The sequence below is a fragment of the Sturnira hondurensis genome, unplaced genomic scaffold (genome assembly GCF_014824575.4).
Source record: "Sturnira hondurensis isolate 20B ecotype Veracruz unplaced genomic scaffold, ASM1482457v3 Scaffold0006799, whole genome shotgun sequence".
Lineage (NCBI taxonomy): Eukaryota > Metazoa > Chordata > Mammalia > Chiroptera > Phyllostomidae > Sturnira > Sturnira hondurensis.
Window position 1 is genome coordinate 810,765 of NW_028079430.1, and position 70,675 is coordinate 881,439.

The 70,675-nt window shown below is 49.0% G+C and overlaps 1 protein-coding gene across 1 annotated transcript; it reads left to right on the plus strand.

The window, feature by feature from the left end:
* Positions 1 to 1,062: 1,062 nt before the first annotated feature.
* SLC25A24 (solute carrier family 25 member 24) lies at positions 1,063 to 28,470 on the plus strand. The gene is made up of 10 exons (XM_037050441.1): positions 1,063 to 1,405; positions 9,020 to 9,146; positions 12,354 to 12,441; positions 16,140 to 16,251; positions 17,080 to 17,238; positions 17,914 to 18,066; positions 19,265 to 19,372; positions 20,794 to 20,961; positions 24,209 to 24,359; positions 26,432 to 28,470. The coding sequence occupies exons 1-10, from the start codon at positions 1,223 to 1,225 to the stop codon at positions 26,614 to 26,616; spliced, it is 1,434 nt and encodes a 477-aa protein (XP_036906336.1). The 5' UTR covers positions 1,063 to 1,222; the 3' UTR covers positions 26,617 to 28,470.
* Positions 28,471 to 70,675: the final 42,205 nt, after the last annotated feature.

The following is a 70,675-nucleotide window of genomic DNA, read 5'->3' on the forward strand; positions in this document are numbered from 1 at the left end:
AGAGAGCTGTCAGTTTACAAACTCTAGATTCACATGTGTCCTAAACATACAGCATAGGGTGTGGGGGCGGGGCAATTCAGGGTCCAGGTCCCTGGATTTGGCTGGAAGGGCTGGTCTTTGTGTAGTGATGCAGACCACGTGGGGGAGTTGAACCTCTTACAAGTGCCCAGTGGTACCTCCTGCAGGTGACAGAAGACCTTGTTGTGAGACACTCCCTGTACCACGGAGAGCGGGTGTGCCACCTGACTTGGCGTAGCGGAGGGACCAGGACCCTGGTGTTTTCTGAATCCAGAGTCCCCTCCCTCGTCCCATTTCTGTCTTCCCTGGGCAGTGAATCCCAAGTCTTGTGTCTGCACCCATTTGGAGAGGCCGAGCCTGAGGTTTCCTCGCACGTGCTGTTGGCAGAAGCTACTTAGGATTCATCAGGGGCAGGTCTGGTGCACTAAAACTGTGGAACACAGTGGACCCTCTTTTTATGATCCCCCCCCCCCCTGCATGGATGTGGCTGTTTTCTGCAAGAGACTCGAGTTTTTCCAGTTTGGCTTTCTGTGTGTGTGTTTTTTTCTCTCCCCCGTTTTATTGAGATACAATCAATATAACACTATGTTACTTTTAGGTGTTACTTTGAAAAAAAATCGCTTTCAGATTTAATTCCTGTTTCTTAGGGCAGAAATCCCAGGCCAGGTGCGCATTTTTGTGAATGGGAAACAGGCCCAGAGGTGTGTGGTGTGTGTGGAGTGGTAGGAAAAAGTTAGAGGTCGGTGCGAGATAAAGACGGGCCAGCCCAGACTCCAAGCACAGGAAGCCACCTCTGGGCAGCGCGCCAGGGCTGCCAGCCAGGAGGGAACCGGGCTTAAAGTTAAGGAGCCTGAGCTGCAAACTGCTCCCACTGCCCCCCTTAAGTATCTGAGGCTGAGGGCAGCCGGCACCGGAGCGGCACTGTCTCCCTAGGTCCCACAGTCTCTCCGAGGCCCACTGCAGCCCTGCCCCTTCCTGCCCGGCCTCGGCTGCGCCTGGCCCGGCCCTCGCGCCCCAAGTGGAGGCGGGTGCTGGGCGAGCTCCGCCCGCATCGGCCGCCCCTCCCTGCACTCCCCGTCGGGCTTGGGTGGGGTCCCCGCTGCTGCGTCCACCACAGGCTGGGCCCTGGCAGCCAGACCTGCGGCCGTGGCACGAGCTCTCCCGGTGACTTCCCCCGGCCTCGCCGCCCTGCGCCTCCGGGACCATGCTGCGCTGGCTGCGAGGCTTCGTGCTGCCCGCGGCGGCCTGCCAGGACGCGGAGCCGCCGACGCGCTACCAGACCCTGTTCCAGCAGCTGGACCGCAACGGGGACGGCGTGGTGGACATCGGCGAACTGCAGGAGGGGCTTCGGAACCTGGGCATCCCCCTGGGCCAGGACGCCGAGGAGGTAGGTGGCAGCTGGGCGCGGCCCCGGCGCAGGGAGGGCTGCGGGCGCTGGGGCGCTGCCATCTCGCAGGGCGGCGGCTGCGCTCGGCCGGGAAGGAGGAGGGGCTGGGCATCCAGTGGCGAACGGTTCCGATGCTCGGGATCGGGCGCGCGGCCGCGTGTCATGTCAAACAGAGACGCGGCGAGCTCTGAAAGGCCCAGTGTGTTTTCCCTGATAAAATCAGCGCGGCGAACACTTGCCCACCGGAGCGCGGTGCTTCTGGTCTGAGCGCCTCCCGGGGCCTTTACCTGCCTTTGTGCGCCTTTGCAAACTTTTGATCGAGCTGTTGTTTGTTTAGCTCTGAGCCTTTGCAAACATTTAGAAAGTTCACATTTGTTTATTTATTTATTTGTTTGTTTGTTTATTTTTAGCTCTGAGCCTTCACAGTTAAACGCATTTAATCAAACTTGAACTTATTGGCTGTCAGGTCTCGTGGGCCCCAAGTGCCGTAAAACACTCACACGAAGTTCTCTCTTCCAAGCTGCTGTGTTGCACCAGCTAGTTTCGCCTGCCCTTTCAGATCTATTCGAAGTCCAGGCTTACGTTTTCCCAACTTCCTCTGGAGGAGGAGAGGCGACGTTCCATTGACTCACCTTCTTCACCAAGTCCAGAAATTGACCGGGAGGGTTGGCGGGTCTCAGCCATTTCCAGGTCTCTGAGTCATTTTAATTGTGTGGCTGAAGTTCAGCCCCCCTCCCCTCCACCCCCAGCAGGGAGGAGGTATTTGGAATCTCTCCAGTGTCGCTGAAACCTGGGAGGGAGAGGGATTTAGCTGCAAGAGCCAACTGTTTTGTAGTTCTGTAATTTAAGCTACTCATTCATTCAATGTCTGTAATGGAGACCAGACTCTTCTGGTTACTGTTTTCTTCTTGAGTCCGATTTAGAAAGGTACAATTCTTAGGAGACGGTCCATTTTGTCTGAGGTCCTTAAAACCTCACTTACGATTTTTAAAAAGTTCTGACTGGATTTGTAGTTACGTTTCCTATTTCATTCCTGGTTCCTTTCGCGTCTTGTCTTTTATTTTCTTCTCTTAATCTCTGTTTATTTTCTTCTACTTTGGGTTTACTCCTTTGCTCTTTTTCTAATTTCTTGTGTTAAATGCTTGATTCATTAATTTTGAGCTACAATACCCCATTTGATTGCCTTTTTATTTTTTTAAGATTTTATTTATTTATCTTTAGAGGGGAAGGGAAAGAGAGAGGGAGAGAAACATCAATGTATGGTTGCCTCTGGTGAGTCCCCTGCTGGGAACTGGCCCGCAACCCAGGCGTGTGCCCTGACTGGGAATCGAACCTTGATCGTGTGGTTCGCAGGCCTGTGCTTGATCCACTGAGCTGCACCAGCCAGGGCTGATTGCTTTTTTTAGCAGCACCCTCCAAGTTTGTGCTTTTGTTGCTAGATAGTTGCTAGTATTTTCTAGTTTTTCCAATATGATTCCATCTTTGACCCATGAATTATTTAACCATGTGCTTTTTTGGGGGGAGGGTTAGTTCTTTAAAAACATGAGTAAAATAGACAAACCTCTGTGTAGCTTGATTGAGAGAGAATAAAAACTGCCTGTATTTTTTCAAAATTTATATAAGAACAAATATCAGATAAGTTGTATAAAACTGTGTATATGCAAACACATAGAACAGAATGGCATATGTTTATCACTATAATATATATTTTGTACATATATACATAAATATGCTTTTATTCCCAACATATGTAGGAAAAGGTAACCAAAATTTACCTGTTGAAAAGTACCTAGAAATGCTGGATAAAATAAGATAAGTAGCTTTTTTATATTAAAAAAGACTGCTCTGGATGGTGTGGATTGAGCTCGGGCCTGTGAAGCAAAGGGTCGCTGGTTCGATTCCCAGTCAGGGCACATGCCTGGGTTGCAGGCCAGGTCCCCAGTAGGGGGCACATGAGAGTCAACCACACATTGATGTTTCTCTCCCACTCTTTTCTCCTTCCCTTCCCCTCTCTCTAAAAATAAATAAATAAAAACATTTAAAAAGATTAAAAAAGACTTTTTTGTAGAAGTTTTAGGTTTACAATAAAATTGAGAGGAAGGCATGGAGATGCCCCCACACACTTCCTGCCCCCCCCCACTGCCTCCCCCATTGTCAATGTCACTCACCAGAGGAGTACTTTTTTTTCAGCCAAGGGTGAACCTTCATTTTATACGTCATCGTCACCCGAAGTCTGTAGTTTATTTCAGGTTCACTCTGGGTGCCATGCATTCTGCGGGTTTGGACGAGAGGGTGATGACTGGTACCCGCCATCCCAGTGTCCCCAGAGCATCTTCACTGCCCTAACCGCCCTCTGCGCTCTGCCTTTTCTTCCACTGCTGCCGTGCTTTCTCTTGCCTCCGTAGTTTTGCCAGACGAACGTCTTTTTACGTTTACAGATAAGCTTGGAAGAAAATGAGGACAATCTAGCCAAACTGCGTGGGTTGAAATCTTAGTTCTCCTAGTTACCAGCTAGTGTTGGACCATTTAAAAAAATCCCCCCAGAAAACAAAACGAAACGGTCTTTCTAGCCTCAGCCCCCTCGTAACACCGGCACCTGTCTTACAGGGTTGGTGTACCCCGTCCTACTGAGCCGGTGCCTTCTTTTCTTGCCCGTGGGTCCCTGGACCCAAGGAACTCCAAGTGTCCTGGTGGCAGTTGGAGCTTGTAGTTCCGTGATCCCTTGCTAGACTCCCGGGCAAGAGTGTATCCTGCTTGGGGCCCACAGACGAACCCTGCGGAGCCCAGAGGTGTGGGAACAGGAAGCAGAACGTTTCCCAGTGGGTCACAAGGAGTGAGGGTCAGGGGACTGCCCTTGCTTCTCCTTCCTGGCTCCCTGGGCTCATCCCTTCTTCCCAGTGAAGGCGCCCAGCCGAACATGGGTCTCTGATTTACTGCACGTACTGAATCCCAAAGGGTGGCATCCATCTGCCAAATATCGCTCAGTAGAATTTTATAGATATTTTGCTTCCTTCTCATATCTTGGCATCTAAAAGTGGCAACTCTTGTATTAACATGTGGAGCGGAAAGGGACACAGGTTTTGTAGAGAGTGAAGGTATTTCTGTACCCAGGTTCAGGGAGGGCTGATTTAAAAAGCAAGCCCGGGAAAGTACAGTATAGGCAATTTTAAAACCGAGTGGTTTGCCACGTTTTCATAGGCATGAGCCCTGACTGGAGCTTTCTTAGGCGAGACGTGGCATCACAGGCGAGGGGTACCATGGGCAAGAAGGGAGGTGGCTCAAAGCGCCCGAAGAGTCTCAGGTGTGGTGATGAGACTGTTTTGCTTCCCCTTCTTGGTGCTATAAAGCCCTCATTACCCCGGCTGTGACTTCCGTCTTTTCTACTTGGTCCTAGGCACTCCTGTGCCCTGGCCGGGTGCCAGGCTTCTGTGACTCAGTGATTACCTGCGTTCTCTGCAGCGTGCAAGGAAGGACCTTACCTGGGGACTGTGCACGTCTCTCTTGTGGGAGAATTCATCCTTGACTGGGCCACAGCACGTCTTGTGAGACAGCATCAGACAGGTGCCCCTGCTTAGTGGCTCGGTGGGGCGGTGGGGGGGAACACGTTTGTTGCAAAGCCCACAGTAGGGCTGATGACTAACCATGGCTCAACCTCCTCCTAGAGGCAAACCCCAGGACACCTCAAGGACACGTAATGGTCCTCCTAATGTTGTCAGTGCTTGACATGAGTCAGCAGAGCAAGAACTAACAGATAAGGGCTGGATTACATTTTCCTTATGGATTAAAAAAATGATTTACTTTTTGGAGCAACTTTAGGCTCACGGCAAAAATAAAAGGAAAACCTAGAGATTTCCCACGCCCCTCCTGCTCTTACATCCCTGTGAGTAGATTCCTGAATTATCAACACCTGGCACCAGACTTGGCACGTTCGTTACAACTGATGAGGCATCCTTGACACATCATCCTTCCCGGAGCCCTGACCTCTGGCACCCGCTGACCTTTTCACTGCCTTCACAGTCTTGCCTTCTCCAGGATGTCAGATAGCTGGAATCATAGAGGATGTCGCCTTTTCAGACTGGCTTCTTTCGCTTCGTAATAAGGCATTTAAGTGTCTTCCGTGTTTTTTTTTTTTTTTAATTAATGGTTTGATAGCTCATTTCTCTGTAGCCCTGATTGATATTCCATTATCTGCATAGGCCACAGTGTACATACCCATCACTTACTGAAGGGCATCTCGGTTGCTTCTAAGTTTTGGCAGCTGTGAGTAAAGCCGCTATAAACATCCGTGTGCGTGTTTTGTGTAGACCTAAGTCCCAGAAGTTTCAGCTCCTGCAGGTAGATACCAAGGGTGGTGATTGCTGGACGGTATGGTGTGTGTTTAGCTTTACAAGACACTGCCGAAAGGTCTCCCTTTTTTTTGCTTTTTCTTTCTTCCCCCCCAAAGTGTCTTCCAAACTGGCTGCACCATTTTGCATTCCCACCAGCAATGGTTGCGTGTTCTTGTGGCTTTACGTGAATGTTGACATTAAACTTTTTAAAAAAGAACGCTCCACATTTAGGAAAATAAATTACACAGAAGTGGGGTTTTTGTTGTGAAACCCTCATAGGTGGATTCTTCTACATCTGCCGTGGGGCAGATGGGGGCCACAGGTATATATGCTCAGGGAAGCCAGGTCCTCCGTCGTGGGTCCCGAGTCACGGGCATTGTTTATGAGGGTCTCCTGACTTCTCTCTGGGACCGCTGCTGACTTGATTGCTGCCTGCTTTGAGGTTTTCCTCCCAGGCCTGCACCTGGGAGCCTGGAGCTGGGACTAGGTGATCAGAGTGGCTTCGTCTGGCCCTGCTGTGATGTCGGGGGTGGGTAGGGGGCGCACCATGAAGACCTGGGGTTGAAGGTGAGTTGGGGGAGGTGACATCACAGAAGGAAAGGCCCAGTGGGTGCATTTTCTTTAGGTTCCTAATTCCCAGTTTTCACTGGCACGGTCCTCAAGGGCCTCCACCTCCGAAGAGACTTCTTAGGAAGGTGTGACGAACCACTTTGAAAAGACTCCGGGACCTCGCTACCAGTGGTGGTGCCCACAGTCCGGGTGCCAGCCCTCCTCTCCCCACTTTCCTCTAAAAAGAAGCCCCGCCTTTAGAGACAGCCCCGTGCAAAGGTCGTGCTGGAAGTCTTGGGGGAAAGGACACGAGCGGTCCCTGCTAGGCCTCCCCTGCAGTGGGGCAGAAGCCAGGGCTCCTGACCCGCTCCCCTGGGAGCGCAGCTGGAACCAGGGCCACCAGCTCCGAGCAGGGGGCCCCCCACCAGGAGCACCACGTGCCTCTGCCTGGAGCCGTTGCGACGCACCCTCCCCTTCCCACACTTATCTCGGGGACACACTTTGTCTTCGGTGCCTCTGGGGATGCTGCCATCTTCGGTCTCTGCTAGCGGGACACGTGGGGGGTGTGGGGGGCAGAGATGTCCCTCCTTCCCATCACTTCCACCTGCGGGAGACTCGGGGGCGGCGCTGTGGACCCCCGGTGCTGCCTGCCAGACGTCCCTGATGGACGCCCTCTACGAAGATCTCTTGGCTCCTGGACCAAAATGAAGACGGGATCCTGGACATCACTGAGCTTCAGGAAGACCCGAAGGACATAGGCGTCATGTCCCCCCAGGAAGAAGGGAAGTTGGGCCTTGGTGGGGCTGAGTTCAGAGAGATGTTTGGGCTGGGAGCCCAGGAGAGGCCTCAGGCAGAGAGGGGTGCAGCCTCGTTTACACGTTCCGGAGCTTCACCTGGGCCCGCCCACCTGTAGACTTCTGATTGATTATCAATGGTACTGTATTAAGAATAATTCAACACAGCTAACTTTCCTCAAACATTTTTTTTCAGTTTTTTCCATTAAAAAAACCCAAATTGCTCTCAATTTGCCTTGTTTTGGGGTCACCTTGTTCAATGTCCTCACCTGTCGTTAGTAGCCTAGGTGGGCACCTAGGCCGAAAACGCATCTGCCCCACTTTGAGGATGTCCTTCAACTTGTAATTTCCAAAGTCATTGTTGTTTGCTAATATTTATGTTGATCAAAATATAAATTTCTTAGATGAAACGGCAGTATGTGAATGGCACACCCCAGAATGCTGTGGTAGTTTTTTTTGGATTGAAATATTCTATATGTGTTGAGTAATCAGGAAATAATTCCCAGATGAAAACCGCCCTCAATCTAATTTGGAAGCATTAACTTCAGCGATACTTGTTTTTTCAGTGACAGTACATATGTATTTGCTTTCAAAACTGCAAATAATAACTGATGGTATTTGAATCAGGGCTATTTTGGTTGCAGGATAACAGATTCCTGCTCTCGGCCATTTAACGAAAAGGCTAGAAATCTTTGCAGATACCTTTTATCCGATTATGGAAGCACTGCTCTGTTGCTAGATTTCTGGGAGTTTTTAATCATGAATGATGTTGAATCCGTCAGATATTTTCTGCATTTATTAAGATGATCATATGGCATTTTAATTTTGTTAATGTGTAAATTACAAGTTTTTTTTTCTTTTTAAATGTTACTCATTACCTAACCTGGCATTAATGGAATACATTCATCACCTATATATTCCATTTTATATATTGTTATATCACATATTATATGTGGTATTATACATTTTACCTATAATATTATCCACTTTATATATTGTTAGATTTTATTTGATTTTCCTAACTGTTGTAGGATTTTTTGCATCTTTCTCACTAATGACCTTGTTAAAATTTTCTTTTTGGGGAATGTTTTAAAATTACAGAAGAAATTCCCTTAATACTTACAGGACTACTTAGATTTTCCAGTGATTTTTGATAAATTCTCTTTCTGTAGGAATTTGTCTACTTTAGCTCGATTTTCACACTTTATGACAAAAGTTGTTCATAGTATTTTTACTGTCTACCTCCTGATTTTCCTTGTTGCATTCTGACATCGGTTGCTCGCCAATATTCAAGGGTATATCGGTTTTACTGTGGTTTTTTTTTTTCCCCCTAAAGAGCCACCTTTTGGTATTGGTGGTCCTCTTCATGGTATATTTGTTTTCTTTATGGTTACTTTTTACTCTTCATCTTAATTCTTCATTCATTTCGAGAAATTTCCCTCTAAGCTTTGGTTGCGTCTCATGAGTTTCAGGCCTTTTTCTCTCTGAGTCCAGAGCCTGGAGGTCTGACCATTACCCCATCTGGACACACTGAGGCGTTATCTTCCCAGAAGAGCATGACATGAAACCGGTAGATTCTGTAAGCTCTGAGGGGGTGATTGGAGGCAGAAGGTGTGCATTTTGGGGGACAGTGGAAGAGGGCTCCCATGTAATATCAAATACCATAACTTTGATCTCTTTCACAGGAACCATGATTTATGCTCGTAGAGATGGTTTGATAAGATGGCTTTTTATAAGCATCACCTTTAGGAAGAGATTATTTAATTTTGGAACTCCCAGGGGAAAACACTGTTTTAGATATTTAAATCTGAAGTGTTTATCTTGTGTCTTGGCATCTGTGGAATACATGTCTTTCTGGAAAACAGCTGAGCTACTTGAAGTGTGTGAACAAATAACTCTAGTGTTTTAACCCATATTCAAATATTTGTTTTTTTCTTTTGTAGAAAATTTTTACTACTGGTGATATCAACAGAGATGGAAAGCTGGACTTTGAAGAATTTTTGAAGTACCTTAAAGACCATGAGAAAAAAATGAAATTGGCATTTAATAGTTTGGACAAAAACAATGATGGTGAGAAAGCACTTCTATTTCCAAGAGTCTACAGCAATGTGTATTTAGTCTTTCTTCTTTTACATGACAGTTATCACCAGTGTTAATACTTGTTTTCTTAGTAGTGTGATTTTTATATGGACTTTATGTTTTTTAGTAGAGAAAACTTGTTTTTTTGTCCAATTAATTAAAAAACTGTGAGTTTAGACTGTTTGTAAAATGTTAACTACAAAACCATAGGCTGATTTGACTTAAAACTATGAGTTGAAGAGAATTATGTTTCTTTGCTCTCTGGACAAAAGAGATTTAGTTTTCTTGCATATTTAGGCATAAATATTACATAATCGAAATTTAAAAAATTTGTAGATTATTTTACATTTGGTAGTCCTTTTTTAAAAAAAGATTTTATTTATTTATCTTTAGAGGGGAAGGGAAGGAGAGAAGGAGAGAAATATCAATGTAAGGTTGCCTCTTGTGAATCACCCGCTGGGAACCAGCCTGCAACCCAGGCATGTACCCTGACTGGGAATCGAACCGCAGTTGTGTGGTTTGCAGGCCCGTGCTCAATCCACTGAGCTACAGCAGCCAGGGCCATTTGGTAGTCTTTTTGAAAGACTTACCTTAGAGAAGATATTCTTTGACCCTGAAAATTAGAAAAAAATAGCAGAGAGACATTTAAATATGTATCTTCTGATTGGAATTATGGTTTCTCAATTTAGATTAATAGACTCCTTGGAGTTAGGAGTCTAATTTGTGTAGAAAAAAAAGATAAGAGCCACCATAGTCCCTGGCAGTAGCTCAGTTGGTTAGAGCATCATTCCGATACACCAAGATTGCGGGTTTGATTCCTGATCAGGGCGCATACAAGGATCAATCAATGAATGCATAAATGAGTGGGATACACATTATTTTCAATTCAATTCAAGGCCGGTTCCTGCAAACAAGGAAACCCTTGGGGTGGTTTTGAAGACCACTCAGGTCTGTGACTCCACCTGGAAGAGCTGTGTCTATGGGGGCAAGTCATGCTACTGGACCGCTTGCCGCCTCCCATAATCCTTACATCCTGTGCCCCCAAGGCTGGCCTCAGTCAGTTCCTCTGGCAAAATTCAGTGCTTGCAGTCAGCTCCACTCCTCCCCAGTACATATTCTTCCTGCTGCGGACCCTCTCCAGGTCAGCGGCAGAGGTCAGACTGTCTGGGTAGTGTTGATGCAGACGGTGGATGGGAGGCGGTACTTGGGCCAGATAAGTGGAGGTCAGCCACTCCCGTGCTCAGTAGTGCGCTGACTGGTTGTCCATTTCAGAGGAGATACATCAAGATTTTGTGATGCATTCGCAGAAGATACCACTTCTTAATTTATCTTGTTTGTGTATTTTAAAACAATTTCTCATGATGGGTGTATCATTTTGTTTATCACACTTCCTTAAAGCCAAGCGTATGCCCTCTGGCCCCATTACTCGTGGGTTTTGTGCTTGAGAATTGGCCGGCTTGCTAAAATTCAACCCTGAAAGGTAACCCCCGAATCTGCGCCTGTAGCACTTTCACCGACATTCACAGACAAGCGCAGGGCAGTGAGACATTTTAGATGCTTAACATGCTCATTTGTAGCCAAAATAGAGCAGGGAGATGCTCTGCTTTCTGGCTTTAGCTTTCATCCTTTAAATAGGATCCTTCTCGGTGTCCTTCCTCAGTCTACTTAGTGCCATGTTTTGTGCATTTTTGGGCTTTTGGTTGGCGATTTTGCCCTTTGACATGGCTCTCAAGCGTAGTGCTGTCTAGCATTGCTACATGCAAGAAGGCCAGGATGTGCCCTAGGAAATAAACACACGTGTTAGGTAAGCTTCATTCAGGCAACAGTTAGAAGGCAATGAAGTTGCCTTCATTCAGGCAACTCACTGACTGTGAGTTCCAGGTCAGTGAATCCATAATGTATATTATGCAAGGTGTCTTTAAACAGAAACACATGTAAAACAAGGGTGTGTGTTCATTGGGTGATGAAAACGTGACCAGAGACTCCTAGGAACCTACCCCCTTATTTCCTGTAGGAACAATGGATCAGTTTTCGTGAATTCAGGTTAGCAGTGACCTTGTAGAACATAACTGCTGTGAATGATGGGGCTCAAGTGTGTCTCTTTAAGAGTACGATATTCAGACTGTTATTTAGGGAATTTCATGGGTAAGACGCGGAGGCCTCGAACTGTCCTTATATTGTCCAGACTCTCTGTTCCTTTGCTCTGCACAAGAGAATTCACTGCGAATCCTGTCATTGCTTCAAAGTCCTTTCCTTACATTAAGTCATTCCTTCCCCTGCTCATGGTGATTTTTGTCTTCCTCTTTTCTTGGTGAACTTTGCCATGATGCGGGTTGGCATCGGAGCCTCCCTCACTCTGTCTTGTGTATCTCATGCCTCTTCGTCTCAGGATCACCATGCAGCTACAAGCCCCTTGAAGGACATGCACTGTCACTCACATCACTTACAGTTTCTCTTCTGGTTCTTCTTCTGTGTACAAGCATGCTCTAACTTCTCTTGTAATAATAATACTTTTCCAGCTGTCATCATCCTACTGTCCCCACTCTCTTTGATTTCTATTGCCACATTTCTCTTTGGCTTCATTTAGTCATTTTCTACTTCCTTTTAACCTGGTGCAATAAATCTTTATGCATAATAAAGGCCCAGTCATTTATTAAGATGTAGAAATGCATCCTATTACAATGAATAAATCCTAGCTTATTTGAAATTACTTCAGAGCCCAGGCATCTTCCCCCCAATATTATTTTGTGTTAGTTTGTGGCACCTGAGTGGTCAGACCATCACACATTTCACAAAGTGCTCCCCACTGACAGTTCCAGTACCCACCTGACTCCAAGTTCAAGTGTCTTGAACTTGAATCTGAGATTTGAATCTTAGTTCTGCGGCTTCTTTCTGCTATTCCTCGGTAAGGCCATCAAAGCTCTCAGTCTGTTCTTCTTCAGATGGCATGTCATTGTTTACTTACCAGGCTGTTGTTATTTCCGGGTGAAACAATGTGTGTGTAGGTGTTAAATGTGTTAAATTTTGAGTTGGCATTGCAGTACATACTCAAGTGAACCTAATACTCCCCTACACGTACAATTTTACCTTAATCAGTTCAAGGCTTTCCATGATAAAATGAGGGATTTGAAATTCATGATTTCTAAGGTCCTGACAGTTCTGAGTCTGAGTTTATACTCTTTTCATTTTTTTTTACAGGAAAAATCGAGGCCTCTGAAATTGTTCAGTCCCTCCAGATACTAGGTCTGACTATTTCTGAAAAGCAGGCAGAGGTGATTCTTCAAAGGTAAGCCCTTCAGCTGATTGACAGCCGAGCTTCTGACTCCCGTCCTCACGCCCTGCATTTGAGAGCCATGTTTGCCAGTGTGGTGGGAACGCGTCCCGGCCCCTCACCATTGCCCCCTGTGCACAGTTAGCCTCCTTCTGCCCTTTGTCCTCCTTTTCATTTTGTAGGCACGCAGACATCTGAGGCAGGAAGTGTGGGCTCAGACAGGACTCTTCCTTCTTTAACTTTAAACTGTGTTATTTTATTTAAGCACAGTGGTCATACTATCTTCTTTCAGTTTCAGGTGCACATTATAGGGGTTCAGCATCTTCGTACCTCACGGTGTGGCCACCTCACAAATTCTGGTTGTTGTCTGTCAGCACGCAAACTCTTCACAGTATTGTCAACTCTGTTCCCCTCCACCTTGTCACTCACCTTCCACCTGCTCCCTTCTGGTAGCCACCGCTTTGGGCTCTGTTCCTACGAGTCTGTTTCTGTTGTGTTTTGTTTATTTAGATTCCACATATAAGAGAAAGACAGGACTCTTTTGCAAGCCCTGCAGGGGCAGTGGACTGTCCAGGTGTCAAATCCGTAGAGACGTTAGGAGTGTTAGTGTTCAGGTTCCCATTTCATTCCTAATCTGACAGCAGACTCATTGCTTTAAGGGGAGGAGCCTAGTAGATTCATCACATAACTTAACCTACACAGGACTGGATAAGAGGGCAATTCTAACGTTCTTCCAGCTGACTGACAAAGAAACACCACGTAAACTCTCAGAAAACGGAGGTACTAAATGGGACATCATTTCTCGGATAATTGGCTCACCTATTTGATAGGTCAGATCTTTACAGACTTAATTGTTTTATTTCACAGGATAGAACAATAATCTCTGAAATCTAAGTGCCTCGAAAACTCATTCGTTATGAATATACTGTGGGGGCTAATTTTTTTCTACAACGTCAGAAAACAAGAAAGGGCGGTGACATTAGACTAATGTTTTTGTGAATGTTTTTGGCCTTCGACATTATCTAAAAAGTTCCTTCTCAGGGGGGTTGATTGTAGGGTTCATCTCCTTTTGAGTTTGTGCCTGTGGCATCCTCCCCCATTCTGTGTCTTCTGAATTTGTTTTATAAGCAGCACTTGGGTAGGACGGCCCAGGTCGAGGGGCTGAGTGTGGGCTCACCCTTGTTAACGCTGGGGAGAAAGGCTTTCCTGAGGAAATGAAAAGTTAAACTGTGGAAAGCAGATAAACAGCCTTTTGACAGTGGGATGGGGGAACATGCAGTATTCTGCTTTGAAAGGCACATTCTTCCAGGAAAGTGAGGGCATTTTTGGTTTTGCTCTTAGGGCAGAAATCATGTTCTTGGATTCCTTTCGACAGCTTTAAGGATGATGCAAATGCCAAGTCCAAGCTCTAGAATAGATCACCGGTAATGCAGAGAGAGGGATGGATATTTAAAAGTGGCGACATGGGCCCTGGCCGGGTGGTTCATTTGGTTAAAGAGTGCTGTCCCAATATGCCAAGGTTGCATGTTCAATCCTGGCCAGGGCACATGCAAGAATTCACCGATGAATGCATCAATAAGGGGAACAACAAATTGATGTTTCTCTCTCTCTCTCTCTCTCTCTCAGAGCAATAACAATTTTTTTGATCATCCCCATTAGGTGATCTCAACTAAAAAAATGTGGCTATATAATTATTTACATACATATTATATGACAACTTTATCGATATACAATTCACATACCGTTAAATTCACTCTTTTAAATTGTACAGTTCATTGAGTTTTAAAGTGTATTCACAGAGTTGTGCCACCTTCACTGGTCTCTAATTTGGGGACACTTTCATCACCCGGACAGTAACCCTGCGCCCACGGTCAGTCATTCCCCCCTCACCCACTGCCGGCCCCTGACAGCCACTGACCTTCTGTCTCTACGGGTTTGTCTGTTCTGGACATTTCATATAAGTGGGACTGTAGAATGTGTGGCCTTGGTGTCTGTTTTTTTTCTCACTCAGCTGTGGTTGCTAAATTAATACCAAATAAGATTATAAGTAAAACTTAAAAAAGTTTTGTCAGAGACGAAGATTGTCAGATGAAAGAAAAAGCTAAACAAAAAAAATCTGGGGTAGCTAAATTAATATCAGATAATATTATAATGGAAAAATTATAATTTCAGATTAATGCAAATAGGGTGTCATCACATTTTAAAATTCACCACAAAGACATAACAGTTTTAAGCCCATTGATTATTATTCCAGGGATAAACTGACAAATCCATTATACTAGTCAGAGGTGTCAACGTACATAGTTCCGTATTTGATAGGTAAGTAGAGAAAAAACTTAGTCAAGACAGAAAGGATTTTAGAAAATAAGAACCTTGATTTCATGGTCATACAATAGAACCTTGCACCAAAAAGTTAGAAAAAATTTTTTTCTTACATGCATAAAACATGTATAAAAATTGATTTCACAGTAGACCATGAAGTGTGGCTTAACATATTTCAAAAATTGGTATTACAAAGACCACCTTCTTTGATGACTATGCGTTAGTTTAGAAGTCAGCAACAGGAACAAGTTATGAAAGTTCTAGCGGCTTTTGAAATGACATATACATCTCAATAATTTATGGCTCAAAGAGGAAATTATATGTGGACATGCAGAAATGAAAATGTCCCACATTGTGACTGGTGAGCTATAGCTAAGGGGTACTTAGGGGGACTTTCGTAGGCTTAAACTTTGTACTAGATGAGAGTGAAGCCTGGAAGTTCATGTGCTAAGTTAAGGGGAGAAACTGGAATAGTCTCTCAGAAGGTATAAAGGAGGAGATAAAGACAGCATTGGAAACAGAAAGCAAAGATACAGTAATGGGAACAACAAAGCCAAATGCTGACTGTCTGGAAGAAGCTTCTGGACAGATGGGTGGAGGAAAGAGAGAAATGACTTACAAATAAATGAGGTCCAGTTGTATGTAGATGTGTCAGAAATTTTAAAAAGATAGTCAAATATTATAAATAATTTTATGCCAGTGAATTTGAGAACATATGAAAGAGAAGAGTTTCAAAAAATATAAGTTGCTAAAATTAAATCCAGAAGAAATAGCCAGTAGTTCCTAAATAAAGGTATTGTATCAGGGATCAAAAATTTTGCCCTTAAGGAAATTTTACTCCTAGGTGGTTCTTATAAACAAACCATCAAAGAACAGACCTACAAATAATGGATCTGGTTCTAGTGATCACTGCTAATTTTCTTAGCTTAGAGAAAGCTGGAGAAGGAAATCGAGAGTGTATTTGAGTATCTTCCCAAATCACATCCAAGTGTTATAACAGAACACTAGGAAGTACCTTCCGGAGCAGGTGCAGGAAAAAATGGGTCGTAAACCATTCATTGCTGCCTCCCCGTGTTTTGCGTTCCAGGTTTTGTGCTGGACAGCTCTCACTGACTCAGAGTTTGTCAGAGCACCGAAGGTAGTCTTTGGTGAGATCTCTCTGTAGTTCTGGGGCACACTTTTAAAGTAAACAATTAAAACGGTGTAACAGACCATCGAGTGTGTGCGGCCATTTCCAGCAACCTACTTTGAATTAGGGTTTTTAAACTTTAGTAAGACTATGAAGTTGGAAAAGAAATGGATCCTGCAGCGTAGCCGTAATGTTAATGTACACACTTTGCTGTGTTCTTTTAGTTACCTGCTGCTGCTTTTCTTCTTCCCTCTCTTCCCAGCATCGATGCCGACGGGACAATGACAGTGGACTGGAATGAATGGAGGGACTACTTCTTATTTAATCCTGTCGCAGACATCGAGGAAATTGTCCGTTTCTGGAAACACTCTACTGTAAGTATGCTTTATAAGTTCGTTCATTATTTGCGGCTGTCAGCTGTGGGTGGAGTCAGCGCCCGAGAACACTGTAATATTTACAGCTCAGGGTGCCCAGGGCTCCTGAACTGGTACAGCTCTGCTTATTCTGTGGCACGTGTATCAGATTCTCACTGTGAGGTGGTAAAACTATCACCATTATAGAACTTTGTTTCTCCCAGGCTACGCTTGGACTCTCTTACAAGTTTTAGAAGAGATTGGAGGGCAGATCATTTCAACAATCCCTCATGTTAGCTAGGTTTTATATGGCCTCTTTTGCATGTTTTAAACGACAAATCAGATTTATAAAAATACTCATAGATAGTCCATTTAGGAAATAAAGTGAGGGGTATTCACATACCTTGTTTTAATTTCATTTTTATTTGCATCCCTAAAGCATCTGTCATGGTACAAAGTATAACATAGACACAATTTCAAAACAAAAGGTGTGTCTTTGGAGAATTGGTGGATTCGTTTTCTTTCTCTAGCTGAAAAGAATTAAACTGTTGCCCTTTCATTCAGACTTAGGCCAGGAGGAGACAGTCACTCAGAATCTATCAAAAAAGAAAGTTGTGATTGCTGGTTTGGTAAACCTGTAAATACTGTTCGTCACGTGTAAACTGGCACCACACATGGCGGGAAGCAGCAGTGTATAGCCATCCCTGTGACCGGCTGGCTCTGGGTGCTGGCCTCTTGGGGATGAAGCTGATCTGAACGGTAGAATAACACGCTTCTCTGAAACAGGCTTGCTGGAACAACCTGTCTTTAATGGAAGGAACCTGAGGATCCTTTTCTTCCTCTTGACAGGGCATTGACATAGGAGATAGCCTGACTATTCCGGATGAGTTCACGGAAGATGAGAAGAAGTCAGGGCAGTGGTGGAGGCAGCTGCTGGCCGGAGGCGTTGCCGGGGCTGTCTCCCGCACCAGCACTGCGCCCTTGGACCGCCTCAAAGTCATGATGCAGGTGAGCGCCCTGACCTTGCGTCTGTTTGTCCTGAATACCCTCAGACCACGAGAAGTATGGCACCCCCAAAACGGTTAAAAAGCTCTCCGTGGCCCTGGCTGGTGTAGCTCAGTGGATTGAGCGTGGGCCTGCGAACCACACGATCGTGGTTCGATTCCCAGTCAGGGCACATACCTGGGTTGCAGGCCGGTTCCCAGTAGGGGACTCATGAGAGGCAACTGTACATTGATATTTCTCTCCTCTCCTTTCCTTCCTCTCTAAAAGATAAATAAATGAAATCTTAAAAAAAAAAAGCTCTCCATGGTAGTCCTTCCTACCTTCAAAAAGCATCTGTCATAGTGCTCTCACCCCTAAATTCAGCCCACGGAAGTATTTCAGTGTGTGGCCAAACCTTGGACCATTGGCGTGTGTGTGTGTGTGTGTGTGTGATGAACTTTCAGTCTATGGCGTTCTGTGGCTGTTTCAGTGTTTAATATACCCAGTCACTGTGGTAGGGTTCTCCTTCAATTATTTATATTTATTTATATATTTGACACGTTCTCGGCCTCCTGTATGCTATTCTCAAATACGTCTTCTTGCAGTACCGGAGAAAAGAGAGTGGTTTGCGCTGTTTCTTTAGAAAGAGTAACAATAACACGTCGTCAGTATTTTCTAGCATTTTACTTTTGCTTTCAGGTCCATGGTTCAAAATCGGACAAAATGAACATGTACAGTGGCTTCCGGCAGATGGTGAAAGAAGGAGGCGTCCGCTCCCTTTGGAGAGGAAACGGCACAAACGTCATCAAAATTGCCCCCGAGACGGCTGTCAAGTTCTGGGCATATGAACAGGTAGCTGCTCTTGCTGTGTTGTTGGAGACAGTGTGATCATATGGATCACCTACAGGAACTCTTTTTCTGAGTTGTTAATGTTTGGCACTTAGTTAACAGTTTCATTCATACCAATGAAAATAACCTCTTCTTCCAGAAGAAAAACCATGGGGCAAGTATTCAAAAATCGTGAACCCTTTGCTAAGCCCGTATTTTCTGTGCATCTGGGGAAGAATGCTGTTCTTCTGTTTGGCAGCAAAGCAGCTGGGTCCCCTCTGGCAGCACCTGTGTAAACAGAACAGCTGGGTCCCCGGGCAGCACCTGTGTAAACAGAACAGCTGGGTCCCCCGGCAGCACCTGTGTGAACAGAACAGCTGGGTCCTCCGGCAGCACCTGTGTTCTGAGGGGGTCTAANACCAATGAAAATAACCTCCTCTTCCAGAAGAAAAACCATGGGGCAAGTATTCAAAAATCGTGAACCCTTTGCTAAGCCCGTATTTTCTGTGCATCTGGGGAAGAATGCTGTTCTTCTGTTTGGCAGCAAAGCAGCTGGGTCCCCTCTGGCAGCACCTGTGTAAACAGAACAGCTGGGTCCTCTGGCAGCACCTGTGTTCTGAGGGGGTCTAACCTGAAAACCACTCTCCAGTAAACTGAACGTGTGAGCACTTAAGCCTCGCTTTTCTGCTAAGCACCACTAATGCAGTGTATGCATTTTGAGAAACATAATCACACAGTCAGGTAATTGATTTCTAGGAGCTGATTTGTACTGTGATACCGCTGCCTTAGTCAGCTTGGGCGGCTGTAACCACAGTTTGTAGAGTGGTTGGTTCGAACAGCAGAAATTGATTTCTCACAGTTCTGGAGCTGGGGAGTCCAACAGCAAGGCGTTGACCCGGTTGGTTTTTGGTGAGGACTGTCTTCCCTGCCTTCAGGGGACCGCCCTGGCGCGATGTGTGCGCATGGCCCTTCCTCCGTGCATGTATGTGGAGAGAGGGAGAGAGAGAGAACTCTCTGATGTTTCTTCTTATAAGGACACTAATCTTGTCATGAGGGCCCCACCCCCGTGACCTCCTCTAACCCTAGTTACTGCCTCCCAAAGGCCTCCCCTTCAAGTATCTTCGCATTGGGGGTTGCAGCTTCGACACAGGAATTTGCGAGTGTGGGCACATAGCTCTGTCCATAGCAAATATTCATGTGCCTTTAAAACCTCTTTACACAGTACAAGAAGATGCTTACTGAGGAAGGACAGAAAGTAGGAACCTTTGAGAGGTTTGTCTCTGGTTCCATGGCTGGAGCAACTGCACAGACGTTCATTTACCCCATGGAGGTACGTGCCAACCTGAGGTCTGTCGGCGTTAACGGTTTTTGTGTTCGTGATCCATCGCTGTGTGACAAGTATTCTCCAAATGAACAGTTTAAGACGATGAGGACTTGTTATCTCTCAGTTTCTGTGGCTCAGGAACCCGGGAGTGGCTGAGCTGAGAGCCCGTGGCCCCCCGGCATTCTCATAGGCTGCTGTCCAGGTGTTGGCCAGGGCGTGGTCACTGCCAAGGCTCCGCCCTCCTGGCTGATGGCCCAAGACATTGTACGGGCGTCTGCGCAGGCTGCTTGAGTATCCTCCCAGCACAGTTTCCCCAGACTGGCGCTCTGAGGGGAGGGGCAGGGGGGTAGCACTCAGGATGGAAGCTGCGATCTTCAGTCACTTGTGCTGTACGCTGTTGGTCATGCAGAACACCCCTGGGGGAGTGTGGGAGGGGAGTGCACGGGTGAGCATGTCAGGAAGCAGGGATCACTGAGGGCCACCATGAGGCTGGCCGCCCCACTGTTGGTAAGAATGATAACACCTGTTCCTCTCCAAAGATTTCGGTGCCATAGAGTCCATAATGGGACTCAGCATCTGATGGGTGGCGGCAGTTCTGCCTAGACACCCTTTGATCAGAGCATGGGTTGGCAAACCATGGACCTGTGGGCTGTTCTGTAGAGCCCTTGAGTTGAGAATAGCGTTTACACTTTTCAAAGGTGGTTAGCCAGCCCCTCTTCCAAATCTCTGTACAACAGAGGCCCGGTATTTCAAGCTCGCAAAGATGGAAATACGTACCAACTGGCCTTTACAGAAAAGGTTTGCCAGCTCCCACGTTAGAGCAGAAATAATACTGTAGATGGGTAGATTTTTATTGGTACGACAGTTGGTTTTTTCAATGACCGATGAGCCCCAGGCGGTATTTGCCGTGTTAATTCACCCCCGTGTTATGCTCATTGCCATGGCTGTCCTTGACACCATCTTAATGTGACTGGTCCACAGGGCCCTGAAAGCAGCACCCAAGTCCGTGCCCGGTGCTCCCCCTTTGTTGCTCATCTCAGCCAGCGGCACCGCCTGCCCCCCTCTCTGCTGCCCACCCCCTACCACCGGAGTCGCCTCTCACTCTCCCATTTCCCTCCCTGATGATCTTCAGTCACTTGTGCTGTAAGCTGTTGGTGGCTGGCCACCAGTCCATTTTGTAGCGACATCAGTAGGGTAGCCTTCCCCTATTTCCTGTGCCACTGCCCTCTTCCAGGTCCTCTTTGCAGTAAGTGGCTCCTTTTGGCTCTTGTCCTAGCCTCTCGGGAGAGGTAACGTGTGAGAGAGAACACATGGACACACTGGACAGTCGTTTGAGTGACAATATGTGCGAGGTGGTTGTTTCCTGGAATTTCCTGGTGACGGATCTGACGCGAGCTGCTGTGTTCTGTTCTGTCTTTCCCACCCAGGTTTTGAAAACCAGGCTGGCCGTAGGCAAAACTGGACAGTACTCTGGACTGTTCGATTGTGCCAAGAAGATTTTGAAACGTGAAGGCGTGGGAGCTTTTTACAAAGGTTATATTCCCAATTTACTGGGCATCATACCTTACGCAGGTATAGATCTTGCTGTGTATGAGGTGAGTTCCTGGCTATCTTTTGAATCTGAAAGTGTAGTTAAGTAGCTCCTACTGTTCATGAAGGAATATGTATACACCAGGGGACAGTTTTGGACCAAAAGTAGATTCAAGGGTGTTATCTTTTCTTTACAGTATCTTGAATATGAGATCCCACATGCTTGTGGTCAGTTTTGTATTAGATTTCTCTGCAAATTATTTTTACTAATGAAGAGAGTGGACTCATTGTCAGAGATAGTTGTTCAACTTAGAAGATGGTACTAAGGACTTTTTTGGGGGGGGAGGGGAGAGGAAGTAAGCGAACATGACACATTGATTTGTTTGTATCCAACTCTGATAAAGCCGAGAGAGGGATGTGGGTGGGAGAGAGTCCCTGCTGGTGCAGGGGATGAAATCAGCTGTGCCATCTAGGCCACTGAGTGATGTATGAGCCTGGTGGACGTTGAGCACGCGCCGCGTGCCGGCCACTGGGGGAGGCCCTGCGTCTGCGGATTGGGAGAAGGCCGTGGTGACGGGCTGGTGGGGAGGGCAGACCGTTAGGGTATAGTGTGGTCAGTTGTGCTGGGGGTGCGGTGAGTCCGGACACATTAGGGAGGGATCCCCTGATAGTTGAGGCAGCGGAGGAGTGTGTGATGAAACTTTTTTGAGAGGGCTTGACCGTTGTTTAAAAACAGCTTTATGAAGCTGTAGCTTGCATAGCATATATCTCATTCATTTAAATATACAGTTCAATAGCTTTTGGTGTTTGACATTGTTAATTTTTGAAAATTGTTTTATATGTCTATAACAAAATTTGCCATTTTAACCCTTTTTAAGGGTACCCTTCAGGGACATTAATCACATTCACAGTGTTGTACAATCACCACCATTATTTCCAAAAACTTTTTTATTTACCACCTGAAACATAAACTCTATTATAACTATAAAGAAATAACTCCCCACTCTTTCTCCCCCTCAGGCCCTGGTTACCTCTAATCTACTTTCTCTCTCGGTGAATTTGCCCGGTCTAGTTCCTGCGCACAGGTGGCATCATACAGTATTTGTCCTTTTCCTTTCCTGGCTTATTTCACTTAGCGTGATGTTTGCAGGGTTCATCCATGTGGTCGCCTGTCTGGGAGCTTCATTCCTCTGCACGGCTGAACAGGATTCCATTGCACGCTGCGCTGCACTGTATTTGTGCACGCGTCTCTTGATGGGCACTTGGCTTGTTTCCTGCCTCTGGCTCTTGTGACTGGTGCTGCAGTGACCATCGGAGGCCGGTGTCTGAGTCTCTATTTCCCACTCCTCTGGGTATGAACCTAGGGGTAGAACTGCTGTGTCAGATGGCGATGGGCTGCTTAGCGAGAAACCGTCCGGCTGCTTCCACACCAGCCGCGTCCTTTCGGTGGGCAGGAGTTCCCTCCAGTTTCCCTGAGTCCTTGTCAACACTCATGAGTTTCTGGGTTTTGGTTTTTCTTTTTCTTGGCGGGGGGGGAGTTGTTTGCTTGTTTGTTTATTTTTAAGATAGTGGCCATCCTATGAGGTATGAGGCGGTATCTTTGTGCTTTAGATTTTTATTTCTTTGGTGGTAAGTGATATTGGTCATCTTTCCACGTGCTGACTGTCCACTTCTATATCTTCTTTGGAGAAATGCCTAAGCAGGCCCTTTGCCTGTCTTGTTAATGGTTGTTGAATTGTGGGGTGCCTTGAAATGATTTGGACACCAACCGCCCTCAGGTGTGTGGCTGGTGCTGTGTTGTCCACTCGGCAGGTTGCCTTTTCATTCCGTCAGTTGTTTCCTTTGCTGCCCAGAAGTTTCAAAGCCCATGAAGTCCACTGTCTGTTTTTGCTTTTGTTGCTTGTGCTTTTGGTGTTATATCCAAGAAATACTGCCAGATGTTCTCAAGATTTTACCTTGTTTCCCCCCCCGCCCCAAGCAGTTTTAATAAGTGTTAGGTCTTATGTTTAGGTCTTTAATCCATTTTGGGTTAATTTTTATATGTGGAGTAAGATAAGGGTCCAGTTTCTTCTGCATGTGTATATCCGGTTTTCCCAGCACCGTGTGTTGAAGAGACTTTTCGTTCCCTCGTGTGCAGTCCTGGCACCGCCGTTGAGGATCGTCTGGCCACACCTCCGAGAACTCACTTCTGGGCTCTCTGTTTTCTCCCACCGACCTCAGTGTCCGCCTGTGTGTCAGCGCCACACTGTCCCGGTGCCACACTGTCCCGGCTGCTGCTGGGAGGCCTCCAACTATATTCTTCTTTCTCAAGATTATTTTAGCTAATCAGGGCTCCTTGAGATTCCTTATACATTTTAGATGGTTTTCTGTTTCCTCAAAGAAATATCACTGGGATTTGGCCCTGGCTGGTGTAGCTCAGTGGATTGAGCTCAGGCTAGGGACCAAAGGGTCATCAGTTCGATTCCCAGTCAGGGCACATGCCTGGGTTGCAGGCCAGTCCCCAGCGGGGGACTCACGAGAGGCAACCATACATTGATATTTCTCTCCTTCCCTTCCCCTCTAAAGATAAATAAATAAAATATAAAAAAAATAGTAATGAAATATCACTGGGATTTGAATAGGGGCTGCATTTTGCAGGTGGCTTTAGGTAGTGGATTAATATTCTTGGGCTACCATAACCAGGTATAATTTTCCCCACTTATTGGCGTGTATTTTATACTTAAAATATTTATATTTTAAAAGTGGATGAGCATAAATATTTCATATAACTTCTCTCAATTATTGCTTTTTAATGGAAATAGCGGGACCTAAAATAATAGGGAAGAAAGCATGGCTTGGAGATCTCTGCACTTGATTCTGCACCATTGTTTTAAAAAAAAACAACCCTGAGACTAATTTTTCTCATTTCTAAAATCAGAAGAGTAACTCCGTCTCAGAGCTTTGTCAAAGGACTGAATGAAATACCATACGTGTCAAGTACAAAATCAGATGCAGTTGGTAGTAGAATGTTATTTTTATTAATACTCACTGTAGAAAATGTTCCTGAGGCCCAACCATTGGGGTGCTGTGGACCTTGACGTTTATTTGGAAGCAAATGGGCCACCAGTGCAGACGTCACGTGTCTGTGTCCTCAGTGGCTGCCCCACGACTCTGCCACACAGCCGCCCCTGGGAGGGCGCCCCCCCCATCCTGCGGAAGGTGGGGGCCTGTGTCCCACAAGGATGAGCGTGGCTGTGAAAATGTCCATGTGGAGTGAACGTGGTCATGAAGTTAGCCGTTCACCATTTACCTTCTTCTCTGTTTCTCTGGCAGCTCTTGAAGGCCCACTGGCTGGAAAATTTTGCCAAAGACTCTGTGAACCCCGGAGTCACGGTGTTGCTGGGGTGCGGCGCCCTGTCCAGCACCTGTGGGCAGCTGGCCAGCTACCCGCTGGCTTTGGTGAGAACGCGCATGCAGGCTCAAGGTGGGTTTTCCATGGAAGAAGGGTGTACTCCTTGCTTTTTGAGGTCACAGAGCTCAACCTCACGGCCACGAGTGCCTCCCTAAGGAAACTTCTTACGAAGCCTTTTCCTGGCCAGTCCCTCTGCACGAAATTTTAGTGCCGTGGACACTCTGCACGTGTACTGCAATAGCGTACCTGTGCTTTATGCACACGCAGAGTGAGGGTCTGTTTGCCTGTGTTGCGAACGCATGATCTGAGTCCAGAAGCTGTAGCGTGTAGATGAGTGTGGGTTCAGATCCCTGTGCACAGTCTCTTTGGGTTTTCGTTTTCTCGTCTGTAAACGGGAACGAAAACTGTGCGGTGTTGCAAGAATTAGCAGCAATATGTGCAGAACACCTGGCGTTTGTCAGCTTCTTGGTGGATGCTGGTGGAATTGCTTATTACCGTGGGACCTACAGCTTCTGACCTGTGAGCCTGTCCCAGTGACACGGTCTCTGCCCTTGACTTTGATTCCGCTGTGCCCTCCTGGCTTCCTGCTGTCTCATCCACAAATTCTCTCTTCTGTGATTCTCTCTTCTGGCTTTTATTGCTATGTTCAAGTATACTTTCTGTGCCTTTCTTTTCTTTTTTGCTCTTTCCCTGGCCAACCTCACCCTCTGTCATTTCTTTAAATAGTATACCCCGGGCACCCGCAGCTCTATCCCCAAACTCTCTTCCAAGAATGACCACCCCTCCCCTGGCCAAACAGCCCACCCTTGGGTAAGAGTACTTCCTTAGCCACTGCCTAGTGCTGGACAGCCCACCAGATGCTTAGGGACCCGTCCCTAAGTCAGAGGTGGTCCCTGCCCTGCCCAGTGGAGAAGACATGCATTCCAGCAAATAAACAACCTCATTAAGCCACCTGCTCTTGGTCAGGGGCACAGAGGGTCTGTCAGCTAACTTGGGAGCTGGAGAGTGTTGTCATTTAAGCCAAGCCACAAAGACACATGGGAGTCAGCTGGGCGGGGTGGGCTGGGTGGGAATGAGAGCGTTGCAGCTGGGGAAGGAGAATGCGAAGGCCCCTACACAGGAGAAAACAGGCTCATTGGAGGGGCGGGAAGACATGCTCTCGCTGAACCACCATAACCATCTTTTGGGGGTGATACTAATATTTTCGTGGTTTTGCAGATGGGTAGCTGGGGCCCAAAGAGATTAAGTCACTTGGGCAAGTTCATGTGTTTTGTAAATAGTAGAGTCAGGCTTCAAACCCAGGCCGTCCGGTTCAAACCATCACCTAGCAAGTCCTTCCCTCCTCTTTGCCGGCTCCACTCAAGTCCCTTGGGTGGTTGGTAGCCTTGTTGCTTCTAAAGTCAAGGTCTGATCCTTCGCCTCCTGCCAGACATCTGTGTGCCTTTTCAGTGTCTTCAGAATAAGTTCCAAAGCTCTTAGTGGGAACTGCAAAGCCCGTATCATGTGGCCCCACTGAATTTCTTCGCTTCCTGTCCGTGTCCACACACCTCGCTTGCCCGTGTCCAGCTGCCAGTGGTATCCCCGCGGCACACGTGTGTTCCTGCCCTGCCTTTGTTCCGCCTCCTTCCTTTCCTGCCTGTTGGGGTCATGTTCAAGGCCTAGGGACTCTACCCTTTTCTAAGCTCCCTGATGGAACTGCTCACTCTTTGGCATGTGGTGTGGTTAAGGAGGAGGAGGAGGGGAAACGGCGGAGTGTGGGGTGTGGAAAGGGGTGAGTTCTGGAGTCGGAATCACCAGCAGCTCCCCACTCCCCTACCTGTTAACTGAGTGTATTAGGATGAATTTCTCCATCCTTCCGAGCCTCAGTTTCTCATTTATAAAATGGGTTTAGTAATACATATCTTGGAGGATGGGTGTATAAAGTAATTAACCCAACATCTACCCCATAGTAATCACTCAATAAATAAATAATGATGATATTACTGTCATTTAGGAGAATTATATAAAGGGGTGCTTTCTTGGACCCCCTTGGAATAACTTTGATCTTTTCCTTCTGGGTCATTCTGAGTCATAATTAGGTATAGTGATGAGAACAGAACACGCTTGAATATTCAATTAGTTGGGCTTCCTTCTTTATTTCCCAGCCATGGTAGAAGGGACCCAGCAGCTGAACATGGTCGGCCTCTTTCGACGGATTGTTTCTAAAGAAGGCATTCCCGGACTCTACAGAGGCATCACCCCAAACTTCATGAAGGTGCTCCCCGCCGTGGGCATCAGTTACGTGGTTTATGAAAATATGAAACAGACTTTAGGAGTGGCCCAGAAATGATGTGTTGGATGTTTCGCTTTTGCCTGATTACTGAGGTTTTCTCTAATCTCCAGAGTGACTGTTCCTCCTGGAATGGCCAGCCTATGGCGAATGAAGCCGTGGTTTTTCACAAAAGGGAAGAGCTGATCAAGGAACACTTTAAACATTTGGGCTCTAAGTGTTTTTAAAAAATCATAGCTTTGATACACTCCTACAATTCTGAAAAGGCCAGAAGAATCACATTTTATCTCTTATTAGTCCTTTCTATAGATCTCTTCCCTGAATCCTAAATCTGAAAAATGTACCTCCTTGAACTAAATTTGTGTTGTATGATAGAATGATAAATCATTCATCTTTATTTTGAACAGTTCAAGTTTATGCCAGTTTCTTTATACTGAAGTCTTCTAAAAAACAACATGATCAGAAAACCTTGAAACGTAAATTGTTTTATGTATTTTGAATGTCTTTATAGACTTCTTAATATTCCCTCATAGGGCCATCAATCGAATTGTCGCATGAAAATACACCTTCCAGCAGGCAAATAAGTAGAGGGTTTATGTCCCTATCTTTCTTTAAGCTGAATAAGAATGAACATAAGTGGCTGAATTTCAAGGGATGTAAAAACTCTAGTCCATTTATATGATTTTTGTATAAGGAGGAGTGATGACATAGGATGTATTTCCGTGGGCCCTTTTGCTTCCCTTGCATCGTTATTTGGTGCCTGGGGTGACACAGTGATCGTGAGTAGATTACTGGTACCTTGCGGACACAAGGTGACTTCTTTGAGAGATTCTGTTTGTTTATCCCAGCATTCGACAAGCACCAGGAAACAACAGCTTTTTAACATCAGCCTTGGGAGAGCAGCTTGTTTCTTTGTTCTGTTTCTTACTTGAATCAGACTTTAATCAGGAAGGCTTCCGGAGGCTGTTCTTGGTAATCCGGAGTTTCTTAATTACACGAAGTGTGTGGATCATGGGTGAAGGGCATTCTCTTTCCCCCTCACAGTTCCGTTCCTTTGAACCTGCGATTCTGTTTGGGCAGCACAAACCTAGCCTTACACGTTAGGTACTTCAATTTAAATGCAAGGCCCAATTTTTAAGCACACACATATTCTCCCTTGCCCCAAGTTTTAGAACATGTTTTTATGATGTAGAAGACTTACTTTTAATATCATAGCATGTTTTTATTTTACCAAAGCCATTTTTGTAGTTAACTTGTCTTTTCTGATTTATGTGATTGGGACTTAGAAAAATATTTATTAGCTGAAGTTATTACTCTTACCACTTTTTAAATTTAGTTTCTAAACTTCCGTTTGATTGCTAGCAATTCCTGCTATAAATTGTCAACATTTTAATGGAAATCTAGTGACATAGTAGGCATTTACTTTATTTCAATCTACCTCTTATATTTTATGAACCAAAGAAGACATGTTGGACTCGTCTTTGTGAAACGTATTCCGAAATACAGTTTTCATTATATGAGTCCTGCCTGATAGATGCCTCAGTATTTTTGTAATACATGTGATCAGCACGGGACTGTATCTTTAGGGTGGTTTGTACTTGGAGTAATACATGAATGACAATATTAAGGTACATGATTAACTCTTTCTTTACTTTTAAAAATTATGGTGTGAACAAATGAAGTCTCAAGCTACTGACGAATTGTTGCTGTTCATTATGAATTTATGAATTTAAATCGTTGGCTGTTTAACATTTGTAAGGAATGAATGTGAATTATCTGTGCATCTTGTATCTTTTGAAACAATGGTTTTGTATCTTTTGAAAAGAGCTGGGAGCTGAAGATAACCCTGTTTTCTGGCATGAACACACCCTTACTTTACATGAATATTAAAAATGTGTATGTTTGTTTTTAAAATGACTTGTTTCCTCATTTAAAAAAATAGTGTAACTAAAGCGAAAAAAAAAAGACTGTCATACCATTTATGTCACTGCCAGTGGTTTGAATAATACTTTTCTGTTGTACCTGCGGGCCACTGTGGTACGACAATATTAAATGGAAAATCCCAAACGCAAATCACGCGTTTTAAACCTACTGGGTTCCGCGGGGTGTGATGACATCTCGCGCTTTCTCGCAGGACGTGACTCAGCCGGTCATTGGTCAGCGTCTCCACGCTGCGTACGTGCCCGGTTAGTTACGCAGCTGGCTTGACTGTGAGTGCGGGGGTCGGCTCCGGCAGGGCTTGGGTTCGAGTCACCCTGCTTTTACTTCATAGTCGCGCTACCCGCGAGAGTGGACGCTGTGGACGCTGGCGACTCAGCTACGTCAGCGTCAGTGGGGAGCGGTAACGTGCTTCCTTTAAGGGAGAAGGTGCAGGTTCCCGACGTAAGGCATTTTCTCGTCTCACGTCGTCGTCGTCATCATCAGAAGGGTAAGTACAGTATAGTATTTTGAGAGAGAGGCCATAGTCACCTGGCTTGTGTTACAGTCCGTTGTTATAATTGTCTTATTGGTGTTGTTAACCTCTTACTATGTGTTTATTTTATACATTGAACTTTATCATACGGAGGTTGGTAGAGGGGAAAACGGTGGATGAAGGTTCTATCCGTGGTTTCCCCGCATCCCCTTGGAGGTCGTGGAACGTGACCCCTGCGCGGGAGGACTACCGGCCGTGCTCTCCCTCTACCACTAGGTGGCAGACTTCTCCCAGCTGTACGGCCGCAGGCCCCCGGGATCCTGGTGCAGAGCCTCCTGGCTCAGCTTCTCCCTCTCCCTCCACCTTGGAAAATCACCGGCTGCCTCCGGATTTAGATTTCCTGCACGCACCGCACCGTCGTTACCTTGGTTAGAGCGGGGAAGGTAGGGTCGGCCTGTTGCTGTTCCAGGAGAGAAGGAGACAGAAGGTCCTTTCTGTGTAGCACTGAAGAGAGAGGCGTGTTTCTATTTCGGGGGGACAACTTTTCAAAAATAGAAAAATTCCAGATTTTACAAGTCAAATTAGACATGCTTAAAAAACAAATATTACTGATCGTAGGCAGAGTTACAGCTACATGTTCAGACATGAGCGCTGACCAGAGAAGATATTTCGAGATACTGGTTTAGAGTATAACAAGTATTTTTCATTTGGTTAAAATATTTTGAGACATGTACTCATAATTCAAGCCTGAAGTACAAGGGTGGTAAAATAAGCTTAAAAATAAAATAGAACAAACAAGTAATAATGCGCCACAAAATTTAGTTCATGCCATTCTCTTTTGGGAATTTTGGTTTTTACAAGATGTTGTTACCGATTTGTGTGGTGCTCCAGTTGATATGTTTGTTTTTTGAAAAATACAGTTCAGCCCTGGCTGGTGTAGCTCAGTGGATTGAGCGTGTGCCTGCGAACCACAGGATCGCAGTTCGATTCCTAGTCAGGGCACATGCTTGGGTTGCGGGCCAGTTCCCAGCAGAGGACTCATGAGAGGCAACCATACATTGATATTTCTCTCCTTCTCTCCTTACCTTTCCTCTCTAAAGAAAATCTTTAAAAAAAAAATACAGTTCAGGTTTCAGATTAAGACAAGCTTGCTCTGGTTCACCCTAGAACCATAAAGGTCAGAGGAAGACTTTAATGGGAAAATCAGGCACCTCAATCTGTATTTCTGGGTTAAGCCGGAGTACCTTTCAATTTTGGTGAACAGGTTTTTCTCTTAAGTGTTAAATTTTTGTTTCACTCTTATGCTGCCACATATTTGATGGATGTACAATTATGATGCCTATTGGGGATACTTGAGAAATAGGATTATAAATAAACTGCACAGATCCCAGCAAACTGCCATGTTTTGATCAGAGAAAAATGGAAATAGGATATGAAGAGAAATGTTAGGACCTGATGTGATGGTGGCCCCTGCCAGGGTCCACCAGCCTTGCACCTGCGGCCCCAGCTCCCCACCTGCTGTGCCTCTGCTTCCTGCTTCCTCCTTCCTCTCACCCACGGCTCCTGGGCTCTGCTGGTGGGATCCTTCTCTACTTCCCAATTGTTGCTTTCCCGTCGTTTGTTCACTTATTAAAAACCTGCACACTGGTCGCCTGTGTGCCACAGCCTGGGTGCCTTTGGAGAAAAAAAATGCAGGAGTTAAAGGAGAGAATCAAGGTGATAAACCTGGCCTTTAAAAATTGTTAAACTCCCACAAACCTGCTGAAAATGGAGACAAGCTTTTCAGCTCATTTCCCTCAAAATTCACAGAAAATGTCTGTGCTGGAGAAGAAAGCGAGAGAGGACCCAGAGCTGAAATTTGATAACACTGGATTCGGGCCAAGTTTTAGCCAGTGTTAGGATGTTCCCCCCAAATAATTAACATTTAAAAGTAATAAAAGCAATTCTTATAATAACGAGAAAAAAGATTGTAAAAGTAAAAATTGGAATTCCAAGGCTCGTTGAAGGAGAATGGAGCGTGTTTATATTGTTTGCTAGTTTCATTTCATTCAGTAATTGAGAGAATATTGTTTTTTATGTGTGATACTGAGGATGACTTAAGTTTTTGGCCCAAGAAAGATAGAAGGACGAAGCTGCCTTTTATAGAGATGGGAAATACTGCATTGACACCCCAAACAAATGCGAGGCTGAGTGGGACGGCAGAGCTTTGGGTTGGGGACATAGGGAATGTGAGATGCCTGTGTGATAACAGGCTCAATTTCAGGAAGGCCGCTCTGGAATGCAGGGGAGAGGCCCAGGCCAGGCACGTACATCCGGTCACCAGGGGAAGGAGAGGAAGAAGCAGACAAAGTGGACAGGGAAGAAGACTTTGCCCTGCGACACTTGGCTTTCTGCAGCAGGGCGTAGCACCCTGCCGTAAGCAGGAGCCTGCAGAGGGCTGGACTCGTCCAGGGTTTCCCTGGTCAGGTGCCAGGAAATCAGAGGGAAAAGGAATTTGCCAGTGCTGGGGAGGGAGTTTTGAAGTTCAGACCTGGGCTCAAGGTAGATAAGGGGGCAGAGGGGAGGTGGATGCCCAGAGAGGAGTGCAGGCTGGCGGACGGAGGTGCAGAGGAGCGTGGGAAACAAGCGTGGCGGGAGGATTAGCAAATACACTGAGGACAGAGGTTGGGCTGGACCAGGATTTCCTGTTAAAAATCTGACAGAGAAACAGTTTGGGGCGATGACAATTTCTAGCGACCCAGCCACCTGACATCTTTAATGGAGGACAGGGGGTGATCAGGAAGTGGGGGACAAGATGTCTTGTGGCTGGTCGGAGGGGATGAGTAATTGGGCAGCAGGACCCTGGGGCGGGGGCGGGGTTTGACAGGAGGGTGTGGGGGGGTGGAGAAGGGGATTGGATGAGTGAGGAGCACATGCATCCCCCCCATACCCCCCAACCCCCGAGCGCCCTGTGGAGGGCAGGGTCCTCACAGGAGAGAGAGGCTGTTTTAGGGACGGGGAGGCCAGAGAGGCCAGGGCGTGCAGACCTTTAGGCGGCTAAGATGCTGGCTGATGAAGGGGAGAGCTTAAAATGTGTGAAGGTGACACACCACTGACACTTGTCAGGTCCCTCCCTTGTCAGCCTGGGGCTCCTAGAAGCTGGTGGGGCTTCTCTGTGGTCCAAGGCAGGGCACTACTTGCTGGCTGTCTTGGTTGGGGTGGGCGGGGGACAAGGTTCCATCCTGGGCGCCAAAGTGAGTCATCGGTCTATCTCGCTGAGCATCCTGGAGGCCAAACGCTGACCTGCGGTGACTTGGATTGGCTTCCTGGGGAGCCTAGTGTGGGTGGGCAGGGTTCATTTCCAAGGGCAGGAGTAAGATAAGCAGAAGGCACAGTGGTCAAAGGGGGCTGTAGTAGTCGCCACACCAAGACAAAATTAGAAAAGGTGAAGGGAAATGAGACAGTGTGAAATGCAGAGACTGTGCCTTTTGAATGAAAGATAGCCAATTAAGCTCTGTTTTGTTATGTCAGACCGTGTTCATTAGTCACCGAATTACCTCTGGCTGTACGCACTGTTTCCGTGAAGTCCATTTCTATTCCATTAGGTAGGAATAAATCAAATCCAGTGAGAGCAAATCCTGCCTCATTACTGTCCACTGGGGGAGGGGCTTGAACCCAGGCTTTCTGTGGTTTAATGTCTTCCTTCGGTTTCAGCTTAACAGAGAAGAGGAGCCTGAGGGATCAGAAAAGAGGTCAGGTTTTGCCCCTTGCACTTGAAGTACACAAATAGAACAGAAAGGGGCCTTGGGATGTAGGCGGTTGTAAAGAACATGAAATCGACCCAGAACATCCTGACTGTCCATGGGAAAAGCCAGGGTGCGCTGAAAACTGAGTAACCGATCCTCCAGTTTTGGTTGGTGCTGGCTCACTGTGCCTGGGGCCTGTGCCAGGCCTCAGGCATGGGTAAAAATAAGCGCATGCAGTCGTTCTTCGGGCTGTTGGAGTGACCGACACCAGAGAGCAGGCCGGGCTGTGGTCGGTGTGCTGCAGGAACAACAATTGGGGTGCAGGTGAGGTGTCGTCGGGAGGTGACATTTTTGCTCAGTCTTTGGCGGACGAGGAGGATGTTGCCAGACGAAGAGGATGAACAGAGGGTGTTCTGTGGGGACCTGCCAAGTCTTCCCAGGAGACGGGTGGGTTGGAGGGGTACGAATCGGAGGTGGGCACAGACTGCAGGTGGAGAGGCTGTACCCTCCTTTCATTGTTCGGCACCTGGTTGGTGCTGGATGAATATTTGTCAAATGAATCGAGATGGGGAGGAAAGACCAGTGTCCTGGGTTGGGGTAGTGGGTGTAGGACATGGGGAAGGGCCACATCTGGGGACAGTTCTGCCCCTTGCCACAGAGTTGTCAAAGCAGAGCATCGGTTAGGGAGCCGGAGGAGGAAGGAAGCACCAAAGATCACAGAAGCTGAGGGCGTGAGAGCTTCCGAAAGGAAGGAATGACAGCCCCATCTCGTGCAGCAGGGACGGCCAGCAAGGACAGTGTCCTCGGGCGTTGCCAGGTCTGAGGTCACGAGTGAGTGGTTCCCTGGAGTGGTGGCGGCAGCAGGGCCAGATGCAGGGGTCGAGGCACGGACCAGGGAGGATCGGGAAGGCTGCCATTCATCGGAAGGTCCAGCCATGCGGGGAAGAGGGGTGGGGGGTAGTCTGAGGGGGAGGGAGGACTGAAGGCCTGCTGTGTGTGTATTTTAGATTTTATTTATATTTAGAGAGAGGGGGTGGGAAGGAGCAAGAGGGAGAGGAGCATCGATGTGTGGGGGGCGTGTCAGTTGGTTGACTGTGGTATGCGCCTGACCCGCTGGGGACTGATTCCCAGGCGTGTGCCCTGACTGGGAACCGAACCGGTGACCTTTCACTCTGTGGGACGACGCTCAGCCCACTGAGCCATACCGTCAGGACTGCTGTTTGTTTTTTTGTGAGGGTGGTAGGGTTATGAAGTTCAAAAACAGCACAGGGATAGGTTAAAGACAGGAAATAGAAGTAGAATGAGGGAGATGGGTTTGATTAGGAATAATGAAAGTGCAGGTCTGCTTTTTAGTTTAAGATCTGAAACCTGAGTTTGACGTGCCCCGAGAGCTGCCAGCAGGGAGTGGAGGAGAGAAGGCAGGGCGGGGACCTGGGCCCTGGCTCTCGCCCTTCGACTGAGCAGCAGGGATGAGCTCCCCCAGGCTCTGCCGGCCTTGGCCCTCATTTTACCTCTTCTAGTTGTACAGCGCCCTGACTCACAGCCTTACTGCTTTGGTAATGCAAACATATCAAAATAAGGCTTTTCCCAAAATACAGTTTGCTTCTAAGTATTACCGAGGCATCTTGTTTTACGTAATCTTTGAGAATAAGTGAGACTGTATGTGAGAAAGAGCTTGGGAGACAACAAGTAACACAGCTCAATTTCTATTTATTGAAAACCATGCTTACATTCTTGACTTAGAGATTTTACATGTTTTCCTTTTTTTTTGTTTTTATTACCCCAGAGTATGAAATCTTAGCAGAAGGGGAAACAGAATTAGATTAGCTCCTTATCTAAAGATTCAGTTGCCCTGGTCCAAACCTCTCAGGGGTAGTGCCGTTACCATTTCCCTGTGGATGGCGACATTGCAGCTTGTGTGATTATTTCCTCACGATGGTTGAAAATGGCAGAGTCAAGCACACAGATAGGAAGGCCGCTTGTGCGGGGTGACGCGTCCCATCTCTCTCCGAAGCACTCGCAGTGGGGAAGGCTGGGCTGGAAGGAGCGCTGCCTGCAGAGCCGGCCGTTGCAGGGTGCAGGTAAGCACTGGGTCGCTGCCCAGGGCCGCACGCCGTTTTCAGGGTTCTATGGAGAGTAGTGGTCAGCAGTCGTGTCTCCCTGCCTCTGACTCCTGCGCACAGTGCCACTTACAGGACCAGACAAGGCCACCTGACAGTCATCCCCTACCGCCTCCGTGGCAGCCCAGGAACTGGCGGCTTCCTGAAGGGACCCTCTTCCTCGGGCTCCTCCAGCCTGGGTGGTGGGTGGTCCAGTGCCTGCCTCTGCCCCCCCCTTCGCTCTGCCATGCCCCAGTGCAGCATCGAGGACTTGGGCTTTGCACCTAAACCGCCTCTCTCCTGGGTTCCCGTTGCCGCATCCATCGCTCTGACTTCAGTGCTAGTCCCCCTGTTCCTCCGGCCTCCCAGACTTGCTCCCCAGACTCGCTCCCCAGACTCGCCCTCCAGACTCACCCTCCCCTCTCCAGAGGCTCCTCTCTCCTCCCCCCTACTCCATGTCTTCCTGTCACCTGCCCTGGGAAGCCTTCCTGTCCCGGGTCTCTGCAGGCCACCACCGCAGGAGTGGCCAGTCCGTCCTCCTCCTCCCCTTATTGCGCAGGATGGAGGTTCTTCATCGAGTCTGGAGGCCTCGCTGTGTCTCTCCAGTCTGACTCCGGGCTCCTGAAGGTTGGGAGACGACGAGTGAGGCCTTAACTCGTGTGTGGGTCACATCTGGCGCACAGTAGGCGCTCAGCTCGTGCATGTTCAATGGGACTGAATTTTGTTCGCTCTTTCCTTCTCTACCAGCTACATTTCACGCATATTTCTGGTGGAACGGAGCGCGTTCTTTTGCTTTTCACACGTGTCCTCTTAGAAGAAGGGCTTCTGACTGCTGAGTGCCTTCCAAACGCCAGGCACCCGTCTAAGAATTTTACATGCTTCATCTTTGTTACTCCTCACAGCTGTCGTGCGAGGGAGGCGTTACTGCCTTTATTTTCTCCCTGCAGAAACTTGGCTCCTCGAGAGGTGGGAAGAGGCTTCGGAACAGGCCTGCAGTCGTGGGTTCCTCACAGGAGGCCCCTGCTCCTGCCTCTCACCAACAGCAAGGTTCGTGGGAGGGGCTTTGGCAACATCACCTCAGCCAGTTGGTTTTAAGAGGTGCACAGTGTGCGAATACCTTCTTGTATTTAAAGTAAAAACATCACTGAAGGCATTCTTTGATCGCTGATCCCAAACCCGTTCCCCAGCCTGGAGAAAACGTCTTCCAGCTGGTTCTCTGTGGTTTTATAAGCACTGCACACACCTGTGTTGTCTTAAGGTGCAAACAAGCCACTTCGTGTTTCTGTGGTTGCTGGCAGGGAGCGGACATGTGCCATCTCTCACACCGCAGTCTTGCGGGGAGCGGGTTGGCAGGAAGAAGACCCTTTGCTCAGGGCGGGGCGCACACCGTCCTTCTATGGCAGCCCCGTCTGCGTGGCTGAGGTCACAGGCAGCCCCACCTTCCAGCGTCAGGGGACCTGACAGGCATAGAGGGGCTCACACCTGGTGCTGTCAGGAACGTACCTGAAAGGGCACAGCTCCCTAGGCAGATGTTCCAGATGTGGCAGATGTTCCAGATGTGGCAGACGTCGGTGCAGTACGGACATTTCAAATAAAAAAATAGTCCTGCCAATTAGCGTCCCCCCTGGGGAGTTGTACCCATTCCCCCTGTGTCCAGCAGTCTCTGAGGGTGGTCTCCTACATTCTCGTTGTCACTTGATATTATTACTAGATTAACTTTTTTTTACCAGTTAGGATGAGAAATAATATCTCATTGTTCTACTGACTTGTCTCCTTATCGATTTGTAATTCTCTTCCCATGTTAGTCTGACCTGCCCGACAACTGTGCTCTGTCATCCTCGCGTCTGCGAGCCTCGCTCATGGCTGGCGCTGTTGCCACGTGGGTGGGATGGGGGGGGGTCTGTGTTTCGGGGCCCCCTGTGCATCCCAGGGGGGTTGGCAGCAGCCCTGGCCTCGGTGTCTCTTGTGCTGGTATCCCTCTTGTTTCGGCAGGCAGCAATGCCTACGGGAACCCCAGATGTCTCTTGGGGAGCAAAATTGCCGCACTGAGTTGGGTGGGCCCTTTTGTAGGCTCAGCATCATGACCTTAGTCTGGAGGTCATCAGACCCTCACTAACTGTTGATCTGGTGGAGGTGGGTCTTCTCAGTATGAAATGGTGCATTTGGCTTTTTTTTTATATCATCACGCAGCTCATTTCCCCCCTTGCATGGGGGTGACGGTGGGAATGGGAGGCAACTTATGTGATTGACTTTGGGAGGAGCTGAATTCAGCTAACCCTCCCCCACTTTTTCCTTCTCTTTTGGAGCCTCCTGAACACAGAATGGGCTTATTTTGGTCTGCTTGCTGCCATAAGCCACGTGACCTGACTTGGTTGGGGAGGCCTCTGACTGTTCCGCTGGGGGTGAGGGGTGGATGTGGTTAAGTCTGCTCGCTCTGAGGGCATTGGGGCATCCATTGGATTGCCCCCCCCCCCGGCCGCATGCTCTCATTCAGTTATGTCTGTGTAGTTCTGTACTACCACCCCCGAAATCCTAACCCAGCAGTGGGAGTTATTCCCAAGGAGAGAGGACATAAAGAATCCCCTTCCATAGGAAACATTAAGTTTGCTCGTGTACTCAACAGATAGTTACTAAACGTCTTGTAGGTGGACTGAATGGTGCTAGGAGCTGGACACGTTGTGTTGATCAAACACAGATCGTGAAGAGGGGTGTGTGTGTGTGTGTGTTGGGGGGTCAGAAAAGAGACCCTCTCCAGTTACTAATTATGGATGGTAAGGAATGCTGTCGTGAAGGGTGAGTGCCGTCCGTCAGTGGTGTGCTCAGCCAGAGCAGCCTGCCCACACCCTCCTTCACACCAGGTACTGGTGCGCCGGGCAGGCAGGTGGGCACGGTGAGCCCTGGCAGTGCCCGGCAGCGGTTCTGGATTACACAGGTGTCTGTAATGAGAGGGGTTAAGTTGCCAAATTAAGAGAAGAGGGAACAATCGCCACCCCCCAAAAAAGTGGAAGAGAGAATTACACTGAGGAAATAATTGCCTAATGACCCCGTGCTGTTCTGCTCTCCTAAGAATGTGAATAGAACCCTTGTTTGGTCTCTAGGGTTCAGAGCAGGTGTGGTTCGGCTCCTCTCTGGAGTCAGGGGTCAGCCCCAGGCCGAGAAGCGTGTGGTTGTGCAGCGAGGGACCCTGGGGGCAGGGGGTGAGCCTCCCATTCAGAAGTGTCTTCCCAGTGTTCCCACTAGTTAGAAACTTTGCCTGGTTAACCAGTGACCTGTTCTTTGGGTCAATAGAAGTCTGTTGACAGTCTGTTTCTTAGCATAAATGAAGATCATCTTCATTGGCATCCTGGGACTTTGGGTTGAAGAATGGAGGAAGGAATAATAATGGCTGTTGTGCACCGAGAACTGAGCTGGCTTCCAGGGCCGATCTGATGAGGAGCTTCTGAGGCGGGGACTGCTATTCCAAAGGGTTCAGGAAGTCAGCTGAACCCTGGTCTGTAACCCTGTGCATTACATCGGCTCAGTTGGTCCTGGGACCCGGCCCCTCTGACTTCAGAGTCAGTGCCTTCCTCCTCAGTAGGCCCTTCCAGAATCAGGGAGAGGGCGTCTCCGGAAGGCCGGGTGGGAGGGTGAGAGGGGAACGGATAACAGTGGTGATTTACCAGTATGGGTAGCTGCAGTGGATTGACTGCCGACTCTCTGCACCCCATCTTATTTATACGTCATATCGCTGACCCTCCCAACAAGACTACAAGGAGAGTTGGGGATCCCCATTTTACAGATGGGAAAAGGGAGGCAGAGAGAGGCCGCATATGCTCCAAGTTACATGTCTTTGCGGTCCAGGAAGCCATTTGGATTGCCAGGCGGACGAGCCCACCTGAACTTGTCACCAGGGCCACGAAGCGCTGCTGCTGTCTCAGGCGGGGCAGCTGTTAGAGGCAGCCAGTGGCTTCAGCGTCAGGATTCTGGCATAAGCGTCCTTGGGAAGCCAGTGAGATCCAGGAGTCAGACTTTTGTGGAGTTTGGTTTTTCACTCTGATTTTGTTATATTTCTGTACCTAATTAGCCCTGAGACACACTTGAGGTTTCATCTGCACATGCAGGCACTCGGTCTACCCACGTAGGCAGCCCTGGACCCTGGCGGGACGGTGGGGAGGAGGAGCCTCTCCCCGTGTCACGTGGTCTCTGTGGCTGCCTGATGGTGGGCCGGTCCAGGTGGTTGTCAGCTTTGTCCTGTCTTCCTCAGACCCCAGTTTCTCTTGGAATGGCATGGAAATCCCCCAGTCACTTGGTGTTACTTTGTCAGGTCATCAGAAGACACCCCATCCCAAAGCCTCACACGGGCACGAGCCCCCGGGAAGCCTGCAGGGTACATGCATCTTTTTGTGGGGCCGGAGCCCAGACCCCTGCGTCTCAGGGCAGGCTCTGGAGCTCATTGCTGGGGTCGCGGCCAAGGGGGCTCCTCTGGCCCAGCTGCTCTGGGTTTGCTGCTCAAGTCCCAGGAGAGGGTGGGGCTCCCCAGCGTTGCTTGGCGTGTTGTGCAAACTCGGTGCCAAGCGTGGGACCAGGCTACACTTACAGACTTGGTAGTTTAATTAACTGTGTTTTCTGGAAATAAAATTAGGCATGCTAATAAGACCTTAAGTGAAACACAATCCAGGCTGTCTGATGGGAAAGGGCTCTGCTGACAACTTCATTAAACATGGATGAGGAAGTGAGTCAAGCATCTCAGCAGAGAGGAAATCCAGTAGACAGTGGGCAGGAAATAATAGAAATACCAGTCGGGCTTAGCGATACCTGAATATGAGGCGCAGTTCTGAGGGTGAGAATAATTGGCTTTGGCCTGGATTCATGTCATTATAGAGAATTAATGAGGCCTTTAAAATTTGCTCATTAAAAAAATATTTATGGAGCTATTTTCCACCCCAGGTATCGCAGCAGACAATAGCAAACAGGGAGAACAAGACCTAGTATGACCCTCTCAGGACTTACAGGGTCTGGTGGGTGGGCAGAATCGGGTGTTTTAGAGAACTGTAGGCTAGTGGACAATTTGAGCAAATTATTTGCTGTTACTCTATCCTTTTTAAAATCTCTAGTTTGAAACATGCGGTCAAAAGCATATAAAATACAAAGGCACAGTTTAATGAGAAAGAGTAAAACAAATTCCTGCATAGCTGAGTCCCAATTTGAGGAACAGAATGTTACCAAAACCTCAAAAGCCTCCTGGGAACCCCTCTACTCTTTAATTCTCTCTACCCCACCCAAAGGTAGCTACCCCAAAGTTTGTGTTCAATATTCTCTTAGTTGATTTCCTTTTGTATGTTTCTCTGAACAATATCTTAGAATTCTCAAAAGTATATAAGGGAATCTAAAGATTATTGTGGTGAGAATTAACTTCATCATGATGTTCTATCTGAGAATATGGCATATCTCCATTTATTTAGGTCTTTCATAGTCTTGCAATAAAGTTTAATTTTTTTTCTGTAGAAGGTTTTATGTCTTTTGTTAGTTTTCCCTCCTAGATAAATGTCTATTTAAAAAGTACTTTAATATGTCTGTTCAAAACAGCATGATTTCTGACTGACTGTGGAGGGTGTGGGGCGTTGCAGTTGACCTTGTCGTGGGCTTTGTAAGCAGCAACTGCCTGCGTGTTACTCACTCTGATACTTTGTAGCTGTTCGGGGATTTGTATGTAGCTAGTCATATGATGTACAAATGTTGGTATGCATACCCCTTTCAAATCTTTTTTTGGGGGGGGAGGTATATTTTTCTTATCTTACTGCACAGGCTAAGATTGCTAGTACAGTGGTAAACAGGAATAGTGATCACTAGGTATCCATGTGTTATGCCCGGCAGTGCCTGACAGTGAAATGCTAACAGCATTACATTGAAGTCTGCTTGGCTATTGGTCATTTTTAGATCCATTTCAATAGGTTAGAGTTTCTGTTTCTAGCTTCATAAGGTTTTTATCACTTTATGCATTTTAGGGTTCAAGGTTATAATATTTCCCTTAGGGTGTTTATACAGTGTTCATGAGTAGAGCCTTACTTAGGTGATCAGTTATTTTTCTTGTACAATGTTTGTCTGGGCTGGGCATTAAATTGTGGTGGTTTGAGAAAAGGAGTTGGGGGGGTGTTTCTTCTTATGTTCTCTGGCAGAGTTTATGTAAGGGTAGCGTTATGATTACTTTTTTACTGTAATGTGTGGCAAATTCACAAGAATCTGCCTGTGAAACTTTCTGGGTCTAGGTTTTTTTGTGGGAAGGTTTTAAAATTTGATTACATTTATTTAATGGCTGTGTAGATATTCATATTTTCTATTTCTTCAGTTGCTGTTGGTAAGGACTCCCCCTACCCCAGCCCCACCTGCAGGGATTGATGTGTTTCAATCTAGTTTTCAAATTTATTAAAAAAACTCATCATATCCTCTTTTCAGTATCAAAAAAACAAAATAGCCTCCAACCCCAGATAGACACAATATCATTTCCACAAGCCATTTTTTCAAATGAGAGAATTTATTGGTTGCCACACTACTATTCCAGTCTCTGCTCCCAGCCACCATTATCGTTGTAAAGGTGTTGACCTCTGAGTGGAAGACGTCTGTAACTTGGCCAGATAGTGGCCCGAAAGCCAGGCTTTAATTCGCCTCTGCTGTGCCCTGACTTCCTCCACGTTTCACCCCTCACCCTCACTTCTGAGCAGCCCTGTCCCGCACGGCGTCTCTAGGGACCCCGATGGCAGCGGGATGTCCTCTCCGCGTGCCCTGCGACAGTGGCCGTCTCTGCCCCTTTCCAGCCCCGCTCACAGCACTGACGACAGCATCTCTTTGAGACAGTAAACTGCGTGATTCTCACTTTCCCTGGGAAAAAGTGGGTGTGGTTTCAGTTCCTAGGAGTCTTGGAGGTACGTGTCTGAAATGAAGCCTCACGTCTGGGCGCAGTGCTGGGCTGGGCAGCTCCCTGGGTGCGAAGGGGCGGGTTTCTCCACTAGAAGGTGAGCTCGTGTGGTCTGATCCTGGGAGTAGGGGACCTCACGCAGGCTCGGGGGAAAGACCCCGTCGTCATTGCCCAGTTATGCCGACCATTTAATTAATGCGTGAAACTTTCTCCCACTTAAAAAAATCAGTAATACAATGAAATATTGAAGCCAGAACAATTCAGATTTCAGCCATGAAGAAATCATCAGTAGCCATAGAATATCGGTGCATTGAGTTGAAAGTGACCTCAGAAATAGTTTCAGCCAACATCCCACTCATAACATCCCATTCAGTGGAAAAATCTCCTTTTACATCCTTCCCCAGAGGACTGATCTGTCGTGAAACACACCCGTGAGGGAGGGGTCACTACTCATTAGAAAATTCATCCACTGGTTGTTGCTACCCTTGGATGTTGTACGGCGTTTTAAGTTTGTGTCTTATCACTATAAAGATAAACTCTATTTTTAAACCATCGTAACTATTTTTATTGACCTTATTGGGGTGATGTTGGTTAATAAAATTGAGTAAGTTTCAGGGGTACTTAAAATGAGTTCTCAACTTGTTTCCACTGTCTTTTCTTTTATACAGTGGGTGTGTCATGCAGGGGGTGTGGAGGGACGGAGGAGGGACACTTCAGATAGAGAGGTGGCTCACCGTCAGTTTACACATGAACGTACACGTATTTGGTTCCCCCCCCCTTCCAGCTGCCTTTCCGGGTCGCCGGTGATAGGAGGGAGCCCCTTGCCACCCTCACTGTCTCTGAAAATAGCTTCGATTTCATTCCAATCTTGCATTCTTTTCCCACAGGAATGCACTCTCCTGTCCTCAAGGTCAAATGTTTGTGACAGGCATTGAAGACAATCAAATCCAGCTCGTTTATCTGTTGTCTTATTTTGACTTGAATTCTTGATTCTTGGAAACTTCCTGAATAAGGTATTTGGACCGACGTAGAGGGGCCCAGACTGCCAGGGGAGGGGCACATCGTGCTCTTTGGCCAGGGATTGGGGCTCGTGCTGGCTGACTTGCCGGACTTCCAGGTGCACCACCCAGATGATGGCTTGTGGTGTTGAGGCCCTGACCTTGCACTCTTGTAAAACAACACCTTGGAGTCCCATTTGTTGGCCCCACTGTTGGACCTTGCTGTTTGCCATGGTGAGAAATGGTGTAAGTTGTTTCTCATGAGGTCAGTGCCCTGGGTGCCCGCTGTTACAAACAGGTGTGTAACTTTACTTTCCAAGGAAAGGCTGAGCACGTTCCTGTCTCCGGAGGGTTCCCGTCCACCTCAGTGCGCTGGTATCCACAGCTGTGGGTTCCTTCGCATCTGAGTTTGTCTCCGAGGGCTGAGTGTGTGTTTCCTTTCTAGAAAGCTCTCGCTGTGAGAGGCACAGGAACTTCCTTTGCATTATTTGGCCCTCAGGTGTGGCGTGGCCCAGTGAGGAACGCGTGCACCTTTGGGAACGAGGATGTTTCCGCTCTCTGCTTGCACAGGGACAGAGGCCTGTCTGTGCTTCAGGGCCGTGGAGGGGTCGGAATGGCGCTGGGCTAGGAGACAGGAGGCCAGTTACAGTGTCACCCTTTCGTTTAATAAACAGCGGAGGAGTCGGAGTTACATGTTAAAACCCACTTTGAATGACAGTTGGTAACCGTCAATACTGAGGTGATAACATTCAACGAGCCATCCTGCCCTTCCTTTCAGAGCCACTCACCGTTTCCCCCCGCAGGCGCCATCGAGTCTGCTCACGCGTGGAAGCCAGTGTCCAACATTCAGAGACGGGCAGGGCACCGAGACATTAACGTATAGTCAGCCGCCACCTCGGACGTGTTTATGGAGAAGGCAGTCTTACTTAGTTGTAAACGGCCAAAGATTTCTGAATGAAGCTCCTTCCGAAATACCAGTGACTGAGAATTACCGTGACCAGAAATATATAAAAGGCAACGATTTTTTGGTAAATACCACATTAAGTATGTCTCTGAGTTTTAAAAACAATTCTTCTCTGGGCCTTACCTTTTGGTTTTCTGATGCTTGCGTGTTTGCGCACAGTTGTGATAGCAGTGCAGTCTGTTCCGTGTTTGCCTTTGTTTTGGCAATGGGAGATGAAAGAACCAGAACCTCAATCAAAACAGAATTCTTTGGCTGTATAACTAACTAAAAACGTCATTTACAAAATCACACAGGTTGGAGGGAAGACGAAAACAGACTGTCTTTTCGTGGCGCCCACGTTTGCCGAGCCACATAAGCACGCTACCGAAAATCGACCCCCTTGCTCTTTCTGGATGTCCAGGGTTCGGAAGGAGCTGACATTCCGGAGCCCTTGGCCATCTCCCAGGCGTCTGGGGACCCAGCAGGCCCAGCTGCCCCATGCCCTGTCTCGGTCTGCTCAGCTGCTGTGACAGTGTGCCCTAGGCCAGGAGGCCTGTAAATGACAGAATGGACCCCTCAGTGCAGGGGGCTGGGGCGGCCGGGATCACAGGGCTGGCTGATGCCTTGCTGTGAGTGCCCGCTTTTTGGTTTGTGGGTGGTTGTCATCACCCTGTGTCCTCATGTGGCAGAAGGGCCCTCTGTGGGATCACCTTCACAAGGGCATGGGTCCCATCCCTGAGAGCGCCACCCTCCTGACCTAATCACCTCCCACAGTTGTCCCCTGTCCACCCGCCATCACACTGGGGATTAGGGTCAACCTCTGAGTTTGGGAGGACACCAGCGGGCAGGCCACAGTGCCCCCTGCCATTTCCCTCTGCTGCTCTGCACCCAACTCCCCAGGGTACTGCCGTCCCTCAGCAGGTCCTGGGCGGTACTTATGTGCTGCTGCTGGCTGCCTCCCATTGCTGTCTGAGTCCCTGGGACACATTCTGTCCTGCCGAGGCCTCTCCCGTGTCCTCAGTGAGGCAGCTGTCCATCCAGTCCAGCCCGTAGTGGAGAGTCACTTCCCCGACTGGGCTTCCTCCGTTCCTGGCCAGGTCCTGAAGCTGTTCCAGGGCTCCCCTGTCTTCCCTGCGTGTTTTTGAAAACGGCTGTCCACCTCTTCGTGGGCCTGTTCTGCCTTCTCCTGTGATACCCACTTTGACCCTGATGGTAAGTTCCTCCATCCTCAGCCAGAGCAGCGCTCCGTAAACCCACTCCTGGCTCTCCATGTGCTTGCACTTGGCCACCAGCATGGTCAGTTCACGGTGAGCTGCTTGATTTTGTCCTGCACAGACCGCTTGGCAAGAACCTTGGGCTTCTTCTCCTTTGAATTATCTGGATGAAGCATAGCTCCTAACCCTCAGAGGTGGTGCAAGGGTGTAAAAGGACAGATTAAATGTGAGTTGGGAAGTCTGCCGAGGCCTTGGGTACATGGTTACATTTCCCCCACAAGCGTGTGTTTGCTCCCAGGGGGTCTAGGGTAACAGGGCCCCTCTAGGTGGGAATTTCTGTCCTTGGGCCGTCCCTGTAGCTGCCTGTCCACAGTGCCGCAGCTCTGACCTGGTCACCTCAGTGTAGACCCCAGCAGTAGAGGAAGGGTCCTCAGTCTTTGTCATCAATGGCCCTGAGCTGACATCACCAGCACGGAGGTTTTCTTCGCTGCTGCAACTCCATTATGCCCAGCACATGTTAAACTTAGGGCCACGCGGGGTGGGCCTGGGCCAGCTGTGACTGTACGCCTGCATCTCCCAGATGGGGGGCAGTTCTGTCCAGGGTCCCTCAAGGTCTTGCCAAATAAAATGAGTCCTATGAACAAACTTTCATGTAGTTTGTGTCGTTAGTCATTTTACTCTCAATTCCTAGAAAATAGCAGTAGCTCCAAGATCTCTTGGGCCATCCTTTTAAATTGGACTCTCATGGAGACAGAAAACTACCATCTTTTAAAAATCCTCATTAGTCCTATGCATTTGATAATACCTACTTCATAAAACAATTGTTGAAAACAACTGCCTTGCTAATGCTTAGGTTGGAGTCCTGGTTTTATGCCTATTATTTGGGTATAAATATTGATTGGGTCCCCTCTCCTGCTCAAGGTACCTGATTTGGACAGTGAAGTGTGTGATCACCCTTGAGACTATGCTGTGAACCAGTGGGCCTGACCAGATGTTAACGAAAGGCAGAGCACCCTTCCTGTGGTATTGTTTTCAGGGTCAAGGACCTCCTCTCTCTCACGCTGTTGCCCTGGACACAGATTCTGCTAAACTCCCTGACCTTGCTTGTATTAGCATCTTCCCCCTCAATCTCTTCTTCCACTCTCTGGGGATTGAAGAGTCTTTAAATAGAGAGTTTTCAAGATTTAAACAAGGTGTCTAGGTCGTGAAAGCTTCAGGAGAGGAAGTGGTTTGTGTCTCTTGGCAGAACGTGCGCCCAGGATGAGGGCGGAAGAACACCCAGAGGCTCCTCAGCCTCACCGGCAGTACCGGGCAGACGCTTCAGGTGGGCTGGTCCTGCTGTTAGTGAACCTCCCACACCCCGCCTCAGTCCAGCCACACGCTGGCTGCCATGCCCACCTCCTCCAGACCCCGCGCTCCTTCAGGGGAGCCCAGCCTCCGCTCCCGAAGTACAGGGAAGCACTTGGACTTGGGCATGAAATTCCAGTCCACAAAGTGCTTGCAAAGTGGGGAGGGGCTTAGGTGGTTGTCAGATGACTTCAAAGGTATGACCCTTTATCACAGTTAAGCCCTTAGAATAGCAAACCCCTTTCATTTTTCTACTGAAGCTAGCTTTCTTCCTTATTGCTCTTGAACCTCTTATAAGTAAACATTTGAAAGCAGCCTGGAATATTCTTTTAATTTCACTTTCACTAGAGTCCTCCAGTCACCTGAGAGTTCATACTTTTTTCCTGCCCACTCAAAGTGCACGTAGTTGCTCCTGAGACGAAACAAGTCTTGTCGGTAGAGTAATTCATCCGTGGAGCAAGTGTGTGCGGGGCAGAGGTTCCTTCTGGATAGCGCCCCACCTCCCCACCCTGCTGATCTTCACAGGGACACCTCAGATGATGAAATTCCAGTGTCTTCCAGTCTCTTTTTTTCCTGGTATTTCTGGAATTACTGGAGTGGGGGTGCAAATTTGTCTCTAAAAATTGTCCTGAACCTTCTACTTGGAGGTAGTGTCGGCTCTCAGACGCCCCCGTGAGGTGACCCTGAGCCGTAGCTCTGTAGAGAGTTCATCACCCACTGAGAACAGTGCTCTCAAGTCCGCAGAGCAGGAACGTCGATGCTGCCTACTAATCCGGTGGCCAGTTCTGCTCTCACGGGGGGACCCTTCTGTGTAGGCCCCACTGAGTGAGCGTCGGGCGGGGTGGGGGAAGCCTCAGCGGGGCTGGCTGTGCCCTCTGAGTCTTGCTTCTGTAGGGGAGCTGGCCAATCCCCCCATTGGACTGTAGCTTTAAGAAGAGTCCTAGGTCTTAATGGNAGCTCTGTAGAGAGTTCATCACCCACTGAGAACAGTGCTCTCAAGTCCGCAGAGCAGGAACGTCGATGCTGCCTACTAATCCGGTGGCCAGTTCTGCTCTCACGGGGGGACCCTTCTGTGTAGGCCCCACTGAGTGAGCGTCGGGCGGGGTGGGGGAAGCCTCAGCGGGGCTGGCTGTGCCCTCTGAGTCTTGCTTCTGTAGGGAGCTGGCTCTCGCACCTGGGGCGAGCTGGGCGGTCACTGCTAACTGGCCCCCGACTCCCGCTGGCCCCATTGCCCTGCTCTGTCGTGACTACAGAGGCACCTTCTGGGATGAGGGGCCACTCATTTCCTCGAGACCCCTTTTGTGACCACAGGAACACGCCCTTCTGCCACAGCTCTCCTCTGGGGGGGCCGGGCTGAGCAGAACTCTGAGGCCCAGGCTGCCATCCCGATCCTTGGCCCTTGATGACAAGACCAGGTAACTGCTCTTTTAAAAAAATTAACTGTATCGGGCTGGCAGTGGTTAATAAAATTACACAGGTTTCAAGTGTACAGTTTTACGATACGCCATCTGTATATTGTGTGTTCGGCACCGAAAGTCATTCCACTGCTCTTGATTTTTTCCACCTACACAGTGAGTTCCTTGTAGGATTCTCATTGCTCTTTCCCAAAATTCCAACTCCGACCCCCTCATTCCCAGTCTATCAGACAATGTACAAAAACTCTGCAGCCTCACCTACTCCAGAAGTCTCTCTGTCTTAATCTGTGGGTGTGTGGAGGCTGCTCGGGGCCCCAGTGACCCCCAAGCTTTCACCCACCTGGATACGCTGGGAGAAACGATGCCAATCTGCCCTTCTCCTGCGTCCGGCCCAGCACACACCGAAGGACCTCGCAGTACATCATATAATAATTCATTGTAAAGTAAAGTTTGGATCACACTAAATGTACTCTTTTACGAGTTTCGTGTTTTTACTTCATGAACGTCTTCCCACGACAGTTGATACTTGCATTGTTCTCGAGGCTGCCACTGTGCTGACCCTGTATCACGAGACAGTTATTTCCAGCTTCTTTGCTGTCGAGAACAGCGTGGAGACCCATCCCTTTTCTGAACTGCGTTGTGTCTATCGCCGATTATCTCCTCACGGGAGTTTCCTGGGACTTGAAGTCGCTGGGCGAGTTTACATCAACACCAGCCGCACGGGGGCTTCGTGAGGGGCTGTCAGTTCTGGTCGGAGAGGGTCCGGGAGATGTCCTCTGTGGCTTTGCCCTCAAGTGTCCGAAAGAGAACCTAATCCAGGCTTAGAGTTGTGTACACACAGCCACTTCGGGTTCCTACGTGACGAACTCGGTAGTACGGGTGGGTTAAGTGTGTTCTCTCCAAATATCTGCTATTGAACGTATTTTGACATTCGCTTTTTGGCAAAACATAACGGCAGCTGCAGTACCAGTACCTGCCAGGACCCGCTTTCCCTAACGCTCGGCGCGTCTGTGTCAGAGGAAGAGCCTTGCCCTCCTTCAACAAGAACAGCAGATTTGGTAGCCCGAGGGGGGCACACGGTGGCCTCTCCCAGGCCTTCCTGTTCTTGGGAAGATGCCCCAGGGAGGCAGGCAGGGTGCCTGTGGGGGTGGGGCTGGCCAATCCCCCCATTGGACTGTAGCTTTAAGAAGAGTCCTAGGTCTTAATGGTGAACATGTTTGCTAATTTGGCTTTTAGTTTGTGTCCTGGGGACCTCTTCTAACTTTCTTAGGTGCCCTGTAGTATTTTGGCTGTAGACTTGTGCCATTTTGTCTTTTTCCCTGTAGGCACAGGGAGCGTTAGTCCTCCAGCAGACCAGACCGACAGACGGACTGTGGTTAAAACATGAAGAAGCAGTTGCTTCTCAGGCAGACACTTTTCTTTCTCTGTGAAGAAGCCCCTGCCTGTGTCTGTCCTCCGTCAGCAGTAAAGGTGACGCAGCAGTTCCACTCCATTGAAGCCTGCGGCTGGTCACCATCCCCAGCGACTGCAGACTCATGAATAGAAAGACAGCGTATGGGCTGATTAAAATGTCAGCCCCCTTATACTCTTCAAGTCTTCGTTCCGCAGACATTCCTATGCATTCTACATTGGCTCCTGGGCCAGGTGTTGAGAGGGCTAAAAAGAGTCCCTACACTTAAGGAACTCGGAAAGGGGACTGATGTGGCAACAAGCAGTTGTCGCATGATGATAAAATTACTTTAATGGCTGTGTGTTCAAAGGGCAGGCGGCGTGGAAGGAGACAGCACTAGGGATGGAGAGCCAATGAGCTCCTGGATGAGAAATAGGTGTTTGCCCAGCAGGTGAGTGGGGGCGTAATTCCAGGTAAGGGAACAGTATGTGCAAAGTCGGGAAACTAGAGTAGTTCAGGGGGTGTTGGGTGAAACATCAGGTGGTCTAGTTTTATAATGAAATGTGGGGGGTAAATGGGCAGAAACGGGGTTAGAAGGGCGGGCAAAGGCAGATGTTACGTCACGTGTGGGAGAGACTAATTGTCCCCTGATACTTGTTTTCTTCCTTCCGCAATCAGCAACAGACATGTTCATGGGTGCACAGCTGCTCAGATTAACACTACGTTTCCCAAGCTCCCTTGAAGCTGGGTGTGGCCCGGTGGCTGAGTTCTGTAAGCAGAGTGTCACTGGTTAGGGCGGGAGTCTGCCCTTAGGCCCTTAGAGATGGTGGCACCTGCGTGCGTCCTTTAGAGCCTTGGCATGTTTGGCTTGGCTTTGTCTTTCTCGCCATCTCAGTTCTGAGAAGCAGACGGTGTCCACCTTAGGGCCGAGAGCGAAGCCTGGGTCCCTGAGGTCATGGAGCCCCTTATAGCCCAAGATCACCCACCCGGATTTCTGTTGGAGAAATACAGTTAATGTATCTAAATGACTATTATTTTGAGTGTCCTGTCTCTTGCAAGCGTACCTGACCCTAACTAGCTCACTCTGCAGAGGATTGTAGCTTGCATGCTGGTGCTGGTGGAGGGGCCGAGGGGAGTTTGAGTGGGGACCCGCTCCAGGTGGGGCAGCAGCAGGGTTGGGGTGACTTGTGGGAGCCCCCTCCTGACCATGCTGTCCTTGATTGGTCAGAGTGGATGGGTGAGAGGTGGGCGGAGCCACACAGTTAGGATGTTGTGGCTGTGTACTGAGGGGTCAGCTTAGCTAAGCTGGAATAGGACTTCCCAGAACCCCCTGCACAGCCAGGAATTCGCTGGCTCCCCTTCTTGGCAGGAGGCAGTAGCTGGTCTCTGCTCCAGCTCCTGTCTGTCTCCTTGTTCGGCTCCTCCAGCTTCTGCGCCACATGTGGTTTAGATTCTGGACACAGGAGAAAGATCGGGGGGGTGGGAGGCGGAGGAGCACTCCTGTTCGTCCCCTTGGGGTCCACCTTACCTTTGTGGGGTCCAGTTTTTGCTCTCTCTCCCTCGCTTCCTGTCCATCTCCCCTTCCCAGTGCTGGCTACAGGCCAGCACCAAGTGAAGTCACGGCCATGTATAAACTCTTCAGGCAGCTGCTAAAGTCGCCTATGGTCAAATCCTGATGACAAGCCTCTTCTGAGTGGTTCTTTTCTGATTGAGCCCTGCGTGATAGTGAGTGTGAGGGTGGTGGTGGCAAGGTTGTGACTTTCTTATTTGTCACTGTGTCCCCAGAGTGTACATAGTGCCTGGAAGATAATAGTTGCTCAGTAAATACTTTTGACTGAAACGCCGAAGAGAGAGACCTTTGGGAAGCAGAGCTGATAGGACTTGGTGAGCGCTTGGGTGTGGACCTAGGGGAAGGTGAACTAGCAAGGCCCCCACGCGTTCTTGCCTTTGGGGCTCAGAGGGTGCCAGGTGCTAAGACGGGTCTGGGAGGGGGTTAGTTTAGTTACACTTTCCAAAAGGGCTCTTCCCAGGACAACACTGGGTTGGAGGAACCACAGGGTACCTCTCGTACAGTAATGCTGGTGTTCTCAGAGAGTTCTTGAAGCTGTGGGAGTGGAGATTGAACCAGGTTCTTGGTCTTAACACAGTAATGGGGAGAAGACAGTGAGTTCTGCTTTGACTATACTAAATTCGAGAAGACCATGGGATATTCTTTTGGAGATATGTAGTAAAATTCTGTTCACATGTCAGGAAGGGGATGTAGGCTGGGGCTGGTTTGGGAGTCATCTGTGTAGAAGCAATTGAAGCAGCCGGGGTGATTAAGTGAGTTTCAAGGTGACTAAAGAGACCAGACTGGAGCCTGAAGGGCCAGCAGTCTTTTAAGGATCTTGCAAGAGAAGAGGATAGTGAAGAATAGTGAAGGAGGGGGTGAGTGGGGGTGTGTGGTCTAGCAACTGAGGGAGCAAACGATTCCGAGAGAGAAGCACCCTTCCAAGTGCCCCTGGAGAGACTGATTTCTGCGACACAAGGTGTGAGAGGCCCAGTGGCGTGAGGAGGGGAGGGGAGTGACGTGGGTGTTGGTGAGTGGACTTCGGCTGTGAGGGGAAAGAGATTTGAAATTGGAGGAAAGAAGGGTGTGAGGCCCAACCAGAGAATGGTGGGCACAGACCATGGGGTGAAAAGTTTCCGAGGGACAGCTGCGCTGTGTGATGACGAGCTCTGCGTGTGGACTTGGCAGTGGGTGGCCGAGGGGAGGTAGAGATGGAGTCACTGGAGCTGAGACCCAGGAAGTGGAGTTCAAGGTGGAGAAGCTTGGTCCCTGTGGGCCCGGCTCGTCCAGCAGGTGATGGCAGGATGGTGGGAAAGAGGTCCTCCAAGTTCACGAGGAGTCTGGGAGGGAGCTGGCAGGAGAGTGGCTTACCACCAGGACAAAGAAGAGGGGGCTGTCACTCTCAGAGTGTGTGGGTCTCGGGGGAACATGGGTTGTTTGTTCATTCCACGTTCAATGCCAGATGCCTACAGTTAGGACCTAGGAGCATCGGTGGAGCATAGCCAGGGGGGACTCAGAGATAAGTAGGGCGGGGGGCATACAACGTCTTCACGTGGGAAGGAGTAGCCTGAGGAAGGATCCAGGTTTCTTCAGTAGTTTTCAGCCCTGGCTGCACATTAGAATCCCGTGGGGTTTTTTAAAAGTGCCATGCCTGCCTCCTACTCCAGCCCAGTTCTGTTGGAACTCTGGGAGCATCCTCCTGGGGCAGCGGCCTCAGTGTGTCTCACAGACCCCCAGGGGTTTCCAAGGTGCAGTCGGGTTGGCCAGTCACCTACGAGCAACGGACCCTTGGGCGTGAAGAGGTTTCGGTGCTGAAGCTGATGTGTGCCTCCGGGGGTGGCGCCTGCGTTGGGTTTCTATTCCGGGTTCTATGTCTGTCTCTGTCCTTTTTTTCCCCCTTTAAAATGTGTACTTTTTTTTCTTGGAATTTTCACCTGAGGATATAGTCATTGATGAGAGGTTGAGAGAGAGAGAGAGAGAAAGAAACATTGATGGGAATCACAGTGCCCCATCCAGGGATCGAACCCACAGCCTAGGCATGGGTCCCGACTGGGAATCAAGGGAGCAGCCCTCCGGTGCTCGGGGTGGGGGATGCTCCGAGTGAGGAGCCGTGCAGCCAAGGGGTCACATGTATACTTTTAAGTCTGAGCTAATAATTAAAGAGCTTTTATGGAATCTTACTAATTTTTAAAAATGTTCCTCTACTTTTCTCCCCCCAAAGACCAGATATTCAGGAAAATACACCTAGAATTTCATACTTTTAAAATATCCCTCTTGTGCCAAATTCCTCTTTAGGATCTCGGGCCTTACCTGTCTTTATTCTAAAATAATTGGATGCCTGTTTGCTCAAGTCAGGGGCGCGTTGTACAACAGCTGGAAGCTCTCGTTTCTGCTATAAAAGACGCCATGACAACACGACCACTTCCTGTCACATCCAGTCGCCAACTGCATTTCCCTTCTCTTTCTTTCTCAGAATCAGGTCTGGGACGTCAGTTCCCTCTGTGGCTTCCAGGAGCTGCAATCACCACCTGGGGAAGTAAAGATGGAGTCAGGGACTCGGTTTCTGGCCGAAGGGGACTTTCAGAAGTTGCTGATGTCATGAGTACCATTGACCTCTGCCCTGAATTTTTAAAAATATTTTATTTATTTATTTTTAGAGAGAAGGAAAGGGAAGGAGAAAGAGGGAGAGAAATATTAATGTGTGGTTGCCTCTCACACACCCCCTACTGGGGACCTGCCCACAACCCAGGCATGTGCCCTGACTGGGGATCAAACTGGCAACCCTTTGGTTCATAGGCCAGTGCTCAGTCTGCTAAGCCACACCAGCGAGGGCTGAATTGCTAATCTCTGTGAGGAAAGCTGTGACTGTCATCCAGCTGGGTCAGTCTGGAGCACACCCACAATCATTTAATGTGTTCGTTCTCTTTTTATCTCCAACCAGATACTTTCTGATTTGCATGTATTATATTATCAGAATCCTGGATTTCCAGACAGGGCTTTTCTGGTTTACTCTGGAGTGTTGCCATTTCTCGGCCTCATTTGCTTTTAATTAGTAAGAGAAGCCCTTGCAGGATTGGGTTGCAGCTCCATCTTTACAAGTCGCAGATTGTGTTTACTGCACTCTAATAAAATTCCCTGTTTACTTGGCCTGTCCCCAGTTTCTCACACTTGGAAACGCAGCACCTCTCCACTGGTTTTTTGGTTAAAATGTTATAAACATTAGGCTTGAAGTTGCATAGTTACGTTCTGTAGGGTAAGAACTGCTCACTGCCGTGTCCAACAGACCACCGAATCTCAGCTCCCACGAAGTTCCTAGCAGATGTTTCTACTTAGTGAGTGGCCTTCCCCGTGGCTGTGTGGAGCCCTGGTCCCCTTCACCTTGTGGCTCTGGCCTTCCCTCTGTTCTAGGACCCTGTCCACTCAGCCAGTAGATGGGGGGAGAGAGGGGGGAACAGGGAACCCCTTGGGAGGGTTACTGTGAGTCAGACCTGGAAGGGGGGGACACTTCTGCCCTCATCACATCGGCCACAACTCGGTCACACAACTGCTCCGACTGCGTGGGAGTGTGGGCTCCGTGTGGACCCAGGAGGGGAGGGGCAGAATTGGTAGACAGCCACCAGTCTCTGCTGTGATTCGTTATGCTTATACGGGGGTATAAACTGTAAGACTTGTTAAGACTTCTGCCTTTTGCTTTGCTTTACTAGTGGCCTTTTATATTTCCCCTTCATGCCTGAATTACAGTGACAATATCACAGCCACCTTCCTGGTTTCAGTTTATATTTCTGTTAATACATCCCCAATAAATGTCTTCTTAAAATATAGTTTTCATCATGTCCTTTTCCTGTCTTTCCTCAATGCCTCTTTTTTTTCACCATAATTTGGTGAAAATCAAATTTCATCATAATTCATCTCCATTTTACTTATCCAATATTATCACTTACTGACTTATAGTCATCAGTTTATTTGGCCTGAGATTCAAACACCTAAGTCCTGGAATATTGAATCCAAGGGAAAAACAGTGTATCAATTTGTTTTTGCTGCATAAAAGCAATTCCAAAACTTAGTTAAAGCAACAAACGTTTTATTATTCCTCAGGATTCTGTGAGTTGACTGGTCAGTTTTTTTGGTCTTGGCAGGCTGAGCTGGAGTGAATGTTCTAGAACAGCCTTGCCCACATATCAGAGGCTTCAGCAGGATGGCTGGGAATAGCTCAGACCCCTCTCCACATTGTCTTTCATTCCCCGGAGTCCTGCCTGGGGTGTGCAAAGGGGTTTCCAGCAGCAAGAGAGCGCAGGCTCCCGGGCACGAATTCTCTTCACGTCCCTGCCGGTGTCATCTGAGCGAGCAGGTGAGGACAAGTGAGGGTGAGGCTCCTCCCGAGGTGAGACAGGTCTGGTCTGGGCCAGGCACTGCAGCCAAGCCGAGGGAAGTCGCCAGGAAGAGAGCGATTGCTGACGGCATGGGGAGGGGGGGGCGAGGGGAGAGAAGGGGAGAGAGAGAGAACAAACTAGAGACGGTGCATGGGGGCAGAGCTGACTGTACTCTGACTGTTAAAATGGTTGTCCAGCAAATGTCCTTGCTCTTTCCAGGCCCATGTCAACCACCTCTTTTGTTGGGGGGTGGTGGTGTAGGATTCTGAAAGTTCCCTAGTGTGGAGGGTTTTGACATGGTGGGGAGTGGAAAGTGGATAGGCCTCCTTGTTGGCAATCAGTACACGGAACAAAGACACTCCAGGAGATCAGTGGGCACAAGGACAGTGCCGAGGGGGGAGGAGAATGGGGTGTGAGAGACCAGTCGTGACAATCTTCTCCATCACCCCTGCAGGGCTCATTTCTGCCCGAGTTTGTGATGCTCTGTCTTGTTTAGAACATCATCTTGGCTTCTGCAACTATTCAAAACTTGCAGGTCCTTTGTTTCAGGTGCCCCTGGTTGCCAACCTGAGTACATTCTCCTCTTCTTTTTACTAGCAGAATCCTAATTTAGTTTGGGGCGTTCATTTACATTTTGCCAGTTTTCCTTGGAGCTGGGAATATTTACGTGACACAGGTCTAGCTTGTCTGGAGCGGAGATCTAGGAATTTTTGCTTTTCTCATAAAGTTACCACTTTTTCTCTTTGTTGCCGTCTTCTTCTTATCTGGGATAAAGATGCCAAGCTGGAGATGGAGCAGCTATTTTGTGGCTGAGAGGCAACCATAAGGCTGAGCCACATGCTAAGGATGGAGGAGCCAAAAGTTAAAGGGAGCCCAAAGGCTTGACATTGTAGAGTCACTACCAGCCTGGCTTGCCCACTCTCAGGTTTGTTGTGGTGGGAGAATGTACATGGTGTGTTTGTTTCCCTGTTGTGATAACTTTGTCACGAGCAAAGGCAGTCCCCGGCTGGCTGGGGACAAAACATTTTTGTGTTTCATTGATTACAATGCAAATTTATTCTTCCCCTTATTTCCTAGGGGTCTCAGTTCTTATGTGATAAAAATACAAACTCTTCTAATAAACCTCACGTGGAAATCAGGCTGTGTTAGTGCCTTTTAACCAAGTTTTCAAAGAGCCGCCTTAATGATACTTGATTCTTTTTGGTTCAAGCTAATGGGATATTTGAATTAATTGTCCTTTATACAGTTTGTTTTAAAGAGTTCTTGCCTGATTAACTATTTTTTAGACTTTTTATCATGAGTATTTCCAACACACAGAAAAGCAGAAAGAAGTGCTCAGTGAGCACCTGCCATGTACCCACGACCCAGACCAAGCAGCCCGTGCACATGTCCATGTACATGATGTTTTGTTCAGCCCACTTCAGCGTAAATGACAAATGACTGGTTTTTATTCAATGCTGTGAAAAAGTGACAATTTATGTACATTTCCTGTTTCTTGAGACTCATCAAAACATGGTTGGAGTTGGAGAACATCTCATCACATTATAGGTTTTCGCTTAAAAAAAAAACTAATGCGCTTCTGGTCACGGTGGACAGCGGCCTTTTCTCTCCCATGAGAGCGTCTGCAAACAATTGGCTTTTCTCATAAACACACCATTGATTTGGACTAAATTTTATTATAAAAAACCGTACCCTCCACACTCTTAATTTCCTAACTAGTTTCATGGAAAAAAATCACTTAATTCCCTTTGATTTGGGGTCCAGTCTCATTCCAGCTTGCTGCAGCGGCAATTGCACGCTGGGAGACAGGAGGAGGGCTGGCTTCGGTCTCGGTGCTTCCTGTGCTATGACATCGGCCCCACACCTGTACCAGCCTTTGGCTGCTTTGTTCCTTTCCCAGAAAAAAGCAATTTGGACGTAATTCAACTCAATACCCACTCAGGCAGTTCCTTTACTCTTGCTTCTGCTAAGGGAGTCGAGGGCGCCCTTCTCGACTAGCTCCAGGGGTTTTTGGCGTTATTAGAACTGCCCAATGTCAACTTTAAAAATGATGAAAGTGTCGTTTTCAAGTAAGGAGAGCACTGCCATTTTTACTCTAACCCTCCCATTTCATATCATCCCTAAAATACACACACACATTTGACTTGGAACTTTTAATTCAGCCAGAGTCTCAACTTTAGAGACCTGGTAAGTCAGCCTGCCGCCGTTCCCAGCAGTTTGGGCCACCTGGATGAGCGAAGCACCCTGCCCAGGGAAGCAGGCGGGGGCGCACTGGCCGGTGTCCTCCCTCTCCCTTCCAGTTTTGCTCCACTTCCAGGATGAAGCCTCAGAGGGGCTTCGCCCGTGCCGAAGCGGGAACTCTGGTCATAATCGTCCCGAGGTACGGTTCGTTTTTCGGAACGTTAATCTGTCTCCATGATTCATTGGAGGCATCCTCAAACTCCGTCCCCTCTCCGTCCCAGGACGTTACACCCTGTATAGCAGGTGTTTGTAGGAGAATTCTACCTGTATGGCCATCTAACACGTGTTCCCATGGAGTCTAGGTCTCTCATGGTCTCAGGTAACCCTCTTCTTTTTAGCATGATAGCCTGCCTTTAGTCCCCAACCCGAATCCCTTTTTGTTTATAAGTGCCTTTGGCTTATCTTTAAAAACCCACCAGTAGACATTAGAGTGTGAATCTATTGTTTCCCATGTACACGGTGATCGGAAGTGTGCTTAGTCTAGAAACAAGTGAGCTGTCATTAGGCGCCACCATAAAAAGGCTGTATTCTGTGTGGCGTTTGTATCTGAGAGTTAAATATCGTAAGACCATTGCACTATGATATTATAAACAAAGTAGTAAATATTATTTTCATATCGAACTATTAGACTTTGAGGAGTTCTAACAGTCATCCAAAATTGGTATTTTATTTGCAGTATTTGATTTCACTTGGCTGTCCAGTCCGATTTACTTTCTACAAAGTACGAAGAACCTTAAGTGATTTCCGAGGAGCATTCCCTCTAAGAAAGGAGTGCCTGACACTTGGAACAACAGAAAAATGCATTGAGAAAAAGATGTCACACTGCAGGGCCCTCAGAAGACTATTGCTGTCCTGACCCTGATTCTCTGACACCCACCGGGTGGCCGGCCATTCAGCTCAGTTCTGGCATTAACTTCCCAGAGTGAGCTTCAGGCCCCACAGGGTTAAGGGCTCTGTCCCCCACTTCAGACAGCATCCGCAAGTCTCAGGGGCTACCCTCCTGCAGATCAGTTACCAGTTTTGGGGTTCCCATGACCCTCTCTGGCTTCATGTTCCATAATTTGCTAGAGGGACTCACTGAACTCAATAAAAGCCTCGTACTTCCCACTGCAGTTTCATTGTAAAGGATAGAGTTTAGGAAAGGGTGCAGGGGAGACATGCAGACAGGGTGTGGGGAGGGGAGCAGAGCGCCTCTGGGTCCTCTCCTCGTGGGGTCCTGGCCGTTCATTCTCCCAGCTCCTCCGGGCTCAGACCGGAGTTTTTACCTGGGTTTTGTGTCCTGGGCGCAAAGGTACCAACGGTTGAACTCGCCCTTCAGCCCCCCTCCTCTCCCTTAAGATCCAGCCGCCCAGAGTGCCAACCTGCTGATCATGTGACTGGTCTTTCTGGTGGCCAGTCCCCACCCTGAAGTTAGCTGGACACCCGCTAGGAGTCACATCGCAAACTGTGCTGAGGCTGCCGTAGCAAAGTGTCATAGACTGGGTGGCCAGAGCTACAGAGACTTATTTTTTCACCATTATGGAGGTTAGTTTCTTCTGAGGCCTCTCTCCTTGGCTTGCAGCCAGATGGTCCTCTTCTTCCTGGGTCTCCCTGCGGTCTCCCTCTTTATGTGTGTCTGTGTCTCTTCTTATAACGACACCAGTTATATCGGGTAAGGTCCGGGTAAGGTTTTCGGAGCTCTGTGCTAGGAACCAGGGGCGAAGTCCAGAGAGATGGTTATTACAGTTTTCCATTTGCACAAAGACCAGGGGGATTCTTACCGTCCCATCACACCTCTTCTTCAGAGAGACAGCTCTCAGCCTCGGCCAGCAACTCTGCTTTAGAGATGATGCGAACGCATGGTCCTGTTTCTGCCACCTGGGGAAAGGTGGGGCAGGCCACCTTTTCAGAGAGAGTAAATTGCTCCTAACTTATGCCCCTGGAAATTTCATGTTTCATATTGTGCACAGGCAAAAACCAAACAAACAAAAGAAAACCACAACGAGATACCCTTTCTGCCATTCATGTCTTTACTGTTTGGTGTCTCCATGTCCTTTTTCCCAACGCTGGCTTTCCTCTGTCCCCACTGTCCAGAAAGAGCTTGGGAATGCTCCTGATCATATTCGATCTGCATATACATGTAAATGAGCACATCACTTCTCCCTGAGGTATTGCACTCAAGCCTTGTTTTCTGACATCCTTACTCTCCTGCAGTTCCCCCGGGGCCATGGCCTCCCAACTGTTAAGGTCTGTATTCATGGGAAGGTGAGTGATGCTTGTCGGTTTTGGCTGTCTTGGTTCTGAACTTACAAAGTGTGGGATCACAAAATTTCTCAGACTCTTCCAATTTTTGGTAGATGTATGCCTTGCCAAAGTGCAGATACTGTTCTTTTGATGGAAACTATCCACCTTGCTGTGAAAACGTTGCTTAGGTCTTGCCTTCCCTTCAGCTGTTGGACCGTGTGACTCCTGGGGGCAGGCGGTGTTGGGGGCAGCACCGAGGAGGAGGCAGGGAGTCGAGCTGGGGGGCGGAGCGCTGCTCTCTTCGTTTCCCAGGGTGGGATGGGCAGCTGAGTCTGGCTTACAGACGGTCACAGGGTCATTTCGTTGTAGAATCGAGACGGGGGAAGGGCAGAAAGGTTCCCCCATGAGTGGGCTGCTATACTTGGGTATTTGGTCAAGTAGATGGAGGCAGACAGTTGTCTACATGTGGTTAATACACACATGGTCACATGCTGTCAATTACTAGAGGGAAAGGAGCAAACTGCACAAACACAAATGCGCCTCACTCTTTCTGTTTAATTAGTTGAAGAAATGCCCCGTCCTGACCCTGGCAGCCTAGGGCAGCAACGTGGGCTCTCTCGTATGACAGTGTTCTGAGAGCATAGAGAAGCCAGGTTATTTTTATTTGGCACAAGTCCACTTTTCCCGTGGTATTCAACAGACCTTTACAAAGAGAATTCTGCACGCCAAGCACCCGGTAGAAGTCTTACTTAAAGGAGATGGTCTAAACTTGAAGGAACTCTCCTCATGATAAAAACGGGTGCTGCTGTTAGTGGTGATGGGCTCACTGGTCATCTGTCAGTAACAGGTGAGGCAGTGTGTCGCTCCACCTGTAAAATGAAATGTTTGGTGTGGATGATCCAGCTTCCCTGCACCTCCGACATTCTAGGGTCCGCAGTTTCTGTTAGGATTCGACTCCCAGAGGAAGAAAGTTCAAACAGTTGGTGCTTGCGGGACAGAACCATTTCCCAGCTGAAACACTTGGGAGGCATGTGCACTTGGTTTCCTCTGTTGCACTGGGTTCTGGGATGCTGAAATTGCCAGGCAGAGGAAGGTCATAGTTACTGTTTCTTAATACAGATATTGGGATGTCTTGGCCATGTCCACACGCTCATTGGAGGGGCCTGCTTGTTTCTGCCTCAAACAATACTTTTATACCTGTCATGAGACCAGAAATGCCGAAATTAGAGGTCTATTCCTATTGTTTAAGCCTTATCCTCTAACTCCTTAGTGTGAATGAATATCAGACGAGAAGTTCTCAGCTTTACAACTGAGGTGGCAAGGATAACAGATTACAAAATGAAAAGTGCCTTAAGCAATAACAACTTAACTGTCTCACATGGTACTGGAATTGGTAAATTGGGCTCGAGCTCAGCTTCTTTCATATTCCTTGGCTTTCCCCTCCCGGCACAAAATGGCTGCAGCAGCTACAAGCATCGTGTCCTCACATCACAGTGTCCAAAGGTAGAAAGGATAGTTGTCTCCATGAACCTCTCTGTGATGAGGAGGAAACCTTTCCTTGAAGCCTCTGGCAGACTTCATCTTATGGGGGTGGGGTTTGCTGTGTAACATCCCTGAGCTCACGGACATTCTGTTAGCAAAGAGGGTGGTGGGATCCCTTGAGGAGACAGTAATGTCTGTCTCATCGGTTCTGGCCATAAACTCATGACCCTTCTAACTGGAAGGGAAGGAATGGAAAGTACTTAGTTCACATGTGTATATAAGGTGAGCGTGTAAAACAGAGTTTATTCTCGTATTACTATGTATTATTGTATTACTTTTCATATGAACAATTGCAAACCTACTTTTGTCCTTCTCTGTATATGGGGTGCCCTCTCTTCTTGCTTTCAATCCACTGCCCCTAAATTTCAGGGGCCCTGGAGAGCCATTGGTAAAGGGGAGGCTGAGTCTGTGAACCGTGTGTGTACGGGCGAGGGACGGAGACACACACAGAGAACGGACAGGCACGGGCTCGGTGGAGGCTGAGAGAGGGACTAGGGCTGGTGGGGGGGTGGCCCAGAGCAGGGCCGTGGTGGTGTGTGGGGACCGCTCATGTCGCACTCTGTGCCATGGGCTCTGTCTGACCCTTGCCCAGCATCAGTAGCAGATTCCGGTGACAGCTTGCCACCGACATTTTACAAATCTGTGGTGTGGCTCATCTTTGATACTTAATGGGGAAGTCTATAATTACCTTCGTTCTTTGACCTGTTGCCCAGGAGTGGAAGATGAAGATTCAAATAATGGGCCCTTGACTTGTGATGTTAGTTTGCCTTCTTGGGATTAGGAATCAGCAGAATGGGCGCGATGCTGTTTTAAAAACCTATCTTGGCATCCCTTAACACGTCAGTTGGCTCGAGCCCAGTCAGGCATCCGACTGGAAGCCCTGGTGTGGGTCGGGGGGGTGCAACGGAACAGCACGGGGAGGGAAGGCTGGGGGGCTGAGGTGTGCCTGGGGGCTGCCCAGCGCACTTCCTAGTGCAGAGTTCCTCCGCACCTGGCTTTCTCTCCTAATTGCCTCTCCCCCAAATTCTCCGCCAAATGGTCTCACCCTCCACTTCGCAGCATCATCCCTCACCCCCAAAGAACAGGAAGAGCATAACTAGTATCGAAAGGCAAGGTAACAGCCGTGGAAAGGTATGGGGAAGGAGGGGTGACTCTTTACGGTGCCGTGAGGTTCTGTGCTGCACGGTCAGGGACTCTGAGGTGGGCTCAGACATGGGGCTCCGTCCCAGGAGCTCACAGTCCTGTGGGGAGACTGGAGGGGAGGCAGGTAAAATGTGAGGCTTGAAGAGTTCAAGGACAGAAACGCACATGGGCAGCAAGTGGGCACCTAATTTACACTGGAGGGGGTGGCGAGGGAGGGGCTCCCCGGACCCCTCCTGGGGACATGCTGCATGCAGGGGCGACTACCCCTCACACCTCTTCTGGCCCAGAGCTCTTACAGCTCTTGCTCACCCAGGAGGGAGACCGAAACAGAAGACAGAGATTCTTCCAGAAGTGCTGAAGAGAGCCAAAGAGGAGCTGATTTTCATTTAGTTGTAGGGTTTTTGGCTATAAAATACGCATGATGAAGAGGCTTCCAGCTGGCCCCCTTCCTGGGCACACACGAAACTCTGGTGCTGTTTTAGGGACAGGCAGGACAGTCCACAGGCCTGAGCTGGGAGCCTGGCCTTTGGCCCCGTGGGTCGGGAGGGAGCTGCCGGGCTGGGCGAGTGGCCGACATGGAATGGGAAGAGTCTTGCAAGAAGGACCACTGTCTGCTTCTTATTGTCACACGTTACCTAATGTGAACTTTAGCTCTGAGAAGGTGCTGGGTGGCAGGTGCCCTCAAGCAGGTGGGTGTGCTTGTGGTTGCGGAGAGGGTTGGGTCCCAGCTTAGGGACCCGGGCGAAGGAGAGACTGGGAGATCGGAGAGAGCTGGCTTGGCCCATGAGTCCCAGCAGGCATTATGGGGTGTGCGCACTGTTCTCAGAGAACCCCGGGAATACTCGGGGGGCCCTCCAAAGCGGGCCCTGCTGTCCTGGAGCTGTGGCTGGGGCGACTGTCCTGCCAGTGACTGTTTGGCCAAAAAATGTCAGCGGTGCCCCGCCATGACCATCTGCCTCTCCCCGGGGCTGACGTCAGGTCACTTGGGGACACGCTCGCTGAAACACTGTGCTTGGGGTGGGACAGGGCCTGAGTTAATGAGACACACCGTGTAAAAAATAATTCAACCTGAACGACCAGAGTAAAGAACTTCTGACTCAGGGCTCGGTCAGAGGCCTGGAAAGGGTGTGCACGGTCGTCTCAGCTGGCGTCCCTGGTTCCCCGGGTGGTCCCTGCTCAAGTCCAGCGTGGTGGATGTGGGTTGGCTGGGCTGGGTGTGGATCAGAGTCCTGGCTGGTGACCTCGGATGAGTTTCTTAATCCCTCTTAATGTCCTGCAGGAGTTTTAGGAGAAATACATGAGCACAGGCATGGGGCTTATTAGTGTGTTGTCCAGTGTATGGCCAGCATTTGTACCTGTTGACTGCTCTCCTCTGGCGCTCTTCCTGCCACCTCTCAGGTGACGGCTTCCTGACCCATCTCATTCTTGTCGCTCTTTGGCTAATATGTTCTTCTCACAGCGGCCAGGAAGTTAAAAACTCGAACTGGGCCATGTCGCTCTCCTGGTCGAGGCTCTCCCCTGCCACCACACTCCCACTGCACTGAGGACAGAACCCCCACCCGGACTCCTCGGTGGTCCACGAGGAAGGCCCTGCAGGGCGAGGTGCTGCCCCTCCTGACCACCCTCCCTCGGTCCACACCTCCTCGGCTCCATCCCCGCTGGCCTGCTGGCTGCTCCTTGAACTTCCTATGCTTGTTCTTGCCTTTGCTCTTTTTGGGTCCCCACCTAGAATGTTCTGTCCCCACCTGCGCATGGCTGACTCCTCTGTATCATCCACATCTCGGCTCAAAGGACACCTCTTCAGAGAGTGTTCCCTGAACACCCACCTGGGTGTTCACCTGGCAGAGTTCCTCACCTGGCATCACGATCGCATCAGCCTGTGTTAGTCTCTTCATGGCACCATTTCCCCCTTCATTTATTTAACTTCATACTCGTTGTCTCTCTGCTCTGGGGCTACTCTCCCTGAGAGCAGGCGCTTTCTGTGTCTTGTTCAGCAGGAATCCCGGTGTCCGCAGCTGAGCCAGCAAGTATTAGGAACTCGAGAAGCGTTTGTGGAATAAGTGTAGGAACAATTGGATGAATGGCCTGGATCATTATGCTCTATTCAAACAAAGGTCAGGTTTCACCCTGAGTTGAAAGTGCTTTGAGGGAAAAAGCACTTTAGTGAGAGCACTCACAATGGCATTTAGAATCAGTAGAATCCATGGCCTGCCGATATCTGAGCTGGTTTTCTTTATACTGAAAGGATTGCAGATTGACTGACATTTCTCCCAGGCACGTGGGGTCTGGAGAGAGTCAGAGGGGTCCGTAGCTCAGAGGACGTCAAAGAGGATGACCTCAGAGGCCAGCCAAAGGCAGACTGTGGCGAAAACACAGCGACGAGCCGCTGAAGTCGCTCTGGGTGAAGGGATCCGCTCTCCTCCTTCCTCTCCCCGTGTCTGACCCGAGTGTAACTCGTCTGTTGCTTGTGAGACGCGACTCTTTTGGAAGCCTCCGGTCCTTGGTCTTTGCTTCTGGAGACAGTCACCCCTTTCCTTCTGAAATTCAGTGAAATCCACCCCGGTGAGTGAGTGCACAGAGAGCAGAGCGCTCTTGTCCACAGAACAAAGGGGCTAATAATGAGCCACCTTTACTAGGATGGTTACCGAGGGTCGGAGACGTCGATCTCCGGCTCGACAACAGGCGGATTTCTGCTTTCAGACACCCTGTCTCACAGACGTGGAGCATCAGCTCTTTCTTGCCAAGAGAGAGCCTGGTGGTCTTAGTTTCATTGCTAAAGAACAATACCACTATCTTTTTCCTTTCTTCTACTGGGTTATGTCTGCTCAGCTGGACACGATTCACAACTTTTCTGGCTGCTGCTGCTACTGAACTTTGTGAATAAACACAGGCAATCAGGTTTTAACCACAGCAATGAAACATTAAAAAAAATCTGTGGGCCCAGGGCCACGGCAGTAGGAGGGCCTGACGGACGGAGCGCGTTTGCCCTTTGATCATCTGTCGTTTCGTTGGGAGAAAGCATGTGCCATCCTTTGCTCCGTTTTTAAAAGATTTAGAGGAAGTGAGGAATTAATCTTAACCTTCAACACATTGAGCCCCGTATTTCCTATCCAACTGCAGAGCGCACTATCTGGTTTCCTACCCCTCGCCCTTGCTAAGTTTAGGCCGTTCGGGCCAGCTGTTAAGGAGGGAAACGGGCGGGGGCATTGCTCTACATGGATGAAGTGTTGCACCGGCGTTCGGGATCCCAGGGTGTATCCTCACGGGTCCGCGTTCCTTCCCCACAGCGCTGGAGCTGCGAGCCTTGTGGTTTTTCTGACATTCGTTCCGAATGGGCCTGGCACCAACCTCCTCACCGTGTTCCACCTGGTTATAAGCTACGGACACTCAAAATTAGCCCATCAGAGGGCATGTCTTGACTTTCACGGTCCTCTCCAGAAAAGCAGTTTCTCCTTGCTTTTCAGAAACTCTTGTGCACAAGGAGACTAGCACGTGCCATCAGCTCACCCGCTGTGCATGCAGGCTGCGTGCAGCAACGCTGGGAGAGTTTGTCTCCGAAGCATTCCCTTTGTTAGGTCAACACCAGTAACAAGACTGACGTAGCAGGCAGTTCAGAGTCAATATCCTTCAACTGCTAAAGGTGATCAGACTTTAGCTGCTGCAGACGGTGGCACTTAGAGGGACATCTTTGCTTAGTGGCCAGACATGGCCCATGGTGGGTGTATAATGAATGTGTTCTGAGCTGGACTTGAGTTAGTATCTGCATGTGCTCTGGGGTGCTGGTGGCCTCCCAGCACAGCTGAGTACACTGCACTGGAGGGGCTGTTCTGGCTGTTACTGCAGTGTCTTCAGCCTGCTGCCCACTCACTCCCCCACGCCTGGGCACCACCCTTCCTCCTCCGGGCAGGCTTCTCCTTTCCACGAAGCTCGGAGAGAAGCAGAGCGGACGTGGCAGAATCTGCAGTACCTTTGGGTCTGCTGGCTGAGAGACATGGTGAGCTGGGTGAACCTTTTTATGAACCGAGCTGTGTGAAGGAAGAATAACCGGGAAAGATCTCCTGCATGGAATGAAATCCACTCCGCCTTTCCTCTCTTTTTATTGAGATTTTAAAACACAAACACTAAGGGAAGGCTAACAAGGCAAACACTTGGGTGCCCATCACCCAACACCAGCAACCACCGCCCTTTTGCTCCTTAGTTTCGTTGATGAACGCTGCCCAGTCTGGGGCGAGTGTTCATGGTGAGAGTGAGCCCAGTGCGGCTTTGACTTGACTTGCGGGGAGTCCTGTTTCTGCATCATTTAGGCAGAAAATAAGGTGGCGCCAATGAAAACTTGACTGTCGACTCGCTTGTTGCGATGCCCTATTTTTAGGTCCTGGAACTGGCAGTTCCAGAGTGTTTCAGTTAATGTAAAAGCAGCCTTTCTTCAAGGCCTCATGTCCCCTCCATCAGTGGCTTCCAGCCACTTCCTTCTATTTGATCGAGTTCTTAGCCGTGTCCCTGGCGGGCTGGTGGTGGACTTGTGTTGCTTTTTCAGTCAGTCTGCTTCTGGCTCCCGGCAGGCACCAGCCTCCTTCGGGCATTTGAGACCAGTGAAGCTCAAACTTCGCTCAGCTGCTGCATTTTCAGTGAATGTCCTTTTGTCACGGTGCAATGACCCATTTTTTTCAGCCGTAGAGCTGATGGAGATGGGCTGCCAGATCACGTGGCGGAAGAAGTGACTCAGGGAAGGAAGCAGTGGGCGCACATGGTGACCTGGGTGGGGCTGGGTTTTCTCGGAATACTTTTATTTTACAGATTGCGTTCCGTTACTGGTGCCGTTTGGAGAAAGATCAGCTGGTGTCATCTGCTTTGATTCACGTGCTAATAAAAGAAGGGAAATCAAGTGGAGTCCACCAAATTACCAGACCACCTCGTGAGAATTGCTCCGTGACCAAACGTCTTTCCTGGGTTTGCACGAGTAAGGAGAACTTGGAATAGATTGGGAGAGAGCAAGCCTCGTTTTCATCGTGTGCAAGTTCCTGTGGCTGCGGAGACTTTCGCGTGTCGGTCTTTCTCCCACTTAGATGGAAACCAACGAAGCAGGAAGATTGATGTAGGCAGTGTTTCAAAGTGAATTCAGGAGAATGAGTTTCAGACGTGCATCTGAGCCCAAGCTTCCCTCGGGGGCAGTGCAGTGGGGCCCCGATCCTCGGCCCGTGTCCCCTGGAACCTTTCCTCGTCCTCTGCTCACTCCCCTGGCTTCTGTGCTGGTTCAGCCAGCGGGGAGATGGGAGTGCAGGGGCAGGGAGAGGCCGAGAGGGTCCCTTTCCTGTCGCTGCTGTAAGAAGTCACCACAGACTGAGTGACATGAACAGCACAAATGTACTGTCTTACAATTCTGGAGGTCGGAAGTCTGAAATACATCTCACGCGGCTGAAATCAGGTGTGGGTAGGGCTGCATTCCCTCTGGAGGCTCTGGGGCAGCCTGCGTCCTTTCCAGAGGCTGCTGCGCTCCTTGACTTGGGGTCCCATCACCCCGACCTCTGCTTCTGTCATCACATTGCTTTCTCTGCTGTGACCTTCCTGCCTCCCTCTTATAAGGAACCCTGGGATGAGACTGCACCCACTGAGCAACCCAGGATACCCTCTCCACCCTTAACCTAATCACAACGTGAAGTCCCCGTTACCTTTAAAGGATCAGGGGACTGCGCATCTCTGGGGGCTGTTAGCTGCCTTCAAGGGCCCAGCTGAGGCTCCTGGTCCCTTAGTCCTTATGACCCAGGGGTGGCAGTGACTAACCTCTGGGTGCCACCCTGTCCCCGGGTCGGCTAGTGGACCTCTTTTGTAACCGGTGTAAGAAATTTCCTGCATCAAATTCCCTTTGTTTAAAATACCAAAATCAGTTTTTGGTTTGCCTGGTTTGAGCTGGAATGGTGAGGTGAAGGGATGTCTGGGTGCTGCTGGCCCCCACGAGGAAGTGTGAGGGGGCGCACTGAAGCCTCAGAGCTCTGGGCGTCTCTTTTGGGATTCGCAGAGGCCTCACTCTGCCTTGGGCAAGAGCGCCCTCCCTTCGGGGCCAGACGAGCAAGCAAGGTGGAGCTGCGGGAAGGAGGGCGGTGGTCTGGGTCCACGGGCCTCCGTCTGGACAGGTTTAGCCCCTCAGTGCCGGTGTGAATAGCTCCCGGCTGAAGATTCTGGACCGTGAAACAGGACTCTTGAAGAGACATTCTGTGGCTGTCCAAAGTATACATGGGCGCTTCTTCTAGTCTGAGTGCTCAGCTTTACGTTCTCCCATTTGTTTCCTGCATGGCCTTGAAACGGTCACCTAGTGTCTCAGCTTCAGGGTCCTCTCTTGTGCGGGGTGCCTGCACTTCACTTCCAGGGTTTGCACGAGGGCAGAGCTAACGTGGGGAGCACTGAACAAACACAGGTCTTCTGTGGACCCATCAGAAAGGCCGGGTGCCGTCCCGCGTCCCTGCTCTCATGGAGCTTTCCAGATGTTGGGAGAGAGCCATCCTATTGGTGATCACTCTAATGCATGCGTAATTACAAGCACAGATTTGAAGGAAAAGTAGGTGGCCCTTCGAGAACATATAAGAAAGAAGCTTGACTTTAGGGATTCAGGAAAGCACCTGAGCTGTAGTCCTGAGCTGTAGTTTGGAGAATGAGGGCCCTTTGGTAGGATGCCACATGTGTTCAGGGACCCGCAAGAAGCAAGCAGCACAAGGCTGGGAGGTAGTCAGGGCCAGACCACAGGGCCTTGGAAGGACCTTAACTTTTCTGTGAAGCGCCAGTGGGGAGGTGCTACAGGACTTTAGGTCATGTGTGTGTGTGCAGGTGACAGATACCTTTATGATTTAGCAGGTCTGTCTGGCTGCTGCCTGGAGAACAGATTGGGCAGGGTCAGGAGAGGATGAGGGGAGCCCAGTTTGGAGGGTTGGCCTGTCCTGGATGATAGCTTTGGATTAGGGGGCTGTGGAGGCCAAGGGAGAGGCTGAGGTCTCCGCTTCCACTCCAGGAGAAGGGGGAGTTCCGTTCTCAGAGGCAGAGAGCCCTGGAGAGAACTGCCTTGGGTGGGGAACAGCCATGAGTGCGGTGTTGGACACGCTGAGACCGAGGAGCCTTGGAGACACTGAAGACGAGGTGCTCCCTCAGTCATCCAGGAGAGGTCTGTCCTGGGGGAGAGCTTGGTGCACCAGGGGCCTGGAAATGACTCCTTGGGCATTGACAGGCTGGTCTTCCAGACAAGTGGCTGCATCAAGGGCTCATTCTGGCCAGGCACAGCTCTAAGCACTTCAGCTGTGTTAACTCATTTAAGCTCCATAACTGCCCTTTGCGATAGTTCTCCTATGTTACAGATGAGGAAACTGAGGCAACAGAACTCTTCCATTCTTGCTTGAGGTAAAATAATCAGACAGACTTGCAACCAGGGTCCCAATGCAGGCTGACTCCCAGACCACGTTGTCTGCCCTTCACCAACCACACTGCCGCTCTGGCAAGGCTCAGAGCTCATTCCTGGGACTAGGGCTGTTCTAATACTTTGTTGCAAAAGCAGTGCCAGTAGATTCCAGGGGAGCGTAGGAGATGTTGGTGTTTCTGGTTGCCATGGTTTGCATAATGCACATTCCTCGCCTGCTGGAATCCTAGGACCCTGAGCAGCAGCTGCCAGGGGTCCTGAGGAACCTACGCCAACGGCAAAGCCAAGCCTGGAGGAAGTGGCCAAGGATGGAGAGAGGCATTCAGCCATTGGCTTCTTGGGCAGAAATGTGCTGGAGAGGCCTCCGGGTTACCAGAGGGCGCCGGCGTCTTTCCACAGGTGGAGACTGGCCCCGCCAACAAGGCAGCCACTGTTGGCAGTAAAACCAGGGTCGTTACTATGGGAAAACCAGTGAAGTTCTATAACGAGCTGCCTTTCACTTGAGACCGTGGGAATCACATGGCCAAGGGAGGAGGTCTCACCAACTCTATCTGAGAACCTAACAGTGCAGGTGCTCCCAAAAAGCAGTTGCCTCCAGCGGCGTGGGTGTCGGCCCGGGGTTTGGGGCGGGGAGAGGTGGGTGAGCCTAAGAGAAGTTGCGGCAGAGTTCTAGCTGCTCTGGACCAGCCTGCACAGCGCCGGTCTAGTTAGTGCCGCGCGTTATCTCAACAGCAGCGGCGTCCTTTCCTGGAGTGCTGTTGCAGCCGGCAACCGGTGCAGCCCACGCGGCTGAGCGCCCTCTGAGATGGTTCCACGAGGGCGAAGGCAGGGTCGCTGCCCCATCCTGCCCCACAGCTGAGGCTCGTTAACCACAGCGCCCCCTGCAGGCCCTGGCGGGAAGTGTCCTTCCGCACGAGTGGCCTAGCCTCTTGAGCAGAAGCTCCTCGTCACTGTCTTCCCGTCTGTCTCACCCCTTTCAGTCGTCCCTGTGGTTGGGACAGTCCCACTGCCTGGTGGCTACCTGCTTTTCTGCACTCCTGAGCTGTTCGCCCAGAGGGCACTAGAACATAGAGTGTCTCAGTTCAGGGCAACCTTAGATAGCGCCTACTGAGTGCTCCTCCCAGAAGGTGCTTCAGAGAGAAAGGAAGTGCAGAAATGCCCTCTGGGGCCTGGAGCCTAGCGGGGTGACCGTCAGTGACTGGGGACACAGCTTTCA

What these genes read in the sequence shown, in the direction of transcription:
- SLC25A24 (XM_037050441.1), top strand. Translation starts at nt 1,223, where the DNA reads ATGCTGCGCTGGCTGCGAGGCTTCGTGCTGCCCGCGGCGGCCTGCCAG. An exon ending in TTTGGACAAAAACAATGATG is followed by an intron (nt 9,147 to 12,353) that starts GTGAGAAAGCAC and finishes TTTTTTTTACAG; the next exon opens with GAAAAATCGAGGCCTCTGAA. An exon ending in GCAGAGGTGATTCTTCAAAG is followed by an intron (nt 12,442 to 16,139) that starts GTAAGCCCTTCA and finishes CTCTCTTCCCAG; the next exon opens with CATCGATGCCGACGGGACAA.